This window comes from Topomyia yanbarensis, unplaced genomic scaffold, assembly GCF_030247195.1.
Source record: "Topomyia yanbarensis strain Yona2022 unplaced genomic scaffold, ASM3024719v1 HiC_scaffold_47, whole genome shotgun sequence".
Classification (NCBI taxonomy): domain Eukaryota; kingdom Metazoa; phylum Arthropoda; class Insecta; order Diptera; family Culicidae; genus Topomyia; species Topomyia yanbarensis.
The window spans coordinates 126,877-198,965 of record NW_026683680.1 but is presented as its reverse complement, the minus strand read 5'-3'; the positions used below and the strand labels follow the sequence as shown (position 1 = coordinate 198,965).

Sequence of the window (72,089 nt, the reverse complement as noted above, 5' to 3'; positions counted from 1 at the left end):
TATTAAGTCACTAACATCCATTCAAAGTCTCTTTGGCCACTTTGGCCACCATCATCGGTTCTGGAAGTCCCGGCGGAAGTATCCAAATTCAGAATAACATTCACGTCGATTTCTCGGAGATGGCTAGACTGATTCTAGCTTAGTCTTAGTCTCAAATCAAAGGTGTTGCACTCCTGTAAATGGCTATTTAATTTCATCCAGATCCGATTTCCGGTTCCGGAGTTATAGGTTGTGGCGTGCGATCACATAGCAAATTGTGATTCAAACCGATACTTCGATGAAAGCAAAAAGGTAAAAATTTCGCTAAAATGTCTCTCAAACAACTTAAATTTGCTGTTCTAGGTCACCGACGGCCAACCAAACTTTCGTTGACTACATTGACCACCATAGACGGTTCCGGAAGTGCCCGGTAAAAGCGGCCATCTTTCAAAATTAACGAACTCACATCAGTTTCCCGGAAATGGTTGAGCCGATTTTCGCAAACTTAGTCCCAAATGATAGCTATAATATCCCCACAGATGTCCATAAAATTTTGTACGGATCGCTTATATGGGTCCGGAAATATAGACTAAACCGTCCGGTCACATATGAAATTTCCATATAAGCCGGAGCTCAATTTTTTTTTTTCGAAGGGGGGACCCCATGAAATTTCAGAAATCGAATTCGTATTTTTGATGCCAAACATCTTTAAAATGCATGAAACGTCGAGATTTTATGTTATCTCGAAATTTTTTTTTTATAGAAATCGACTTTTTGGGACTTTGCTGATTTCGCACCTTTTTCAGTTCAATATTACCAACCGTTGATATTACTGTGGCTGTTTTCTTCTTTTACAAAATTTTAGAACTCGAATAATGATTTCTTTTCTTGTATATTTGTCATGTCATGTATAATAATAAAATGTAATATATGCATTTGAAAGCTTTTTATGAATATAAACAACGGAAACATTCTCGTGTTCATGATTGAGAAAGGCACAATTGCACCGCTAGGTGGATTAAAACAGGTTTTTGATATTAACAATTGCTTAGAAAAAAAATATTGGTATACATTAAGGTGGCTCAAAAATTATATCTTTCGTAAAGGTTCATAATTTTTCAAAGAAATTTTTGTTCGCTAAATTCCTTTTTTAGGTATGAGATATATTAGAAATTTACTTAACTGCTTATTAGGGTGGCTCAAAAGTAAGAATTTAGTCTTTACATATAATGATTTTTTCAATAATAATTAGGGTGAACTGAATTTATTTTCAATGTTGAAACGAATTAATTTACATCTCTTTATAGTGCTTCAGAAATGATTATTTAGTTTTTGCAAATCAAATAAGACGTGTGCGAATAATTTTGGAATATTGAATTCACTATTACTTACTTAATTAATTACTTAATATGTAAACTACAGTTTTTTTATTTTTTTGAACAAAACTTTTGAGCGTCTTAGTGGAATGTTTAATTACATTTACTAATCAACAGGATGGTTAACGACATTGAAAATGTCTTACTGCACTATCTGGGGCAGGGTGTCATTCTAAAATCTAAAAACAAACGATGTCACATTTTGCGTCACTATTTTGAACGCTAATAACTTTGTTATTTATGAACGGATTTCCGTCTGGTTATCACCAAACAATTCGGAATTAGCTGAAATTATGTTTTATTGCTATAGTGTTTTTGTATTTCAATAGCACACTATTGAAAAACAAGCAAAAATGAATGAATCTCGGATAACGTGATCACTCCCATACATCAGTCAATCTATCCCCGGCAGAGCCGTCATAGGGAGCACCTTAATGACTCAAACGAACATGAAAAGTTATAAATAAATGTGCCGCGTACCTAATTGAATCAGTTGTTGCTCTTTTACCAGACAAGTAACCTCGTGCCTATAGCGTCTCGTACGCAGGGGTGCCATTATGCCAGATTTATCTGGCACAGCCAGAGTTTTTGGCAGTTTTCAGACAAAAAGACAAACCTCTCATTCTGCCAGATTTTTATGTTTTAGAAGCTGCTACACACACATTTTGGAAATTTGGGTAATAATGTCCCTAATTTTACAAAAATTTAATGGTACAGGTTCTATGAAAATTAAAATGTATTCCAAATTGCGAGTACTTTGAGATCGCTGTGAAGCGCCAGATTTTGCCAGACATTTTTAGTTGAACTGCCTGATTTTCTTTGAAAAATAGTTGCAACCCTGCTCGTACGACAGATTTAAACACCCAGCACACTATGGTTCTATGATTAACGTCATCCTCGACTATTTAAAGAATATCATTCCTCGAGCGAGTTCATTCTCTAGTTGAACGTTGGGCCGTAAAGAACAGCAGTATCAATCAGGCATGTTGACAATGCGCTGCGATGAGTGCTGTATTTGATCACAGCTTCTGCTGGGGGTGGGGACGACGACAGGTCTAGGCATCTAGCGGCCAAGTGCTCGTGATGTCTCCTTTCCATAGCTCTGATTGGCTGTATTGACTTTGCCGATGACGTCATCCTCGGATATATAACTTTCAGCATTGCTTGGGCGAGCTCATTCTCTGGTCGAACGTCGGAGCGGATACGATAGGAGTAGTCGAGAGATATATTTAAATTATGCAGTGCGCTGTGTACTGCTTTGCACACCACAACTGGAAAGTTACGCCACTCAGTGTCAGTGCTAGTCAGCATGTCATTGCGATGAATCTAGTACCGCGTTGCTTTTTGCGACACTAGAGTATTTAAACTGACAAAAAACAAGTCGACGGTTCTCAAATTTGGAAAGCCGAATGTTCTGAGCTTCGTGGAACACCTTGAAACCTTGTATTTACACCGGTACACTCTCTTGCTCATTTCGATTTATTTAGGTACTCGTTCCGCATAAAAGATTAAAATTTGTGCGTATCGAAAATGTTGAGTCCTAGTTAGCTCGACCCATATCGTAACCCTACCCATTGGGGCCGTACACAAATGACGTAGCTTTATTTCGGCTAATTTAGACCCCTCCCTTCCCCTCGTAGCATTTTGACACAATATTTGCTACACCCCTCTACATCATTTATACATGGACCCTGGCACCGTACTGGCTGTTTTTTTTAAATTTTAATTCGTTTATTTGATACGGCTCAATGCTTTTGCTTAGAGGAGCCATGGGTCTTTTATATATTTACAGTATGTAAAAAATCTAAATCACAATACATTTTATTTTGAGCCTATAAGATCCCGTGCGCGCATCTTGCTATTGTGAGCGGAGATCTTTTTTCGCGTCGGGAAGATGTTCCTTCTCTCATCAACTTCGGGGTTATCTCTATGTCTCTCTCGTTGTTGTTTACGTCCGTATCATCATCTTGATTACTGCCATGATACACGCGATCGGATTTCTTCCTGGTTTCTTGCCCTTGCGGGTCGCGAATGTGAACACTCCATCTTTGGTGGTAGCTTCTTCGCTGGTGGTATTAGTTGTTAAGTTGGAAGCTTTTGCAGTTGTCATTATTTCCTTAACTGCAGCCACAAATTAGTTTGTCCTTGATATGTACAAAGAGTTCACTGTGTAATGGTATCACCCCCTTTTGTTTTGTACTGCAGGGTAAGGTAGGAGGGAATGGGTTGATCACCACTTGAAATACCTGGGAAGTAATTTCTCCATGAGTTCTCCGTAATAGATTCCACTGCTCCGAAATTGGAGATGAATCTTTTAATTGCCACTTTGCAAGTAAGTGGAGATAAATCATGTAATTTAACTTCAATATTTCCATTATCCATGTATATAGGGATCTTGATTTCAGCGTTGTCACAAACAAGCATGTGTTTTAAGTTATTCTGCGAACTGATTTTTTTTCGTCTGGGCGAATTTGTTGAAGGTTATCAGCACCGCATGCCTGATGTGCTCAAGCTGTATGAAGGTGACTTCCGAAAACCGAAGCTGCATTTTCACATTCAGCAGATGTTCTACATCAAGAATACTTGGTCTTATGTGAAAAGACCTGCAATCAATGGTCACTGTGTTAGGCCAGAAAAACACTTTTGCTTCATGAGACTCAGTCATCATGACAGATCATGCAAGAATAAAAATAATGGTATCCTTTGTTGTGCAGATAATGCACACAAGTAACTGTTTTTTTTCGTTCGCTTTGCACTGGCTTGGACAGAAGCAGGAGCACACTGAGTATCATGACCGATGCCTTTGATGGTTGAAAATAGACTGAGTACTGGCTGTTGTTTGAAACGGTATGCATTGATCGAAATGGTAAAGCGAAAATCGAAGCGTGACTAAAATATTCGCTAATTTTATGTCATTTAAACAAAACGAAAAAATATATTGTAATTTAACTCGAAGTTGAACCTTATTGACTCAACAAAAGTGGGTTTCAAAGCAATTGTTTAAATACGCGATAATTTTTTTTTTAATAAATGCATATTTTATGCATGGTTTCGCACTCTTTAAGTAGTTCTTTTTAGCTTTCATGTATGTGCGGAGAACTGTACATACTTTTAATATGATGACAAACGATGTAAAATGTTTGAAGTATTCGTAAAATATAAAGCTGTTTTTTTCCATTTCATATAGAGTGGAAAGTGCCTGTGCTACGGGATAACACGATTTCGATCAACTTTAATAAAACTCGTGTTAGACCCACAATTCAGGAAGTGGAACAATTAGAAAGTGAAAATGGAGCTTAATCTCGCTGAAGTTACGTACATTCAGCTACATCACGTAAAAACCGTGTTTTGATCACGTTTATTAGCTTAGCACAGGCCGAAAACTTCATTGCAAATAACAACATGCAACCCGAGGTCGAATTTATTAAACACCAGAAATAAGATCCCCGTGCATATGGAAAATGACATGGTAGACGTGCGTATCCATGATTTGGCCCCGCGCACGAAAGAAGATTTCATCAAACGAATCATGTCGCAATATGGAGAAGTAAAATCTATTACGAATGACACCTGGAGAATTTTTTTACAGGCATTCCCAACGGCATTCGTATTGTGAGGATGCGATTGACTAAACCAATACCTTCTTATATGACTCTCGATTGCAAATCACCGAGGAAAGGCGTAACCTATAAGCAAACAACGCTAATCACATATCCCGGGCATACCCCAACATGCCAATTCTGTAACCATACAGCCCACTATGGAAACCCACCGACACCTTCAGATAAACCAAAAACAACGATCCAATTAACCAATAATGCAGGTACAACGACCACGACAACCGCTTCCAAACCAACAACTAGCATCGCCAATAAAGAAGCAAATACCGATGAAGACGGATATACAACAGCGACCCGTAAGAACTAGAAACAAATAAGAACCTCTGATCGTGAACAGCAAGAAAGCAGTACCGATGATGACATGGACGGGAACGATAAAGCGAGAGAAGGCAGACTGAATGACCCCTAGCGGCTTCACCGCCAAGGAAAAAGATCTCAACACGCAGCAGCAAACTGCGTCAACACGATGTGGCAGACCGATATTCTTAGAATTTATTTATTTATTTTTTATTTTTACTTATTGTAAAAAAAAATTAAAAGACTCACGGCTTAGTTGTGCTTACGCATTGAGCCGTTTCAAATAAAACTTTAGATTAAAAAAAACCCGGTTGTCAACGACTACTGAACAAAATGAATACTTTGTTCGACCCTATCCGTGAAGAGAGTAAATGTGCTATATTTCGATTATTATATCGATTTTGTGGGCTGTTTTCGGCAAATTTAAGAGTAAGAGAAACGAAAGCAATGAAATTGAAAGATAGGTATTCTAGATCGAATCAGTTATAAACATAACACGGCAAACTAGGACTAGGCAGGCTCATATGGCCATGATCGAAAGGAACTGTGAAGAATCCATTGCCTTCTGCTGGTGGGAGTTGGGCTTTCCACCCAAGTTTACCGCATGATGGTCGTTGATAGAACATAACTCATCATCATGTTTTACCACCGACGCCGCGAATTATATTGCACACTACATTTTCAATGTTGCCGTGGTCGTGTCCTGCACACAACCCTTAAATTTTTTTTCGTTTGTTCTTTCGTATTATCATTTCCTTCTCTTGCGGCTCATTGGCAAAGTTTTGCCGAATGCAACGTCACAGTCACTGAATACGTCATTGAAAAAAATCGATTTCCCCTGTGCGTTTTGCTTACTTTTATGCTTTGCGCCGATTTATTGGAAAAAACTTGGAGGAAAAATTCTTCTTCTCTTCTATGACTACAAAACTTTATTTTTGTTGATATTATAGAACTCGTTTAACAGTTGTCAAAAATCTAAATTTTACCACAAAAGATCAGAATAGTGATAAATTATATCTCTTGAATCTCCGGGAGTAGTTGTTGGCTAGCTGAACGAGCAGCGACTTGTGTTCTTCGACGATTTTTCTTACATTCCAGAGAGGCATGCTCTCATCATGTTCACGCGACTACCGGGAGATACTTGATTCATCACATTATAACAATTACCCACTTTCTTATCTGTAATCTGAATACGATATCTTCCCGTGCATCAACTTTTACTACGACGCAAACGCTTTTTACAAAGCCCAAACTCGAACATGGTCAATCTCCATGGCCGCCTCTTCACCCCAGGTGCTGTACCAATCCGCTCGAGCATTCCAGAAACTGGTCATAGCCGTCGACTGTCCGAGGTACCAAGGTTTCGGGTGAGGATTCGATGCACCATCCGGGAAGTAGTCTCCGCCAACCGCGACATTCAGCAAAAGATGGAACTCCTTATCGAAGGGTGCCATTAGAGTACCCTCCGGCCATGGATTGAAACTGAGCCCCCCAAGGCGCCAGAATCCTTCATACGGAGTGATAGTGTGATAGACCTGGTCGTTAATCGCGAACTGAATGACATTTTCCGTCCAAATAAGCTGATAGTTGTGGAAGAAGGCGTAGAGACCGTCCCGGTGATCGGAGTTGCACAACTGGCTACGGTAATCGGGACTGTCGCCAAAATGCAAACACGACGACACTTTGTTCACTCCAATATGCTCGCCATAGTGCCACAAATCCCGATTACCGCGCGATTCCATTATGTCTATTTCGCCAGACCTGGGCCAGTATCCGTAGTAGTCATCCTTTGGCATCATCCACAGTGCTGGCCATATCCAATCTCCGACCGGGAGTCTAGCACGAATCTCCAGTCTACCGAACTTAAACCCGAATGAATTGTGCGTACGAAGACGCGCGCTTCGAATCGGGTTCAGAATGTACTCGGGACTACCCTGGCGGTAGCATCCTCGAATCTGTTCAGCCCATTCACCTTCGTCAGTACATCTGTTTAAAAAAATTAAACCAGATTAATTTTTGTGTAAAAATTTGTGAAGTGTACGCTACCTATTGAAGTCATCCGTCTCCCAAAGGTTGATCGTTCCAGTGGAAAGGAATTCTTCACCAAATTCTTCGGAGGTAAGTGTAGGTCTCAGAACAAGGTGCCCATCCTTGATATACGAGTTTCGACCACTTCCGGAGTACCATTGGAACTCGTTGTTCTGAAAATGGGCAATTCTAAACACAATTCTGACTGAAAGTCTCGTTTTTTACTTACCCCTCCACCACCGAGTGAGTTCTCATGCTCCCAAACAGATCTGTCGAGATAATCAAAGTTGTCCTCGAATATCAACTGTCCAGAGCAGTACGGCCCTGTTGACGAAATGTAATATTTCTCGATAGTAAGTCGCAATAGTTTTCACGTTTCCTTACCTTGAGGAGCCTTCCATCCCGTTGCCGTAGTTGGGGAAGGATTGCACTGTCCGAAGCAAACTGTAACTGCGTGTAACAGCAGCAGTACTATCGAGAGTGTGACTACGTAGTTAGCCATAGCCGTATTATGGTTTCAGACACTGCAGTTGCTCTTTTATATGCCGGTTATATCTTATCGTTGCTTTCGCAAGGATAATTAGAATGCGATGCTTTGGATTGGTTTGATCAGCAAGTCGTGTCGTGTTCGAATGGAGTTCCCCGCAAAGATATCCATGTGATGTTTATTGAGGATTCTGGATTTAAGTGGGAATACGATTACGCCATTCGACTCGAATATGCATTAATTAGAGATCTCTTAGCGAAAAATAAATACAACAAAAATAATTTCACTGTCTAAAAAAGTGGTATTTCGACTACGACTTATAGTCTTCAGTGCTCCTAGAAGGCTAGATACAAGCCGTAGTCGAAATACTAAAATCAGATTTTGAATGTGAAGTTATTATCATATATAGTGTTGGTTCTAAACGGGATTCTTTATCTTAAGAACGTTTAGTATGACATTTCACTAAGCGACTGTTTAATAAGTTAAAAAACGATGGGTTTACAAAAATTTAAAACGAGTTCTGGGGAGCCCCGGAGCTGACCTGTTCCTGTTGCGAAGAAGCAATATACCCTATTTACGCTTGGATTTCTACATGTTACTTAGCACTCATGTCGCAATAGAATGTATATTAGACAAGAAGTGTTTTAATCAGGAATTGCTAAGAGAGGTCGTATGTTTATGACACTTTTTGCCTGTATTTATCCATTATTCATTATCGGTAAACAATGACCACCAGTCATCCAGACTACGTTATCAACATACGAATGTTAAGTTGCAGCATGCATTCTTTGCCCACTACTGTTTTTAGTATGAAGAGTCTACTGCACGTGATGTGTAATCGAAAATAATATTAATAAGAACGAATATTTCCGAAAAAAAATTCATTTAGTTTATAAAGGTTTTAACCTTAAAGTTATTCTCCTTTTTACTCACGTTAGATAATTTCTTTTAGTAAAACCTCAAACACTATGTGCGGGGTTGGGAATCGAACCCAGGTGAGCTACGTACAAGGCAATTGATTTACCAACTACGCTATGTCCGCACTCCCCGAAAAAATTCTGCAGATATTGACGCGTTCTGAAGTGTTCGCCGAAGCTGTAAATATTGAATTATTTCACTACTTTTAATAGGTAGTTGAAAGCTGATTTTATGACTATCAATTGACAGATTACTCACCAACTCGTCTGTGGGATTTTGGTCTCTCAGAACTCAACTTTATGGGCGTGAGAATTTCGCCAAATTAAATAACTTCCCTGCCGCAGTTTTTCCAAAAATTCGGTATCGATTGAATCCCGTTTCAGTCGGGAAAACTTAGTATTGTCCGGGAAAGAAAGGCGGAGCACACCGTAATTTCTTCGTTGATGACACGAAGATTTTTCAACTAATAGTGATGGATTTGATATCGACGAAGGAAAACACTGGTCCGAGCTGACTTCCTTGTGGGATGCTATGTGTAGCAAAAATGGTGTGCATATAGACATTTAATAATGCTGTAACAAGTAACAAGTAACAAGTAACAAGTAACAAGTAACAAGTAACAAGCAACAAGATACAAGTAACAAGTAACAAGTAACAAGTAACAAGTAACAAGTAACAAGTAACAAGTAACAAGTAACAAGTAACAAGCAACAAGTAACAAGTAACAAGTAACAAGCAACAAGTAACAAGCAACAAGTAACAAGCAACAAGTAACAAGCAACAAGTAACAAGTAACAAGTAACAAGTAACAAGTAACAAGTAACAAGTAACAAGTAACAAGTAACAAGTAACAAGTAACAAGTAACAAGTAACAAGTAACAAGTAACAAGTAACAAGTAACAAGTAACAAGTAACAAGTAACAAGTAACAAGTAACAAGTAACAAGTAACAAGTAACAAGTAACAAATAACAAGTAACAAGTAACAAGTAACAAGTAACAAGTAACAAGTAACAAGTAACAAGTAACAAGTAACAAGTAACAAGTAACAAGTAACAAGTAACAAGTAACAAGTAACAAGTAACAAGTAACAAGTAACAAGTAACAAGTAACAAGTAACAAGTAACAAGTAACAAGTAACAAGTAACAAGTAACAAGTAACAAGTAACAAGTAACAAGTAACAAGTAACAAGTAACAAGTAACAAGTAACAAGTAACAAGTAACAAGTAACAAGTAACAAGTAACAAGTAACAAGTAACAAGTAACAAGTAACAAGTAACAAGTAACAAGTAACAAGTAACAAGTAACAAGTAACAAGTAACAAGTAACAAGTAACAAGTAACAAGTAACAAGTAACAAGTAACAAGTAACAAGTAACAAGTAACAAGTAACAAGTAACAAGTAACAAGTAACAAGTAACAAGTAACAAGTAACAAGTAACAAGTAACAAGTAACAAGTAACAAGTAACAAGTAACAAGTAACAAGTAACAAGTAACAAGTAACAAGTAACAAGTAACAAGTAACAAGTAACAAGTAACAAGTAACAAGTAACAAGTAACAAGTAACAAGTAACAAGTAACAAGTAACAAGTAACAAGTAACAAGTAACAAGTAACAAGTAACAAGTAACAAGTAACAAGTAACAAGTAACAAGTAACAAGTAACAAGTAACAAGTAACAAGTAACAAGTAACAAGTAACAAGTAACAAGTAACAAGTAACAAGTAACAAGTAACAAGTAACAAGTAACAAGTAACAAGTAACAAGTAACAAGTAACAAGTAACAAGTAACAAGTAACAAGTAACAAGTAACAAGTAACAAGTAACAAGTAACAAGTAACAAGTAACAAGTAACAAGTAACAAGTAACAAGTAACAAGTAACAAGTAACAAGTAACAAGTAACAAGTAACAAGTAACAAGTAACAAGTAACAAGTAACAAGTAACAAGTAACAAGTAACAAGTAACAAGTAACAAGTAACAAGTAACAAGTAACAAGTAACAAGTAACAAGTAACAAGTAACAAGTAACAAGTAACAAGTAACAAGTAACAAGTAACAAGTAACAAGTAACAAGTAACAAGTAACAAGTAACAAGTAACAAGTAACAAGTAACAAGTAACAAGTAACAAGTAACAAGTAACAAGTAACAAGTAACAAGTAACAAGTAACAAGTAACAAGTAACAAGTAACAAGTAACAAGTAACAAGTAACAAGTAACAAGTAACAAGTAACAAGTAACAAGTAACAAGTAACAAGTAACAAGTAACAAGTAACAAGTAACAAGTAACAAGTAACAAGTAACAAGTAACAAGTAACAAGTAACAAGTAACAAGTAACAAGTAACAAGTAACAAGTAACAAGTAACAAGTAACAAGTAACAAGTAACAAGTAACAAGTAACAAGTAACAAGTAACAAGTAACAAGTAACAAGTAACAAGTAACAAGTAACAAGTAACAAGTAACAAGTAACAAGTAACAAGTAACAAGTAACAAGTAACAAGTAACAAGTAACAAGTAACAAGTAACAAGTAACAAGTAACAAGTAACAAGTAACAAGTAACAAGTAACAAGTAACAAGTAACAAGTAACAAGTAACAAGTAACAAGTAACAAGTAACAAGTAACAAGTAACAAGTAACAAGTAACAAGTAACAAGTAACAAGTAACAAATGAAAGGAGTTAAAATCAAGTCTCCATGTTGAAAGTGTGAAACGAGGGAAGTAAGTGAAAATTGCGGACGGAATGAAAAGAGCGAAAAGAGCAAATGAATAGATTTAAATTAGTGGAACGAGTCGAAAGAGTTAAACAAGTGAAAACAGTCAAGAAATAAAGAATAAAAATAGTCAAAAGATGGAATAAGGAAAGAAGCAAAAAGAATAAAGAACAAAAAGAGCGAAAAGAATGCAAAGAGTGAAAAGATTTCAAAGAGTGAAAAGTAAAGTGAAAAAATGAAGAGGCGAAAGAGTCAAGAGAATCCAAAAAGCCAAACTAGTTAAAAGATTTAAAAAAAAGTTAATAGAGTGAAAATAATAAAAAAAAAAAACACAAGAAAAGAGCCAAAAGAGTTAAGTGTGTCAACACAGGGAAAAGAGAAAAAGAGTGACATGAGCGACTAGAGCGAAAAGATTCACTCTAAAAAAAAGTAAAAGGGTAAAAAAGTCAAAATGGTTAAAAGATTGAAAAGAGTATAATAGGAAAAGGAGTGAAAAGTGTAAAGAGAGTAAAAAAGTAGAAAAAGCGAAAAGAATGGAAAGAATGACAATTATAAAGAAGGAGCGATAAGAGCGGAAAAAGGAAAGGGTTCAAAGAGTGAAGAGTTTGAAAAGAAGGAAATGATCAGAGTGAAGAAAGTGAATGGAGTGAAAAGTGTGAAAAGAGTGTGAGAATTGAAAAAAGGGAAAAAATTAGTAAGAGGAGTAAAAAATAATCAAAAGAGTTAAACGAGTGAAAAAAGTTAACAAAATTATTAAAAAGATGGTAAGAGTAAAAGAGCGAAAAGTGTGAGACGAGTAAAAATACTGTAAGAAATAAAAAATGTGATAAGAGCGAAAAGAACAAAGACTTTTTTGTTCTTTTTGCTCTTGAATCTAAAGAGACAAAATTGTTAAAAGATTCAAAACAGTTGAAAGAGTGAAATTAGTCAAGAGAGTAGAAAGTGTTGAGAGTGTCAAAAGAGGGAAAAAAGTGAAAATAAAAACTAGAGTAAGAAGAGCGAAAAGATTGAAAAATGTAAAAAAGTCAAAATGGTGAATAGATTGAAAAGAGAGATAAAAATGAGAGGGTAAAAGAAGTGAAAAGTATGAGAAGAGTGAAAAATGGAAAACAGTAAAAAGATTAAAAACAGTGAAAAGAGCTGAAGCGAAAAAAAATTAAAAAATAATAGAGTGCAATGAGTGAAAAAACGGTAAGAGTGAAGAGTGAAAAAGTGAAAAGAGTGAAAGGAGTGACAGCAGTGAAAAGTGTATAAAATAGCGAGAAGAGTGAAAAGACTAAATGGGCTTGAAAAAGTGAACAGAATGAAAATAGCGAAAAGGACGAAAAGAGCGAAAATAGTAAAAAGAGTGAAAAAGTAGAGGAGTAAAAAGTGTTAAAGGATGTAAGGAGTTGAAAAATTTAAAGAGTGAATAGTTGCGTTGCGTTGCGTTGCGAAGCACGGTGCTATTCGTAGATTGCATACTAACGATTATCATGTTGCCTATAGGTAGCTCAACTCATCTTGCTTGTGAGATAAATGATCGGGAATGAACTTTATCTCTTATGAGTTCAGTAAACCAATAGCATGAGAATCGTTATTGCCGGCCACGACCATCTTCACCGATACTTAGGATAGGGTAGGAAATGTTGATGTAATACCTACTTAAGGAAGGCCCCCGACTCAGCGACGCTTCCATAGATATTACGGAGTTGGATTGAAGGACAGGTACAGGTCTAGGATTCGCCACAAGCAGGCAATGCGACCACAAAATGAAAATGTTTTATGCGGTGGGATGGTTAATCTCCGAGTACACGTATACTCAGAGCAAAAAGATATTTAGTTATGATTTTTCTTGTATTTAAACTCTGGATAGCCGGCCATCAAGAGTGATTTAGTTTTTCCCTAAACTACAGCAATTTGAACTCCAAACAGCCGGCCGTAGGAGTATTGCTAAAAGCGCGAGCTAGTCTGATATAAATATTCGTTTGAGAATTGGGTAGTAGGAACACAAGTCAAGAGTATTTTTAATGTGCACTTTCAAATAAAACCACAACTTAGTCTATCCTCATATCGAGTCATAGCCACCGCGGGCTGAACCTACCTCCAACCTCTAAGGCAAAGTTTCGTCGGACCACCGATCGCGATCTACTTTCAAATATCCAGTGTATGCACATATATACACACATGTGTGCATGCCTGTAAACATACATATGAAAAGACGCATGTATACATGCATACATACGCACTCATGCACACATTCACACACATATATCTGCACACACATATATCTGCACACACACATATTTGCACATATACATGTATACCCATACGCGTTTAACAGCGCCAGATGAGAAGCCATCGCTGCAGCGCTGTACAGAATATGGGTCCTCGATCTATGACCGATACTGAAGAGCTATAAATTAAAAACGTTAATAATAAGCATCGAAATTATGCCCATAATAATTATCTCAATCAGAACAAATTGAACTCCAGTGTATATTCCATCGAGGTTGTGCGCGTGACGGTGCCTTGACGCATTAGATTTTGTTGAAACCTGTCCTACCCGCACTGAACTAATTAAATCATATCTCGACAAACTACGTAAAAGCCATCCGCCAAAACTCCCCCCGAAGGGGAACCCCGGAGAAACCATTGCCGATCCCGTTTCCAGACAGGAGTCGCTCTAGGTCTGTTCTAATATTTACAAAATCCGTATAAAAATGACAGCTCCGAGCGAACCCAGAGCGACTCCGATCCAAAAACGAAACAAGCATATTATTGCTTGAATACAGTTCCCATCAGTTTATGAAAGAGAAAACTTTTCTCTTTTGTTTACTTTTAATATCTGCGATTAGCGAGCAGCGGCTCGTCCGGAATTCCCATTCAAAGTGAATTCCGACAGTCGGCCCGCAATCATATGTTTGTCGAGATATATTTGGCATTATATAAAAATCCTATTGGAAATTTCTCACCCGAATACATGAACGATGCCATAGCACGACACACAATGCCATTCCCATGACAACACATATGCCTTGTAGTTGTAGTGGTATTTACACCAAACAGAATTTATGGCATATTCGTTTTTGACAGTGCACTACACCGGTGTAGTCGGTGCTACACTCATTCAAACTTGGGTGTAATCAGTCTATCTCTTTCTTTGCACTACACCGGTGTAGCACCAAGAAAAAACGAAAACGCCATTAGTAGTGCACACACATTATCATGTTATTTTCTTCACTATTCTTCCACAATCAATACTTTTGCTACACATGAAGGAATTCGATTTTCAATATCGTGAAACTTTTCTAGTGGTAATTTCTCCGATCGACGATGTCACTAAACACTAGCGCAGTCTCAACGCTAATCCACCAAGGCAAAAGATTAACCTCCCATACTAGTCGTATGCAACTCAGTTCCGCCGTAATCACACACACCCAAGATAGTGTTCGATGTAGAAGTTGTAGAGAAACACATTTTAAACAAATTTGCTGAAGATATGCAAGCTCTAGCTTTTGTAATTTTCATTGCACGAGAAAACCAAATATAAGCTTCAGGGTGTTCTGTAACCTTCCGCCAGCTAACAAAGCTAGTAAAACTGTCAAAATTTAAAGAGTGAATAGTGTGACAAAAGTAAAAAGTCAAACGAGCAAAAAGAGTAAAAAGACTACATGATTGAAGATAGTCAAAAATGTCCAAAAAATCGAAATATTCTAAAGAATTTATATTGCCAAAATTTTCGAAAGAGTTTAATGAGTGAAAGGAGTAAAAAGAGTGAAATAAGTGAAAGGAATGAATTAAACGTACAGAATGAAAGGAGTGAAAAAGTGACAAAAATGTAGAGTAAAAAGAGTGAAAAAAACGAACAAAAAGAGTCAATAGAATGAAAAGAATGTGAAAAGAACCAAGAGAGAAAAAAGTAACAAAGTGCATAGCGTGAAAAAATTTAAAAGGGCAAAAAGAGAGCCAAATTCCAGTAAGTTCCAAAATCCAAATGAGTTCCAAAGTTCAAATGAGTTCCAAAATTTAAATGAGTTCCAAAATTCGAATGGGTTACAAAATTAAAATGAGCTCCAAACTTCAAATGAGTTCCAAAATTTAAATGAGTTCCCAATTCCAAATGATTTTCCAATTTCAAATGATTTCCAAAATTCAAATGAGTTACAAAATTCAAACGAGTTCCAAAATTAAAATGAGTTCCAAAAGTAACATGAGTTCCAAAATTAAAATGAGTTCCAAAATTCAAATGCGATTCAAAATTCAAATGAGTTCCAAAACTCAAATGAGTTCTAAAATTCAAATGAGTTTCAAAATTCAAATGACTTTCAAAACTCAAATGAGTTCCAAAATTCAAATGAGTACCAAAAAAAAAATGAGTTCCAAAATTGAAATGAGTTCCAAAATTCGAATGGGTTACAAAATTAAAATGAGCTCCAAACTTCAAATGAGTTCCAAAATTTAAATGAGTTCCTAATTCCAAATGATTTTCCAATTTCAAATGATTTCCAAAATTCAAATGAGTTACAAAATTCAAACGAGTTCCAAAATTAAAATGAGTTCCAAAAGTAACATGAGTTCCAAAATTAAAATGAGTTCCAAAATTCAAATGCGATTCAAAATTCAAATGAGTTCCAAAACTCAAATGAGTTCTAAAATTCAAATGAGTTTCAAAATTCAAATGACTTTCAAAACTCAAATGAGTTCCAAAATTCAAATGAGTACCAAAAAAAAAATGAGTTCCAAAATTGAAATGAGTTCCAAAATTCGAATGGGTTACAAAATTAAAATGAGCTCCAAACTTCAAATGAGTTCCAAAATTTAAATGAGTTCCTAATTCCAAATGATTTTCCAATTTCAAATGATTTCCAAAATTCAAATGAGTTACAAAATTCAAACGAGTTCCAAAATTAAAATGAGTTCCAAAAGTAACATGAGTTCCAAAAATAAAATGAGTTCCAAAATTCAAATGCGGTTCAAAATTCAAATGAGTTTCAAAATCAAATGAGTTCCAAAATTGAAATGAGTTTAAAATTTCAAATAAGTTCAAAAACTCAAATGAGTTCCAAAACTCAAATGAGTTCTAAAATTCAAATGAGTTTCAAAATTCAAATGACTTTCAAAACTCAAATGAGTTCCAAAATTCAAATGAGTTCCAAAATTTTAATGAGTTCCAAAATTCTAATGAGTTCCAAAATTCAAATGAGTTCCAAAATTCGAATTAGTTCTAAAATTCAAATGATTACCAAAATTCAAATGAGTTCCAAAATTCAAATGGGTTCCAAAATTCAAATGAGTTTCAAAATTCAAATGAGTTTCTAAATTCAAATGAGTTTCAAAATTCAAATGAGTTTCAAAATTCAAATGAGTTTCAAAATTCAAATAAGTTCCAAATTTCAAATGAGTTCCAAAATTAAAATGAGTTCCAAACTTCAAATGAGTTCCAAAATTCAAATGAGTTCCAAAATTCAAATGAGCTCCAAAATTCAAAAGAGTCAAAGAGTCAAAGAGAAAACAGAAGCCAGCAGACAGATAAGATTTTTTTGTTTGGGAGTCCCGCTCCAATGTATTCAATCAATTAATTAATAAAATAGCCAATGCAAACAAATACTACGCATTTTATTCCGAGCCGTCGATTATCTAATCATCCAAATAGTGAAAAATAAAATTAGCTACTTAGGCTGACAGTTCACGAAGCCAGCGCATGATACGTGAAATCTTCGTGGGAGAATCTCCTCAATGACTTGACCTATCACATATTCACGTATTGTTATCCGCGTCTCGAACGCGATAAGATAGCTCTTAGGTATAAAACACCGATTGCGCTAATAAATACACCAGGCGCAGTTCGAAGATGGTAAATTACGTTGCTGCAGTAGCCGCCGGGCTACTCTTGTTGAACGCTGCTACAGTCTGCTGGGGACAGTGTAATCCATCCCCAACGACGGCATCCGGGTGGAAGGCTCCCGGGGGTGAGTTAATTGTTTTCATATTGATTTCGACGATAATTGACGGTTATGTCATTCGTTTTAGGGCCTTACTGTTCAGGTCAGTTGATTTTCGAGGACAACTTTGATACGCTCGATAGATCTGTGTGGGAGCACGAAAATACCGTTGGTGGAGGAGGCGTGAGTATTAGTGTGGCTTTGAGTCAAACATGTGTTCTCATTTATTTTTAAATTCAGAACAATGAGTTCCAATGGTACTCCGGAAGCGGTCGTAACTCTTATATAAAGGACGGACATCTTGTTTTGAGGCCTACGCTTACAGCGGAAGAATTTGGAGAAGATTTTCTAACATCTGGTACGATCAATCTATGGGATACAGACGATTTCAACAGGTAATGTTGTTTGTGCACAATTCAAGTGCAAAGGTAATATTTCCATCCATTCCAGGTGCACTGACGCCCCGGACTGGGCAGAGCAAATTCAAGGATGCTACCGCCAGGGTAGTCCCGAATACATTTTAAACCCGATTCGAAGCGCGCGTCTTAGAACGCACAACTCGTTCGGATTTAAATACGGAAGGTTGGAGATTCGTGCTAAACTGCCAGCCGGTGATTGGATTTGGCCAGCATTATGGATGATGCCGAAATATGACGTCTACGGTACCTGGCCTAGATCGGGCGAAATTGACGTTATGGAAGCCCGTGGCAATCGGGAACTCTGGCTGAACGATGAACACATTGGCATACGGCAGGCTTCGGCTTGTTTGCACTTTGGACCCGCCTGGGATTATCGTCACTATTTGTGCAATTCCGACCATCGGGATGGTTTATATTCCTTCTTCTACAACTATCAGCTAATTTGGACGGAACAAGTAATTCAGTTCGCGATCAACGATCAAGTTTATCATACCATCACTCCGTATGAAGGCTTCTGGAGACTGGGAGGATTCAGTTATAATCCATGGCCGGAAGGTCAACTCATGGCACCCTTCGATCAGGAGTTCCACCTTCTAATGAACGTCGCAGTTGGCGGAAACTACTTCCCAGATGGTGCCTGGAATCCACACCCGAAACCATGGTACTACGGACAGTCTACAGCGATGACCAGTTTCTGGAATGCTCGAGGAGATTGGTATAGTACTTGGGGCGAAGAAGCGGCCATGGAGATAGATTATGTGCGTGTTTGGGCTTTGTAAATGACAGATTAAATAGAAACTACTGAAAATAAGCTGATCAAGGTTTTGATTCAATCAAAAAATTTCCATCCGTCTGCCAAAATGAACTTGGTGTTTATCCAATTGATAATCAGTTCAGCGTCGGCTCCGCTACATAGTGATCGGAAATTGACAACCCGTTTATTCCGTTTATAGTTTTAATTTAGTGGTGTAACGTTGCCTTTCTCATTTTAATATTTCCTACAAAAGTAATGTGTAGAACTCGCTTAAACTTTGAAAACTTTTTCCGAGGACCAGAAGAACGAGTCTCATATACTAATCGACTCAGCTCGACAAATTGTGACAGTGTCTGTATGTGTGTATGTTTTTAAGAGGCTGTTTCAAAACACTGGCTTGTGTTGGCACTATATGGGACTCACGACTCACGTTCATGCCTAGCCACCTAAAACACTCCTTAATCCTTTTTCGCACTTCTTCCCCACGGAACTACTTCGAGTTATTACTTCGTGAGGGGGCTTCGTTGTGTTTTCGTCGCACCTCTTCCTTCTGCTCTATCTCGGAGCCTAACTTGGTTCATGAAATGGCTCGACCTTTGAGCCCTGATTTAACTCTCGACTCCTCTCTTGCTTCTTGTCTCCATTTATTACGTTACCATTTTAGCTCTCGTCCCCGTGAGCCGTTTAGATGCTGATTTCATGAGCCATTTAGCCGACCTTATCACAATCGACTCGGATAGTCCCCGATGTTGAACTTACCCTACGATCGATAGTTCCCCGACGGAGGAATTTCTATCGACACCGATACCCGCTCCCAGTTTTATCGAGATCTACTCAGATATTATCCGGCGGTAAACTACTCCACTCCGACTGAGAGTTCCCTGGCAGCTGAATTTCTCTCGGTACCGGTGTTTGTTTCGAACCAATTAGCTATCATCTTTGTCAAGATTTAGTTGGGTAATCAACGCCGGCGAATCTACCCTACTGTGAATTCTACGGCGGTAAATTTCTCCCGATACTAATGTTCGCTTCCGCGAGTCATTTAGCTCCGCGCTTTGAGCCGATTTACTCGATCCCCGGTGGGGGATCTAGCCTACTTAACGGGCCAGCCAGTAGGTGCTGAGGTCCATCCAGCGACTTGGAGTGGAGCGTAACCTCCGGTTCACTGACGCCTCAACGACCCACTGCTAGCTGTTCGACGAAGTCTACTCGGTCTAATCCCCGGGGGTGGATCTAGCCTACATACGAGCTACTCGGTAGGGTGTCGATGTCGGTCCGGCGATTCCTGTGAAGCTTGATGTCCGGTTCACTGGTCCCCCGACTACCCGAATCTGGTGCTACGTCGCGTACTACTCGACTGGTTCCCGGCGGTGGACCTAGTCTACACCGACGGAGAGTTCACCGGCGCCGGAATTTCTCTCGAAACCCGATTTGTAGTTTCATGGCGACTTTCTAGCCGATGGCGCTACTTTGTTAGTCCCTTTGCCACTTCCTCTACACCTCGGAGAGTATACTCGTAACCACTCTGTTAACAGCGTCCCAGCTATGCTCGTCGTGCCACATTTGTTCGACGATATTGTCAACTGTCACACCAGACATACCCTTTCGAACTTCTTTGAACCTGAGACATTCGAATACCACGTGTCTCTTGTGCGTTCACACACTCCGGGCAAAGGGAAGACGAAGCATGTCCAAACCGATGCAAGTATTTCCGGAAGCATCCGTGCCCGGACAAAAACTGCGTCACACTTCCTATACACTCAAGCCGACACATTTGGGATGAGTCGGTGGGTTCACCTTCATTTCTCCGCGTTGTCCCACTCTTGCTGCCACTTAGCCAACGAGTTCGCTCGGACCAGTTTCCCTGCATTACGTGCATTTATCCGCTGGTAACATTCCATGTCCTCAGCTAGAGTGATGCAGATGGGAATCATCCCGGCGATAATGTATACTGCCGAAATGCCCTGTTCAGATTTTCGTAGTTCCGCTTGGTTTTCGGCGCCGCACCCAAGGCAAGAACCCCATATCGGAGTATCGATGACGAAATAGTAGATAGCAGACGTCTCGTTCTGCTTGTTGGACCGCCGAAATTTAACATGATTCTCGCTATTGCGTTTGTTGCTTTCGCCGACTTTTCGCAGGCATAGTCGACGTGGTTGTTGAAGCTCAACCGGTCGATTATCACTCCCAATTGCTTCAGTGCACGCTTCAATGCAATCATGTGCCCTCCGACATCGAGCTGCACCCGCTGAACTTCTCTGCAGTTTCTGACCAACAACACCTCCGTCTTGTGGTGAGCTATTTGCAGCTTGACCCCGTTCATCCAGCTCTCGATCGCTTCTATTGTCTCCGTCACCGACACCTGCACTTCTTCAAGTGTCTCACCCACCGCCGTTAGTGACACGTCGTCCGCGAAATCCACAACTTTCACCTTCCTGGACAGCCGCAGTATTAAGACCCTATTGTACGTCCAGTTCCAAAGAGCTGGACCGAGAGTGGAGCCTCTGCTCTGGAAGTAGCTCTTCAGGATCTGGCATAGATAGCCGGGAACCCTCACTCTGTACAGCGCTGCAGCGATGGCTTCCCAGCTGGCACTGTTAAATGCATTCTTCACATCTATCGCGACCACAGCGCAGTGTCGATCTCCTTTTCGCTTCTGTTTAAATGCATTCTCAGCACTCTCGAGCACGGTCTGAATTACCTGCACTGTCGATACTCATTTGCGAAATCTGAACTAGTTCTTGAACAGTCCGCGCTCGCCCTTTCTTGTATTTCGTTAGCCTGTTGAGGATGATTCATTCCAGGAGTTTTTCGAGTGTATTCAGCAGACATATGGGCCTGTACGAGGCCGTATCGCCCGGTGGCTTCCCTGGCTTTGGCAGCAGCACCTACTTCTGTACCTTCCACATTTCGGGGAAGTTGACTTCACTTAAACACTTCTGTAGCACCATCCTGAACAAGTTCGGATATGCCGGGATCGCAGCTTTTAGCACCACGTTTGGTATTGCATCCGGATCGGGGACTTTTTTTGATTTCAGGCGCTTCGATGCTTCTGCGAGTTCATCGTTAGTCACTTGTCGATTGTCCGTACCAGATAGTTGAATCGTGCTTCGGTAAAAAACCCTCGACGATTATCTTCAGCTTACCCGAGCACATTAGGGCTGGCGTCGTCGAGCACTTTATTGTCGCCATCACGACTCGGTACGCGTTGCCTCAGGGATTGGCGTCTACTTTTCGGCACAGCTCTTTGTGACAATCTGACTCTCCCGCTTTAGAGCGGCCCTAGCTTCCCAAAACACTGCCTTGCGTCTTTCTCTATCTGGCTCCGATATTGCTCTATGAGCCCGCCTTCTTGTTCTGAGAGAAGAAGCGCGTAGCGTACAAAGCGGCTCGATCCACCAGTAAGATGGTTGTCGTCTATTGCGTGGTTCCAGTTTTCGCGTCACAAGCCGCCACAATCCTTCTTGTTAGGTCAACCGCATCCACGTTCTCGGTCCCGCCGCCAAAGTGCCTCATCGAAGATGTTTTTATTGAAGGCTTTCGTCTTCCACTTTCGCTCGTCGGAAATCCTTTTCTGTGCTGCAGCAGGGTTCCATTAACCGATACGGTAGCGAATCGCCTCGTGGTCGCTACCCAAGTAGCAAATCGCAACTAGTTTTAATCGTCTAAGTCCGAACTACGTTACAACGAGGGAACAATAAAGTTATTTTTGTTGCCCTGGTTGAACATAGATAACATCACGGTTATTTCATAACATCTTTTGTCACCAAATGGTCATTTATGTTGCTAGCTAGAATATGTTCATTAATATTCCGAAGTGGTTGGTGATGCTGCAGAGTTTGTTGAAATGTAGTTGCTATTTTGATTTTGTGACATATATTTTGACAATTGCACAGTTGTCAAACACAAAAATTCTGACTGAAAACGTTTCCGTTTACAAAGTTGTAATCATGTTATACGTATGTTTCCGTCACATATCATCATTACGCCTTTCAGCACAAACTCACACGTATTAATAAAATGCTTCCGCAACACGGAATCAACAAGTTCACAACTAATGCTAAGCAAAACGAAAAATAAGTTATATTTTTGTAGGCATTACGTTGCGAAAATTCACCGATAACACTTCATGCGCTCCACTTGATATTATAGAGGCATTGAACTGTACGGTGGCGCCAACTATAATATTTTCGGTGTATTGGAAAGATGTAAAAAAATGGCATGTATGTTATTGCTGATTTGAAATGAAATAATTGAATGCCTCCCGCACAGATTATATTATTGATATATTATTGATTTATATAATAATAATTTTGGTACTAAGAACAGTAGGTAGATCGGAACAAGTATTATCAATTTAAGACAAAACGTATACTTAGTGTACCTCCCAAAAACAATAGAAAAGTTAACGTAATCTTAGGAGTACTCCTATTTAGCAAATTCCTTGTATAAATTGTGAAGTGTCTTTAAATACTAATCCAGAATATGTTAATTTTCGAAAAAGTTTTTGTCATTTTTTGCTGAATGAATGTTTTTCTCAAAAAATGATATTGCTTGCTTGTTGACGCAAAAGGTTTGGAACACCTTTAGTTTCAACAAGCTGGAGTAATAAGTCATTCGGCCGTTGCAACTATCGATTTATGTAAACCATATTGAAAAAGGATAATGTCGATTGACCAGCTGCTCTTGCGCTTCGATGCCATTCGAATTTATGAGGTTATGTAAGTTAAAATTATGGTTAGTTATGGTTTAAAATAATTCCAATTTTAGTGGAAATTGTTCATTTTTATAGTGCCTTGTAATAATATTACCGTGTGCTTCTCATAGGAGTATGACCCAATAGCTCAACTACTGATATTAATGCTACTACTGCGGCAACAAAAAGATTTCGTTGAAATCATTCATGTCAGATGTTTACATTTTTCCGATAAACCGAACATGTTAGTTGGCGCCACCGTACAGTTCGATGCCTGTATAATATGAAGTGTACCGTATGAAGTATGATCGGTAAATTTTCGCAACGTAATGGGAACAAAATTACAACTTAATTATTATTTTGGTGAACTTTAGTTATGAATTGGTCAATTCCGTGTTGCGAATGCCTTTCATCAGTACGTGTGAGTTTGTGATTCAAGGTAGAATGATGATATGTGCCTGATACGTACGTATGACAAGAATACGACTTTGTAACTAGAACGATTTCAGCATGAATAGTATAGTACAGGGTCATATTAAGGAAAGGAATATTTTGGTGTGAACTGAAAATTTCTCAATGGAGACAAACCGTATGCTAGAGAATAGTGGTTCACAAATAAAAATCTTTGCTCATTGATATAAATTTGTTTGAAAAGCGAGCGTCGTTGTATTCACCAAAATCACATCCTTAATTCGGCCCTGAATGGCTTGAAATCCATGTTGTTTATATGCATCATTTCTAATGTATTGGAAATAAAATCTCAACCGACTCGAAAAACTGTATAAAAGTCTACCATTAAGACGATTTATGTCACTAATTTATGATTAATGTGTGTTTACCTTGATTAATATTCTATTTCTAATATGTTTTGTGTTTCTTCATAAAAAAATGTTTTTAAATATTATTGCGAATTTGGTTTCACCAAGAGCGCGTGAAATAATAAGAAGTAGGTTAAAATACCACTCGATAGGCTCTGATCCGCAGTAAAATTTGATACCTCATTGAAAATTTTTGATATGAAGAATGACACTACTGTTCATATTTAAATTATCAACGTACATTTGGACTTGCTTGACATTTTCATTTCCACTGGTAACATAATCTTAACATATTTGTATGAAAATATATTACTTTGCGGTTGCGATTGATAGTTCAGGTGAACGGCAAAAAGGTATGATTAAGAAATCTTGTCGCGACCTACATTCAACATGTTGACAACAATATGATTTCATTTAGCTATATTCGTATCGTTATTGCAACGAAAAGGAAACAAGTTTTTACTGTTTTACTCAATCATAATTATGTTGAAAATCGACCTAAAACTGCGCTTTTTGGGTCGCGCAGGAAGTTAGATGCCAGTCACAACAGCGCTTATTTTTTGTTACCAACTGGTTATGAAATAGTCGATGAAACAAAAATTGCTACTTGGGTATGCGTATACGTTTCTCATATTCTCCAACCAATGTTCGCCGACAATGAAGGACTACAGAATGTGATGTCGATGATATACTCCCTCCCGTCTCTCCGAAATTTATTAACAGAACCTTCATTGAGAGAAGAGTGTACAGTAACATTCCAGGCGGCTAGGGCCGCTTTTCAACGCGAGATGGTGCTTAGTAAGTCCACCTGCTACAAGGAGTTGGGCAGAGAAGTAGACGCTAATCCCTGGGGCAACACTTACCGTGTCGTGATGGCGAAGATCAAGGGCCCAACAACGTCACCTGAAATGTGCGCTGACAAATTGAAAATTATCGCCTACACCTTGCGTTGATGCAGACGGTAGGAATACTGGTGACAATCGAGTCTCCAACGACGAGCTCCTTATAGTGGCGAAAGGGCTGAATGCGAAGAAAGCCCCCGGTCCGGACGATATCTCCAACGCTGCACTTGCAGACCGTGATCCTGGCGTTTCCGGACATGTTCCGGGCTGATCTACAAAAAGGCCTGGACAAAGGCTACTTGCCGGATAGATGGATGATCCAGAAGATAATGTTGCTGCCACAATTTCCCTTGTTGAAGATCCAGCATCGTATCGGCCTGTATACCTGCTGGATACTCTTGGTAAGCTCCTAGAAAGACTCATCCTCATCAGGCTGATTACCTACGCTGAAAGTGAGAACGGACTATCGCAGAGGCAGTTCGGTGGCCGAAAAGGGATATCGACGGTAGGAGTGATCTTCTGAAAAGTTACTTTCACGAACATGGGGCAAAGGTCGATTAGGGTCACGGCGGGGTTCCATACTTGGCTCAACGCTCTGGAATATAATGTAAAACGGAGTATTGATACTGCAACTGCCTAGGGGAGTTGGGATCGTCGGCTTTGAGCAATTTCATGTTTCAAGTTCCGAGATAGATACAGAAAACTAGTGAGCAAAAGATATAGGTGTGACGAAAGCACGACGAGCCCCCTTTGAAGTAATACAATGATGTAGATCCGTGGGGAAGAAGGGCAAAATAAAGTAAGAAGTGTTTCTAGTGGTTAGGCTCGAAAGTGAGTCGTGACTTCCACACAGTTCCAATATACTACAGGCCAGACTTTTGCAGTTTTTTAAACCTTACCTACTATAAAAAAGCAGTATGGCTCCAATGCTAGCAGAACGAGTAAGTTCCAACTTAAGAGAAGAGAGGACAACAGGCTCCTTGCTCTTCTTAATTTTCTCTACTAGTTCCTTCCGAAAATCTAAAAACAATAAGCGGCCATTGTTGCGAGATTCCTTTTACATGCTTTTCACTATCGCTAAAAATAATTTTACCTCAAAGATCGCACCTAAACCAAGAATTCACGTAGCTATACAGTTATTCAATAATATTATCACAGAGAGCAGACCTCCATAATCGAACTAAAATATTTTAAAAGCATGTGTAAACATTTAAATTAATATACAATGAACACTAGCGCCGCCAAACTAATTTATCCCAACTATCCCTCGAATCCATTCCGGAACCGGTTCGAAATCCTGAATGGATTCAGTGTGGAATCTTGCTCAAAGAAAACAACCGATTCCGACTCTATCGGTCGATGCATTTGAGCTAGAATTCATACTGGAAGTCCGAACCGGTTCCGGACTAGTTTGACTGGGTAGAGAAATAACCGCTGTCAATTCAGTCGAACTCAGCAACAAAAAAAAACATGACGACAGTAGCGCACCTGGTTTGGATATCCCAACTACCTTCGAATCCGTTAGAGATTTTTACACAAGTTGAATGCTGAAGATGGATGTCTGTTCTCTGTGATATTATTCAATTTGCAAGAAATATTGATGCCAATGAAAAGTTTACATAATAGATCCAGCAGCACTGTTTTAACCCCTTTGTATTTATTTTGAACGTTCTTGATTGATAAAACGACCGGTTGATAAATGAAGTTCATTTTTGACAATTCTAGACCTTTTATTCAAAACGACATATCTACAATGAGTGGCTCTCTTTGTTTACTTTCTCTTCTGTTAATAATTCGGTCGGTTTAATATTCATCCCTCAACTCTTTGCATAATATGCTAGTCAAAACCACCGTCTTTCGATCTGTACTGTAAAATAAGTGAAAAGTGGTATCCCTAATAAAATATATTATACAAGAACTTTAACTCATATAGTCCAACGATTCCACATATTGTTTGGATGATACCCTGAACAGGTCGTTAGGCTCTTGAATGATAAGATATTTATTAGGGAAGTGACGCCGTAAAAATCGAAAGAGAAAGTCAACAAAGAAAGTCACTCATTGTAGATGTCTTTTTGAAAAAGTGCTCAAGAATTCTCGGTGTTTTTTTACTTTGTCAGTTGCATGAATGCGAGTGCTACGGGTGCTCATCTGTGTCACTCAAACTCACGCAACTTCTATTAAAAAAACACCAAGAATTGTCAAAAGAAGTTCATCCGTCTTATTTTGTGGCGTTATGTCGGTTGGTGTAAAACCTAATTGAGGTTAGGACTGGAACAAATTGGTCCGCGATTGTCTTCTTTTCTCTTAGGTTCTAACATGCGGACACTTAGCTTCATGAGTATTCAATACCTGGGTCCGCTCGAGGTGACGGTTGGTCAACGGAAGAAAAAACGACAACGGCTTAACAGCCAACTGTCAAAATTCTCTTAGAAAGGAAATTCCGGACAAACCGTTACTGGCTAAACACAGTTCATAGCAGTTAATGAAAGAGAATACTTTTCTCTTTTGTTTACTATCAACATCTGTGATTGGCGAGTAACGGTTTGTCCGAAATTTCCTTTCAAAGAGAATTTTGACACTTGGCTTTTAAGCCGTAATCATATGTTTGTCGAGATGTGATCCGTGTGGTGTACAAGGGAAGGGTTGAAGCGGAATAAAAAGGAATAGAAACAAGAAATAGAAACAAAGATAGAGGTTTCATTATTATAACAAATTTGGCCTCCCTGATGATTCGCGATCGGCATAAAGTGGTCTATGTTAGAAAAACTCTAGTAAGAGAACTGCGGAGAGAAAAACAGCATTTTTGGCAACGTATGCCCAGGCATTGTATGGCAACACGTCCAATGTTATAAGGATAGGCAATGTTCGATTGGATTCGTTTTTTGACAGCTAAACGCGAATCCAATCGATCCAAAATGGAGTCTCCGCAGTTCTCTTTCTAGTTTTTCTAGTCTATGTGAACCAGTGTCAGAACATATCAATATTAATTCGTCAAAAGGACGAAAGTGTTTTTTGTAAAAAAAACTTGTTTCGCTCATTAGTCTGCTGCAGATTGGAATTTCATGAAAAATATGCGTTAATGTAAATTGTTACCCTTCGTAGAAGTAATTTCAATGGTTTTCTGCTTTAAAATTACAGTAAATTAAGAGAAACCATCAAAATAAAAGCTTGTTTACAAATGTTATTCGCCCTTTTGCAAATTTAATATGGATATGTTCGCTGTCGTATCAGAATGCATGCATGTAGCTGGCATGACTAGAAGAAATCAAACGAGACACGAAAGACAGTAGATAACAGAAATGCCTGAGTGAGGGGTGTGTATGTGGCGGCATATTATGTATTGGTCGATAAAGAGCTGATAGCTGATCAAAAACTTTGGTGGATTTGAGTTGCAAGAGCAAGATAGAATAGTGAAATGAAAGGGTCCACTTCTTCAATTGATGTTTGTGTGTGTGTGTTTTCGGGCAGAATAGAGGGCCGTGAGCAGGGACGCCATTTGGCCAGATTTATCTGGCACAGCCAGATTTTTTGCAGCTTTCAGACAAAAAGATAAACCTCTCATTCTGACAGATTTTTAAACTATAGAAGTGCTTGCATACACGTTTTGGAAATTTGCGGCATATTTTCCCAAATTTAGTAAACATCGATTGATATGTTTCGATGACTTTGAGGTGGCTGTTAAATGACAGATTTGCGACATTTGTAGTTGATCTGCCAGATATTCTTTGAAAAATAGTGGCAACCCTGACCGTGAGAAGCGCGTTCGTGTTTCAGTTATTCGAGGACCGTTGATGGAAGAACACACTATTGGAGGGCGATTTTTTGTCTGTTTCTTTGGTCACGGATACGACAATCCGGACCCCATGACCCTCCCACCGGATCAGCCCCTGTTGTACGATGCTTAACATGTGTGCTAACTTCGCGCGTGAGTTCGATCAGACTTGGTTACAGTAATCATAGCTATCAGTATTGAAAGATGTAATATTAGTGATGATCGCTTCCTATGGCAATGTAAATTCTGCCTCCGGGTTTAGGTTGTCGATTTTCAGTAATGTTGGGTAATGTTTCTGTTTTAAAACGGCCAAAATATGCAGAATGGGCTCCGTCCCAAAAAGTAGGGTGACCATACGTCCTGGTTTCCCAGGACATCTCCTGGTTTTTCACTTACTGTTCTAGTGTCCTGGGAAGTCGAGGAAAACGCTTGATTTGTCCTGGTTTTTGTCTTGTAAGCCTAAATCAGTTTTCTTCATTGGGTCTTCGCTTTATTTCCTCTGGTTCAGATCGCCGTTACGACCGATCGCAACCATAACTAGAACGAATACGACAAACAAAGTTTTATACATTCAAATCACTCAATTGTACCATCCGATGTCTTTTTAATCTCACAATTTTCTTCTCTAACGTAGAAAAGAATCGAGGCGTTCTTGTGTGCATAGCACATGATTGACTTGTAGTCCATTTGCAAGGAAATTCGGCAGCCGTACAAATCGAAATTATTCCATTTGTGGTCCAAACTCTGGCCGCTATCAATGGCGTTGAAACAATGATTACCAGAGCTTCTTCTCGGCTTAAATCGTCTTTCAATCCGGGACTCGACGAATTGTTTTGGGTTCCCTAGAGAAGACAAATCGAAGTTTTGGTAACTTTGCATCTGCTTTATGTTTTCTTTCCAGGGGCATTTTTTCGTCTTATTGGAAATCCGCTAACATTTTCCCTATCCATTAAAAATGGAAATGACGAAACATCAATAACTATCCTGGTATAAATTCATTGGGTGTTCTCTCTAGCCGGTAATTATGAAACCACTTCAGGGTTATTGCAAACAGTGCCTAATCCACGTTCGCGCTCAATCGAATATTATTTACACCAACCTCTCCGCTGTTTTTCATTTAAAAATCAATGAAATGGAGAAATTTGTAATTAACGGTTGTTTTTGCAACTGTTTCGATTCTAGCTCTCAGATCGAGATATAATGATTGATATTGGAGATTGCCAGCAACTTTTTTTTAAGTCAGGAATAGCGTAGGGAAGCTACTTGCGACCGTTTATGTTTCTGCTTTACTTCAATGACATGTGTTTAGTGCTGATAACTCCCCGCCGGTCCTGCACAGATGATTTCAAAATATTACGTTTCATCTGCTGAATTCTTCATGGTTGGCAATTTTCTCAACATCATATAGCCTTCGCTGATGGCTATCGCTTGAGCTTGAGCTTATGCGACCACCCCTGGCTGCTACTCCGTTATCGATCTGGACTAGCTGAAGTTGCACAGGGAATCAGTAGATAATTCTGCTTGGAAGTAGCGAAAAATCTTTCAATGTGCAACTCCTGGTAATACTAAAGTGTTTATTGATCAATACCGGCACCGGCAAGGCCCAAACGTAGATCGCGGAAGGAAAGGGAAGGAATTGTTAGTCCGATACTTGCTTTTGCTAGAGGCCGTATATACTACTGCGCACTCCACAAGTATCACGGGAGGAGGATATTTGTTAGTAAGTATAGAAAGTTGGATTCTACTTCTTCTTTACCGATGCCAGAGAGGTGACTCCACTATCTGGACGAGATATTGATCCATCAACTCATGGACCGGGGACCAACGGGCTTAACTTCCCTTCCGAAGGAAGACGTGACCACAGATTTTTTCACCTCAGAAAAATCTCGACGACCTCGGCTGGAATTGAACCCAGGCAAACTGGAATGAGTGGGGGTCACATTTACCACTCAACCACCGGCGCCGTCATGTAGCCTTCGCCGATGGCTATCAAGCAAGAACTGCGTGTGTGTAAATCCGAAAAAAGAGTTTGGTGATTCTCATGAGAGACTTTGTTGAGTTCAACCATGGTGGGCAAACCCACTGGGTCTGGCGGAATGCACAATTCTGTCATCGCACTAGAGGCAGCTCAGTGACGGTCTACCTAATGTGTCATTTTATATAGGAAGAGGCAAAAGTGCAAATCACGTTCTTTCGAGCTCAGTCAATGTGCGGTAAAATATTATTCTAAATTAAAACTTATATACTAAAATATCACAGAAGTAAATCACAGATATAGGAAAATTATCACAGTTCGATTAGTTTATCACAGAAATATATTAATTTGCTTTTCATGTGAGTATACAGATTAAATTCTACAATATGTTACAAGTTAACCTAAAATAAAATGAAATTATAGGAACAGTAAGTGGAATCGGTACTAAAAGCAGCCGATTCAAATACCTGAACTTGTTACATTATCAAGGTAAAATATGAATTATTAAGACTAAATCTAAACATATATTGATGCCATAAACATATATTGATCTGTGCAGATTAGCCACCATTCACACTGCTGCGATTTATGTTGCTAGGGCTAGCACGAGGTGATTAAAGAAAAACCAAACAATGTAATACAAGAATTATATTATATTTATAAACACACACTAATAAATTAAACATTTACAGTTTCAAGCTGCTACAATCAAAAGCTGCTGTGAGAAAGGTTTTGTCTGGAAATCCGAACAAACTTGAAAATTGTTTGATCGCGGATCTAACCTCAAAATGGCCGAAAGCACAGCTCCAGCGGAAGGAAACAACCAGAACTGTTCGTTCTGCGAGGATGTTGACGGGGTGGACGACATGGTCCAATGCGACGTTTGTGACCTGTGGGCTCATTACCGGTGTGCCGGTGTGACGGAAGCGGTCAAAAATGAAAGCTGGAGTTGCTCGAAGTGTAGCATTCAACTACAGGTACCAAAACCTGGTAGGAAGGCACCCGTGAAGAAGGGGCCGCCTAGAAAAACAGGTACAAAGAGCGACGCCGGGTCCGATATCAGCAAAGGAAGCGCACAAGGGTCTAATGTTGAATCTTCGCTCCAACAATTGTATCTAGAGCAGGAAGCTAAAGAGAAGGAATTGGAGGAGCAAAAATTATTTTATGAGAGGCGCTTAGAGATAGAGCGTTCCTTTCTGCAGCGAAAGCGGGCGCAACAACAAGATATGTTGCTTAAGGAGAGGCAACTATTGGAGAAACGTCTGTCCGACGAACGGGAATTTTTAGAACGGCAGCAGGCACTCCGGACCCAATTCCGGCACATGAAACTAGAGCTATCCCGTCAATTCGAGGGTACGGATGATGAAGTAGACGAGGAAAGTCCGGAAGGTGCGGCTGATAAAGTCCAGCAGTGGATGAAATCCAACCGGCAGGATCCTCGAGGTGCGTATCCGAAGCAGCAAGAGAGAGTTACTACATCTTCATCGGGCGACAGAGAGGCCATCGAAGATGAGGATAAGGCGGAAAAGCTAAAGCGAGACAGTCTAGTCGGAAATGTCATCGGTGCACGTTCGGTTGCCACAAAAGGCAACACAATACAAAGCAAAACAGGATCGAGCAGCGCAAACAATCGATTATTAGAACAGGTTATTCTCCAACGCCCATTGAAAGGATCTGTATCTTTTGCACATGAGCAGAATCCTCACGTGGAGACGGATTTCGAGGGAGAGGAAATAGATCCGTTGTACGATGCAGACTGGACGGAGGAGGAAGAAGCAACCATTCGTAATATATTAAACCGTCGAAGGCAAAACAGGTCGGGGTTGTTACAGAGTAATCCGTCACCAACCCGTGGTCCAACTCAAGCGCAGTTAGCTGCACGACAAGCTGCTTCGAGGCATTTGCCAATCTTCAAAGGTGAGCCAGAGGTGTGGCCGCTTTTTATAAGCTGCTTTGAATACACGACAGCAGCTTGCGGTTACACAAATACTGATAACCTGAAGAGACTTCAGGATAGTCTACAGGGTTTTGCGAAAGAAGCCGTCCAAAGCCGCCTTTTATTACCCGAGTCCGTGCCAGAGGTCGTAGAGGACCTGCGCAAATTATTCGGAAATCCCGAAAAGCTACTCAAAACTCTGGTAGCGAAAGTTCGGAACGCTCAAGCCCCTAGACTGGACAAGTTAGAGACATTTCTTTATTTCGGGATCACCGTCAAGCAATTATGCGACCACCTCGAAGCAGCCGGATTGCGAGATCACTTGAGTAACCCTATGCTTGTACAGGAGTTGGTTAGCAAGTTGCCTCCTTCGTACAAACTTGACTGGGTACGATTCAAGCGAGGCAGGTGTGGAACTCCGCTCAGAATATTCACGGACTTTACAAACGAAATCGTTTCCGAAGTTTCGGAAGTAACTGAGTTTACCGGAACTGAACAACATACGTTAAGAGAGCCAATGAGAAGCAGTAAACCAAAAAGAAATGAATATCTGCACGCTCATACAACGCATGGCGGACAGTCTGGAGGGATGCTGCACCCGGCACAGCAAAAAAGCAAGAAGTCGTGTGTCGTATGCAAAAGAACCGACCACAAGTTGCGATTTTGTGACGACTTCGTTAAGTTGGGCCTGCGAGATCGGGCTAAGGTTGTGGAGAAACACAAACTCTGTCCAGTTTGTCTTAACGACCATGGCAACGCACGGTGCACGTTCAACGTCAAATGTAATGTAAACAACTGTAGAGGTGGTCATCACCCGCTACTTCATCGTGCCGAAGAAGTCATTCAGGTCGCACGCGTTGAATTGAATACTCACGAATGTCAAGCTTCCATTCTATTCCGGATGATTCCGATAACCCTTTATTACGGGGAAAACTCGGTTGATTCCATCGCCTTTCTAGACGAAGGCGCATCCACAACGTTGGTAGAAAGCACTATAACTGATAGACTCAACGCAGAAGGAATACCGGAACCACTAGTCGTCGTGTGGACGGCCAACATGAAACGTCATGAAGATCAGTCCAGGAGAGTAAATCTATCGATCTCGTCAAGGGGAAGCGACATTAGGCATCAGCTAGCAGAGGCGCGTACCGTTACAGATCTGGTATTACCGCAGCAAAGTATCAACTTTAAGGAAATGGCGAAACGTTTCAAGCATTTGCGCGGTTTGCCAGTGATCGACTACAATAAAGATACGCCGAGGGTGCTAATCGGATTGGACAATCTGCATTTGTTTGCGCCGTTAGAATCTAGAGTTGGAGGCCCTGGTGAACCGATCGCAGTGCGCTCAACCCTTGGATGGACAGTGTATGGAGTAACCCGACAAAAAATATCGCCCCGCGTTTTCGTCAGCCACCATTCAATCCAACCTGTGAGTAACGAGGAACTACACGAGATGCTAGGTACACAATACCGCTTGGAGGAGTCCTGTACGCCTGTTGTTCCCCTACTGGAATCTAACGAGGATCAGCGAGCACGAGAGGTTTTGGAGAAAACGACAATCAGAATAGGGGATCGCTTCGAAACCGGTCTGATCTGGAAAGAGGATTATACAACATTTCCCGATAGCTACCCGATGGCAATGAAACGATTGAAGGCGCTAGAACGTCGACTTGCCAAAAATCCGGAGCTACAACGGAATGTGTTCCAGCAGATCGTGGAGTATCAGCAGAAGGGGTACTGCCATAAAGCATCGAAAATAGAGCTTGGTAATGCAGATGCGAATAGGGTATGGTATTTACCATTAAATGTAGTTCTTAATCCCAAGAAACCGGGCAAAATCCGCCTAGTTTGGGACGCAGCGGCGACTGTCGACGGAGTATCTTTGAACTCCCGCTTGCTTAAAGGCCCCGATCTATTAACCTCACTCCCTTCTGTAATTTGCAAATTCCGGGAAAGGGCCATCGCATTTGGTGGTGACGTACGCGAAATGTACCACCAACTGCGTATACGTGAAGCAGACAAATCGGCACAAAGATTCCTCTTCCGATTCGACCCCGAGAAGTCCCCCGATGTGTACGTGATGGACGTAGCTACCTTCGGGTCCACTAGCTCTCCATGCTCGGCACAATTCATTAAAAATCGCAATGCCGAGGAATATGCAATACAGTTTCCGGATGCGGCAAGAGCGATTATTGATCGACATTATGTCGACGACTATTACGATAGTCTCGACACCGAAGATGAAGCGGTGCGACGAGCTAAGGAAGTCCGTTACATTCACTCGAAAGCCGGCTTTGAAATCCGGAATTGGGCATCGAATTCAACAGATGTTCTGAGCAAGCTCGGAGAATCCAATGTCGATAAGCTGGTACATTTTAGTCAAGATAAAACCACCGATCAAGAACGAGTTTTGGGTTTAATCTGGGATACAGTCCAGGATGTTTTGTCCTTTTCGGTCCCGTTTCAGACGGATATGATGCACCAGGAAGAGCGACCAACTAAAAGGCAGGTTCTCAGTGCGGTCATGTCGCTGTTTGACCCTTTGGGCCTCTTAGCACCCTTTACAGTTTTGGGCAAGATGTTAATTCAAGACCTTTGGAGGACCGGATGCGAGTGGGACGAGCTAATCGACGATGAGTCATATACTAAATGGCGACAGTGGACGGAAATGCTACCTGAAATAGAACGAGTACGAGTTCCCAGGTCTTATTTTGGGAATGTTCACTCAGACGACTACGGGCAAATTCAATTACACGTATTTTGCGACGCTGGGGAGAATGCTTACGGTTGCGCTGGTTATCTACGGATCGTCGTCAACGAAGAAGTAAAATGCTCCTTAGTTATGGCCCGATCCAAAATTGCTCCGCTAAAACAGTTAACGATTCCGCGACTGGAACTGCAGGCCGCAGTGCTAGCAGCACGGATGGTGAAGACACTCCAGTTAAACCATTCACTCGAGATTAATCGAGTATTCATTTGGAGCGACTCGCAAACTGTGTTGTCGTGGATTCGATCCGACCAACGTAAATATAAACAGTTCGTCGGTTTTAGGATTGGGGAGATTCTGAGCTTGTCGTGTCTTGCGGACTGGAGATGGTTACCGTCGAAATTAAACACCGCTGATTGTTTAACGAAATGGGGGCGCAAACCCTCGCTGGAATCAGGAAGTCCATGGTTCAATGGACACGATTTCATTCATAAATCGCCAGATTCATGGCCACAACAAGTTCTACCGCCAGCAAATACGTTAACGGAGATGAGAGCCACGTTTTTGTTTCATCACATAGTATTGACCGAGCAGTTCATGGATGTCAGCAGAGTCTCTAAATGGAACATACTTGTGCGAACAGTGACCTGTCTGTTTAGATTCGTTTCTAATTGTAGACGTAAAGGCCGTGGACAGCCCATCGAGAGCCTAAAGCCGACAGAAGTTCAGGCAAAACGAATTGTGACGAACTTGTCTGCAGTGAGAGTTCCAATACGCCAAGCAGAATTCAAAAAAGCCGAAGAGGTGCTGTTCAAAATGGCACAGAGCGAGGCGTTCGGAGACGAAATAAAAACAATTCGCAGAAATCAGGAATCAGATCGTAGTCAATGGATTACTCTGGAGAACTCGAGTGTACTACGCGGAATGACGCTTCTTCTTGATGATTCCGGAGTCCTACGGTTGGAAGGCCGTAGTGCAAATGCGGAGTTTCTACCATTTGACCTGCGTTTCCCGATTATACTGCCGAAGGCCAACGGAGTTACAGAAAAGTTAGTCCAGTATTTTCATGAAAGGTTCGGTCATGCTTTCAGAGAGACGGTGAAGAACGAACTCAAGCAAAGATTCTTGATACCAAAGATAAGTTCCTTGATCGCTAAGGTTGAAAAGCAATGTGTTTGGTGTAAAATTCATAAGAACCGTCCACACACGCCAAGAATGGCGGCACTTCCAGTACAACGATTAACTCCATTTCAACGGCCTTTCACCTATGTAGGCGTTGATTATCTGGGCCCGGTGGATGTAACCGTAGGACGACGCACAGAAAAACGGTGGGTCGTGGTCTTCACATGCCTTGTAGTGCGAGCCATTCATCTCGAGGTAGCTCACAACCTTACTGGTCAGTCTTGTGTCATGGCCATCCGACGCTTTATATGTCGCCGAGGACCAGCAGCGGAGTATTTCTCAGATAATGGAACGAATCTACGATCGGCTAGTAAAGAGATGCTACAACAGTTTCAGGAAATCAAGGACGAGTGCGCAGAAGAGTTCACAAATGCCAGAACTAAGTGGCACTTCAATCCGCCCGCCACGCCACACATGGGAGGCGTGTGGGAGCGTATGGTACGAACGGTTAAAGAGGTGATGAGTGTATTGAACGACGGCCGCAGACTCAACGACGAAATTTTATTGACTTCACTTTCCGAGGCAGAAGATATGATAAACAGCCGTCCTCTTACGTTCGCCCCACAGGAATCGTCTGTAGCAGCTCTATCCCCAAATATGTTTCTACGAGGAGTAGCACCTAACGAACCACAGGATGTTATAACGCCGACGAATGTGGGTCAGGCACTTCGGGACTCCTACAAACGTTCTCAACAACTGGCAGATAACATGTGGCGGCGCTGGATAAAGGAGTATATTCCGAGTATCAACCAAAGAAACAAATGGTTTGGAGAATCCAAGGCTTTGCAAAAGGGAGATCTAGTCTACGTTGTGGAAGGTGAACGTCGCAAGGTATGGATACGCGGGATCGTCGAAGAATTAATCGTGTCTAGCGATGGAAGAGTACGGCAGGCCATGGTAAGGACCAACGGCGGGCTATTTAGACGTGCAACCGCCAACCTAGCGGTATTGGAGATAAATGAGGGTAACACTGATCCGGTGGCTGGTTCCGAACCAGGATTACAGGTCGGGGAATTGTTGAGTTCAACCATGGTGGGCAAACCCACTGGGTCTGGCGGAATGCACAATTCTGTCATCGCACTAGAGGCAGCTCAGTGACGGTCTACCTAATGTGTCATTTTATATAGGAAGAGGCAAAAGTGCAAATCACGTTCTTTCGAGCTCAGTCAATGTGCGGTAAAATATTATTCTAAATTAAAACTTATATACTAAAATATCACAGAAGTAAATCACAGATATAGGAAAATTATCACAGTTCGATTAGTTTATCACAGAAATATATTAATTTGCTTTTCATGTGAGTATACAGATTAAATTCTACAATATGTTACAAGTTAACCTAAAATAAAATGAAATTATAGGAACAGTAAGTGGAATCGGTACTAAAAGCAGCCGATTCAAATACCTGAACTTGTTACATTATCAAGGTAAAATATGAATTATTAAGACTAAATCTAAACATATATTGATGCCATAAACATATATTGATCTGTGCAGATTAGCTACCATTCACACTGCTGCGATTTATGTTGCTAGGGCTAGCACGAGGTGATTAAAGAAAAACCAAACAATGTAATACAAGAATTATATTATATTTATAAACACACACTAATAAATTAAACATTTACAGTTTCAAGCTGCTACAATCAAAAGCTGCTGTGAGAAAGGTTTTGTCTGGAAATCCGAACAGACTTTTTGGCTGAGCTATGCCTGCCAGACCCTAGAGCTTATTAGCTGCCGAAAATCGGGGGAGAAGGCACTATCGATTAAAAGGTGATGGAGGGAGGTAGTCCGCTTTGAACTGTTTTGGTTTTTACTCGCTTGATATGGTCACTCTACCAAAAAAAATTTTCGGAGTCACATAAAATCTCGACGACGCATTGTAAAAACATGGCATATATGGCACCCCTATCCCATTTCCATTGAACTGGCATAAGTCAACATCTCAGCGGGCACATACATTATGGGCCCCACTGACAGTTCAAATAGTTCTGCTCGTTTTGCTTGAAGCTCGGTCTTCACTATTCAGACACGGTACGGCATGCCTTTATCTTTAGATGTTTCTTAAAAAGATAAAACATTGCACTGCTAATCGAGTATTAAAAAGTGGTATTGAATGGAATCGATTCTGTACATTGTGGATCGACGTTAACGCGATGACCTTTAGATCTTGGAATTGAAATCATGGCGCATTTTCGGTATCAAAGTTACAAATTCGACTACATCGTAAATCGAGGATACAGTCAGAAAATTTTAGCCGAACACTTCAAAGCACAGATCTATGCACAGGATGTGATCGCAGCAAGCATCTATTATCATATTTTTGCATCCAAATCCTTCTTATGTTTTTCAATTCGCGTTCCTGCCAATTTTGTACAATCAATAGCTCAAATTAGAAAGCATAAAATGAGCGATATCAATTCGAAGCTTTCCAGGGGTACGTATCATTAAGGCGTTGTCCAATCACGTCAAACTGTACTGAAAAATTTGATCTTTGACAGCGTTCAAAACGACGAAAGAAATAACCTCCAAAATCAACTCGGGTTTGCCGAGAAGGGCCGCTACGCCAACAACTAGCGTATCGCGGCAAATATCGCGTACAACCAGCAGGCAAAGCACCATGGACATCACCGAGAGTAGACCGACCAGCTGGTCACGTCCGGTTATCAAAAAATCTTCCTCTTTATTATCCAGTACATCCAAGATAGGCATTCCGGATGACAAAATCCAACAGGGTTTGCATAAGCCGGGTACACTCCCTAAATATCTGCGTTCTAAGCGGCCAGCAACGGTGCACAGCAGCTTCAAACCGACGGATGTAACCAAGAGGAAAAACGACGAAAGCCACGATAGTTCTCAGAAGCAAATCGCACAGGACAAAAAACGATTCGATAAATTTAAAGCTGATATAGGAGAAAAGATTCAGAAGTATTCGAACTCCAAGGAAGCACTTACAAAGGATTCCCGAATCCAAAGCGACCAATCGGTGATCCCAGCGGCTGAAGGAGCCCTGGAACAGGCAATTGCTCATTTTTGTGCTGAACCTGATCAAATTGTGACCACCGAGGGTCCCCCATGCGGGGGCGCTGGCGATGTTAACCAGGTGCAGACACTACTTCTTACCCGAGAAGCAGAGCTCACGGAGTTGAATGGGAAAATGAGGCAGTTGGAAGAAAAATGTAATTGCCTTGAGGAGGACTGTAGAACTCAAATCGAGCGGGCACTAGACTTAGACTGTCAGCTGAGGGCGAAGACAGCACTGGTGCAAGAACGGGAAGCGGAGATTGATAAGGTGATGGAATGTTATTTTTAAAAGTGATTTCCGTTTAAAGTACCGGGTTCATAATAATTTTTCGACTTCGACTACTTATCGGATTTTATTATCAGAATTTAAATGAGTTTTCGAACATTTTAGTAATTTTATAGAATTGTCTGCGTCGAGCATGATCAGGCTCAAGCCGTCGTCGTTAGTAATATAATCGGGCTAAATTTTCTAATAACTGGTCGAAATACCTATCCCTTTCCAGTTGGATCATTTGATTCCCAGACGATACCTTTCTCGTCGTTGTACTGGATACAGCAGATCGTTTGCCATTCGATTGACGCGTAGTGGTTTAGGATGTTATAGTTGAAGATTTACTCATAATCCTCAACACGCAGATCTGGTCATTTTCCGGATTTGATTTTATAACCCTACGCTGTTGCATGCTAAATACTACGAATATCATTTATTTCTTCGCTATTTTACCACAATGTAATGATATTTTAATAATTTGATTTATTTTTTTTTATTATTTTTTTAAAATCATTTTTTATTTGTTTTTTTTTTATTTATTTAATTGTTTGTTTATCTATCTATTTATTTATTTATTCATTTATTTATTTATTTATTTACTTATTTATTTATTTATTGATTGATTTATTTATTTTTGCCTTTCTTATAGAAAGAAAGGCTATGCAATCACTCCAAAAACCGATTTCTCGGCTGAGGTTCATATACCATTTGATTCTGCTCGTCGAGATCGGAAAGTATCTGTATGTGTTGTGTAAAATTACGCAAGGTTTTCAGAGCCATCTCTAAACCGATTTTCACAAACTTATTTTGAAGTTGACGGTACAATGCTCCAATAAACTGCAATTGAATTTTAGTGGATTGAACTTCCGATTCCGGAGTTACCATGATGCCCAAATGATGCATAATGGAAACAAAATTATTTGGATTAGCGGGTCTAGAATACTAATAACCAATCAAAGTAACTTTGACCCTATTGGCCCCTTATGATGGTTCTTGGTGCCCCCGGGGTATTTTATTGTTAGGGGAAACTGCCACTGCGACCACTTTCAGGTTATCTTTTGTGGCTGACCCTGTTTGCTCTACATGTTACAAATTGCCCATATCCAATTTAGTTGGAAGCGAGTTGAATCCAATGTAGCTGAGGATCCGTTTAGGACACCCTAGTAGCAATTGAGGTTTTATGATAGTTTTATAGCCAGTCTTACACTTCTAGCATGCTATAAAACTTCAATTATTACTTGGGCAGGTATGCTATACCTGTCCTAAACGGACACGATAAGATGGCTTCTGGAGTGTCGTTTTCTTTGCAGAAATAATTCGGCACAATGGCAGAGAATATGTTCCGAGCTTTCGAGCTCGTTGTTACAGAATCGACAAATGTCATCTTGACTTTTACCATTTTTTCAGGTGATACATAACAGGACAATCCCCTATAAATAAACCTGTGATTATACGCAGGTCTTTTCGTTTAAGATCCATTAGTTTTTTGGCAGCTTGTTGTATCTGGATGTACGATTTGCTTAGCTTTTCGAGCACCTGGTACGTTACACCAGTCATTTAATAGTTGGTCTCTTGCCCAAGCTGAAAGTTCTAGTTTGCTGGCACGGGTAGGGTTCTGGTAATAATGTCCGGAAGAGGTGTTGTGTCATTATGTCCGGGATCTTATGATGAAAGCTGGTATTGCGATATTATGGAGCAGAGGTATTGCTCCATAATGTCCGGGATTATATGATGTACTCATAGTTACGGATATTTTAAGGTTCCAGGTCATATGAAATAACGGGTGCGTCACAGAATCCAGAAATGAGATGCGTCATAATGTGCCAGGTTGTACGACGCACGTCGTTTTCGGATTTTACGACGCAATGGATATCATGGACACTGGGACGCACTCATAGCGTCGGATGTTATGACGGAAAGGTACTGCGTCATAACGTTTCAGGTCATAACGTCCCAAAATATGGAGCGTCATGACGTCCGGGACAATATGACGCACAAGAGTGTGCATCATAAGATCTGCAAGCAAGAATGCGTTATAACATCCCAAGCCATTCTTGTGTCGCAACGTTCGAAAGTAGTCCTACGTTATAATGTCCGGGATCCTATAATGCACACTGATATTGAGATAATATGACATAGAGGTAATGCGTGATAAAATTCGGGATAATATGACACACTCATTGTTTTGGATGTTATGACGCATAGGTATTGCGTCATAACATCACAGGTTATACAACATTGGGACATTACGACGCAGTTCTTATGCGTCATAATATCCGAAACAATCAGTGCGTCACAGTGTCCACGAAATCGATTGCGTAGGGAGGGGGTCTCAGCCGAGGGTCTGTCTCAAAGGGAAGAAGAGCGTATCCGCATAAGAATAAGAAGAGTCGCAGATTTGACAGACGCAAAACATTCAAGATAATCTGCATAAGGTGTATGCATTAGAGTGGCTCGAATATGACATTTTTCAGTACAGCACTTTTTGAGGTCCTTTTGTGGTCCCAAATGCCTGTGCAAAGTTTGGGAGCGGTCGGTTGCTTCCCGGGTTTGCGCATTGCGTTCAAAGTTTGTATGGGATTTTATATGGAGAAATCAATTATTTTGCATTTACATAATAAAGATCGCTATTTCACTAAATATGAAAAACCAGCTGTATAAAACTATAGTACAAACCTTGGTTAACAACTTTGTCAAAGACGGTAACTAGCTACGAGTTTTCAAAAAATAGTTATAACGATTTTAAAACTTATGGTAATCCAAATGCGTAAATTCATTATTTCTTCCAACACTGTCAGTACACCACGACACCGATACTTTAAATTGCAGAGATTTGGTACCTTTGAATAAAATGTTCAGAATGAATTGCTGAAAAACATAGACGTAGTTAGAAAAGTCAAAGGAGAGGGGGTGTGGCTTGTGTACTTCCCAGTTTCCTTTTTAGATAGTTTAGTATAACATAAGGAGCACATCTTCAACGCAGGTTTATACCGCCAAATTAAAAATTATTCTTACGTGTTTGAGTGCTACTATTTAAGGGCTTTACTGTTATCTCATTTAAAATGGTACAACGGTTTATAAGCTTTACATATTTTAAAACCATATTTCTTAGCCGTTCAGTCAGAATTTAAAAAAAATGCATATACTTAGATTCTTTGAAGCCTCGGAATTGTTTCTATTGAAGTTTTCGTTTGAGAATCTAGGAACGAAACCAGGATAGTTACTTCAAACAAGCGTTTTTTTTTATGAAATTGAGTTTGGTTCATGCAAAATATTACGAAAGTTCAGTCGTTGACATTTACAAGGACGTAATGATTCTTTGTCTTACACGAAGCAATCAAAAAAGGGACTGGGGAGTACACAACCCCCCCCCCCCCCCTCTCCTTTTCATTTTCTGACTACATCTATGTTATTTAGCAATTCATTCTGAATATTTCATTCAAAGGTACCAAGTTTCTGCAATGAATACATTCTCATTTATTTAAGTTTTTAATGTCGATGTCGGTGGTGCACCGGCAGTGTTAGAAAAAGTAATCAATTTCTGCATTTGGATTTTACCATAAGTTTTAAAATCGTTTTACCATAAGTTTTGAAAACTCGTAGCTAGTTATGGTTTTCGGCAAAGTTGTTAACCAAGGTTTGAACTATAGTTTTATAAAGCCGATTTTTCATATTGAGTGAAATAGCGATCTTTATTAACACAAATGCAAAATAATTGATTTCCCCATATAAAATCCCATACAAATTTTGAACGCAATGCGCAAACCCGGGAAGCAACCAACCGCTACCAAATTTTGCACAGGAATTTGGGACCACAAAAGCAACTCAAAAAGTGCTGTGCCCGCTAGTTTAAATCATTTTGAAGTTTTCCCATACAACCGCGAGCCAATCTAGTATGCATGTGTGTACAATAATATTATTGGTGGCAAACACCTTGAGTACCTCAAAAGGACTGATAGCACTAGTTTCTATATTCAAAACTTTATGTTTGAATTAAATTTATTTTTAATAATAGCTTTTTTTGGGAAATGAAGTAGTATTTACGCAATGTCGATCTTGCCAATCGTAAAACCAAAACTCTCGCTTTACGAGTGCCTATACCTTTTCTGGCATCATCTTGGGTTTTCAAGTCATTTGCAGTTTGACAAGACCAAAATTGACAAGACCATAATTTGATGTTGGAACGGTCTAACCCTAAGAATGATTATAGGAAGGGCAATCCCTCGGTCTCAACACGTCGAACCTCAGCCCTACGTAAAACTATGACTGGAAATCAAAGTGATGACAAATAGCAAGCGGAACCGGTGGGTACCGGAGCACACTCCACAATATTTTTGCTCTTACCTTGTCAAGTGGCGCTCTGACAGGGTTGACCTTCTTTCCCAAGCTATTCGTGAGAACACAAACGGAGCATTTAGTTTTGTGGAGACTGTAGTGATGGAGGTGGAAGAGGAGAAGAATTGCGCAGAAAGCAAACTAGGGAAGCTGCTGAATAGTGGCTCGCTGGAGGATGAAGTGTCCTGAACTTCGTTGATTCTCAACTCTCCAGCTAGAGACGACGATCGGACAGTGACCAAGAAGAACATAGATCAGTCCAGTGGAGCAATCGATGGGTCGGAGGACTCCGAGAATAACACAAGAGGAGAATGGGTAACCTGTTACCTAAGTGGCAGGCGGAACTCTATAGTTGGCATAGGTGTTATTCAGACACCAGCCAATCGACAGCGTTCTACGGACACCGAGTTGTCGAATAATAGTGAGTGCTGGAAGGAACCCCACCGAAAAAGATCAACAGGCGGAATCCTAGATTAAAAATTTAGCAGCGCCCAACCTCAACCCCCTCGAATATCCTCAGCCATAAATAGCTAAATACTTCCCGATGCGCGCTGATCGATAGCGTCATGGAGTAGATGTATACGAGACCCATGTTTTGGAAGTGGAAGTTTCTCGAAATCGTCTGTGCATACAAAGGTACAGCTAAGTGACTGAAAGATGCCACAACTGCGATCAAGCCCTCCGAAAGCGGTTCATTGAAAGCAGTTGAAGCGCCGCAGATTCCTCAACAGGCGCTTTACATCGGTTATTTTCTCGATAGTATCAACATGTCGGATGGAAACATTTTTCGCCTGGTGCAGAATCCGAACGATAATTTTTGCACGGAACGCTGGACGGTCGTGATAAGAAGCCTCAAAACGGTAGAGCTTTTGTTGATGGTAGACAAGGCTTCAGCGAAACTGTTAACCTCCTGACACAACCAGCTGAACTACGTATTCAATAAGGCTAGAATGCGCCAGTTGAAGGGTGCCGCGGTCTTCGCCGAACTTCAAAGTTCTAGACAATCATGGACAGAAAAAGTTCCTATGGGTTGCTCGACACCGAACGCTTCATGACGGACTTCTGCTCATAGTAAGCCTACAGAAATGGTAGCGAGTGAATCGGTGGCTGTTTTAAGTATTGGGAAGAGCTTCAGAAAGTACGTTTATTCAGCGTGGTAGTACAGAGTGAACTAACTATGTGATGATGGAGTGACGCGGTCCTATGCTAGCTCATAATATGTATTTGTTAGCACACACTACGACAGTGCATATTTGTGTTAGTTAGGCAAAGGTACATCACAGATATGAAGACAGATGAATATTATTACAGTGGCAGCCTATCTTGCGAGCACCCTGCCATATGCGGCTAACGAACTGACTCTCAAGGAGAAGGGGATCGAAGCCTGTAGGCGAGGGTGCGCGAACAGCAACAGCTGAAGCACATATTAGACTGAAGAAGGCCTCTGCAATGTCGAGCAAAACACAACCTACCACTAGCCGTTGGCAAAATAAAGGACAGGAGGTATTGGTCCCAAAAATCGACCGCCGAAAAACACCAGAACTATAAGCAGCATTCACAGCATCCAACTTTCATCACTTAAAAGGTGCAACAAGCGTCCTTGCCCGGAGGTTAACCAGAGAGCGCCTAGGTATCACTCTTATACAGGAGCCGTGGGGAAAAAGCACAAAAACTTTGGTTTAAATTCATCACAAGTTAGTATACTGTAAAGACCAGTCAACTCCAAGAGCTGCAGTTTTGGTAGACGAAGCGATAAAATTTTCTCCAATTACAGAATTCATTCAACGAGACGTCGTTGCAATAACACCGATATGGCTAGGGGCAAGCAAGTTATTGTGATCGCATCTGCTTACCTCCCTGGCGATACGGATTCTGTACCACGTTCTGAAATCGATGCTCTGATAAAGTACTGCAGAAGCATTAACAACTCGCGCAAAAGTTGCCAAAACTGTGTTCACTAATTAACCATGAATAACGCTCCAAGCTAAAAGACTAAAAAAGCTTCACAGTAGGTTACTGGATAAGCAAACTGCGAACGAACGATGAGGCTTCAAATTTTAAGGGCAGCGTCAAATCTTCACTCGTGAGTGTTTGTCGCCTAGCCTCGTGAAGCTTACAAGGGCCGGTGACAAGCTGAAGCGGAAAGCGAATATCAGTATCAGAGCGGTATCAGAGCTGTGACACCACCTGGGAACCTGATTTATAGTGCTGGGTAGGATGCGTCAACGCTTGATTGGATGGACTCCGATCAACGCAAGGATGTGTAAGTTGAGGATCAAGGGCCGTTTCTTCAACTACAGCATCATTAACGTACACTGCCTACACGATGAGAGATCCGACGACGAGTAGGAAGTGTTCTATGCGAAGCTGGAGGAGGTGTACGACGGCTGTTCGCAACAGGACGTGAAAATCGTCATCGGTTATATGAACGCTCAGGTAGGACGGGAGGTAATGTTTAGACCGGTAATCGGGCCAAACACACCGTATCGAATGACATCGGCCAACGGTGCGTGAACTTCGCAGCCTGCCGTGGCATGGTAGTCCTATGTATCTTCTTCCCTTGCAAAGATATCCACAAAGTCACCTGGAGATCACCTGTCCAACGCACCGAAAACCAAATCGGTCACGTTCTAATTGATGGGCGATTCTTCTCTGGTATCACCAACGTTCGTACCTACCGCAGTGCGAATATAGATTCGGACCATTACCTAGTTGCAGTATGCATGCGCTCAAAACTCTCGACTTGCCCAAGACTACGCACAGCGGCTGGAAGCAGCACTACCCACGGAAGAACAGCTGGGCGCAGCTACTCTTGAAGATGGCTGGAGGGAGATCCGTCCCGCCATAGGAAGTACTGCTATAGCGGCACTAGGTACAGCGACTCCGAATCGAGGAAACGAATGGTTCGATGACGAATGTAAGCAGTTAATAGAGGAGAAGAATGCAGCACGGGCGAGAATGCTGCAGCAAGGAACGAAACAGAATGTGGAGCGATACAATCAAGCACGGAACAGGCAAACCTCGGTCCTCCGGAGAAAGAAGCGCCAACAGGAGGAACGAGTTTGCGAAGCGATGGAACAACTGTACCGCGTAAACGACACACGGAAGTTCTACGAGAAGCTGAACAGTTCGCTCAAAGGCTACGTGCAGGGACTTAGACCTTCTTACGAACGAGTGTGAGGTGATTGAAAGGTGGAAGCAGTACTATGACGAGCACCTCAACGGTGAAGTAGCAGAGGACGAAGGCGGTATGGCAACGGATCTTGAAGCACGCGCAGAAGACGATAGGCTGCCCGCCCCTGATTTACAAGAAGTCAAGGAGGAGATCGGTCGGCTGAAAAACTACAAAGCTGCCGGCGTAGATCAACTACGCAGCGAGCTATTCAAATACGGTGGTGAAACACTGGCTAGAGCGCTGCACTGGGTAATCGCCAAAATTTGGGAGGAGGAGATTCTTCCGGAGGAGTGGATGGAGGTTGTCGTTTACCCAATCTACAAAAAGGGTGACAAATTGGATTGCTGCAACTACCGCGCGATCACACTACTTAGTGCCGCCTTTTCAGGATAAGCTAACACGATTAGTCAAAAGTGACGATGGATCGGGTGATGTGCGCTATACAAGTATCAGGGACCCTCTCGAGTCCCTTTGAATCTCGAAGAGGGTTACATCAAGGTGATGGTCTATAGTGCCTGCTGTTCAACGTTGCGTTAGAAGGTGTAATAAGGAGAACGGGGATAGACACGAGTGGCACGATCTTCAGGAAGTCCGTCCAGCTTCTTGGCTTCGCCGACGACATTGACATAATGGCACGGAACTTTGAGGCGATGTCGGAAACGTACATCAGACTGAAAGCTGAAGCCAGCAGGATTGGACTTGCCATAAACGTTTCGAAGACAAAATACATGAGAAGAAAAGGTTCTAGAGACGCCTATGTGAACCTCTCATCCCGAGTTCGGATTGACGGTGACGAAATCGAGATGGACGACGAATTCGTGTATTTGGGCTCACTGGTAACCGCCGACAATGATACCCGCAGAGAAATTCAGAGACGGATCTTTGCGGGAAATCGTATCTACTCTACTGGAATCCGGAGGATGCTCCGGTCGAACAAAATTCTCCACCGCACGAAGTTGATTATCTACAAGACGCTGATTAGACCGGTGGTCCTCTACGGTCACGAGACCTGGACTATGCTCGTGGAGGACCAGCGCGCCCTTGGAGTATTCGAACGAAAGGTGTTGCGTACCATCTATGGTGGCGTGCAGATGTAAGACGGAACGTGGCGCAGCGAATGAACCATGAGTTGCATCAGCTGCTGGAAGAACCATCCATCGCGTATACCGCAAAAATAGGAAGTTTGCGGTGGACTGGATACGTCGTAAGAATGTCGGACGACGACCCGGTGAAGATTGAGGACGACCCTACAGGAACAAGAAGACCAGATAGACAAGATAGAGGAGGACTTGCGGACCCTTCGAAGACAGAGCGGTTGGCGACAAGCAGCAATAGACCGAGTGGAGTGGAGACTGCTTCTGCATACAGCAAGAAACAACAAGGCTCTAGCCTGAACGGTAAGGTAAGTAATGTGAAAGAGATTCGGATTTTTTACATACGTGCGCAACATTTATTTGCGTCTCTGATGTTCTTACGACTCAATTTTTTCAATGGTTGCACAATTACTAGCGAAACTTACGCAATGTAAACAATACCTATTGAACTAATTACACCCAAAGTTTTATTTTAAAACACCCAATTGAAAAAAAGTTACAGGGATTTGAAAGTGATGCAATTTGATTCTGCACACCCTTTACCTACTTGCGTCAACCCAACGTTACTAATACTACGTACCAACCATTACCTACCTCAGCTCAAGGCTTACGTGGATAATCTGCGTGCGATTTCTACCTCTCGGGAGACCGTTTCGCACGAAAGCATACGGGAGCAGGACAAACTGATAGCCGAGTTACGAGCTGAGCTAGCTCAAAAATATACCGAACTGAACAACAGCAATAAATTGGTCACTTCTCAAAGCACGCGGCTCGAGAAGCTGAAAACGCAACTGATCGAAGTTAGCAATGCTCGCGAGAAAGAGGAAACGGACAGTTTCGAGATAGCCCAGAAGTTAGCCGAGAAAGGTAAATATGGGAAGATTTCACTTTAAGTCAGTTTACGTACCTATCTGCCACGAGTTATCCTTTTTTTTTACAGAAACGGCTCTAGACGCAGCGTTGGACGAAAATAAGCGGCTAACCCGATGTAATCAGGAAAGGAAATCAACAATTGTACTAAACACGACTAAAAACTTCAGTAATTAGCTCATATATCAATTTTACTTTGTTTCGTCGATAGGAAAAACTGCAACAACAAATTTCAACAATGAGTAGTGAAATCGCCGCTAAGGATACACAAATCGCCAGCCTCAAAGCATCCGGTGCAGTCGAGTTGCCCACAGATTCACAGAAAGATTCTCCGGAAGCGCAGCGTATCAAACTGGTGGAAACTCTACAGCTAGAACTGGAAACATTGCGTAACGATTACAACATTCTACAGAAAATGAAACAACAGGACGATGTACTGTTGCAGATTCGTTCAAAGCTGCTGGATAATTTGGGATCTATTAAGGAATCGTTCAAGGCACGTTGTGAAGCCCTGACGAGGGATGAGGGGGGTGAAGATGAGGTAGGCAATTTAAAACATTCTTTTCTTTTGGTGTAAATGGTCTACAGTAATTCAATACAGACCTTGTTCTGACGTGTAGGATGACGGCAGGCCTCAGCGGACGATTGAAGGATTCGAGATGCTGTGCGACACTGTTGCTGAGAAACAACGGCAATGTTGCGAGGAGGAAAAAATTATTAGTGAAATTGAGCAGAATAACCGCAAGTGTAAAGCGGTTCGATGGAAAATGTTGGAAAAGCTGAAGGAACTAACGAAGGAAAACCGAACGATGAAGGAGATCATGTAGGTATTTAAGCTGGTTAATTGGATTTTTTAACGGTTGACATTGTGTTAAGTAGGAGCAACGGTGATTCTGACCTGTCGATGGTGGATGATCGCAAAGCAGCGACAGCGAATCAGAGTCAACTCAAGGAACAAATACTGGGACAGATTTGTCAGTTGTTTCCAGATGAAGTACCAGTGTCGAAACATCGACCGGAAGACGATGCCAGTGAAGAAAAAATTACCAGCCGAATAATTTACGAAGAACAAATTGATAGTGAACCAGAACCATCGGATATGGAATTGCTTTTATAGGGTATTTGTTGTAAAATTTGATCACCTAGTCTTGGTAATTTATTTTTATACTAATTTATTTAATACATTGTATTGAAGCGAGGATTGGGTGGATATCATTAAATGCAAGTCTTTGAAATGTTCCTATTCCTCGTGATTAACTTAACCCTTTCATGCCCAACTTTTTTCTAGTGCATATAGGGTTTCAAAACTATTTTTTCTTGATAACGGTGAGATCAAGAAACACGAAAAGCCTTTTTTCATAAAGATAGGTGCTACACTTGCAGTGCTAGAAGTTGCTCAATTTTTACCTTTCAATGCTCAACACAATGCTCCTAGAATATTTGCAACAGTTCATTTGCATGGAAAACATAGTCACAGACAGTCTAAATTGACAAGTTTTATCAGTTTTCAAAAATATTGCACCATAACGAAGATATATGAAAAATTAATTTTCCGACGTCAAGGTAAACTGTCCCTGGCAGCACTGCACCATCGGAATCCAATCATGCTAATTGCAATAACTTCAGTTCTATAGCTGATCCTTGTAATTGTTAATGCGCAAATAAAAGGCAATATTCACATTTATTAGCCCTACTTGTTTTTGTGAGCAAATCTTGCATCAATCAAAAGAAATATCTGCTTGAAAACGTTGTTGTCCACAAACAACATGGGCATGAATGGGTTAATGACCTTCAGCAACGGCATCGAATCAATTTGTAATTTTCGATTATGTTGATCCTTACACCTTAAAAGATTTACACGACATGTATTACATTCGTACAGTGACTCTCAGTGCGTCCGAACGTTTTTTCAGTCCGAGCAGAGTAGCGCAGTAAAATAAATGTACCCAATCCGTTTTCAAGGTTATCTTGAGCATTCTTTATCTCTTCGAGGTTTTGGAATTTTCTTCTTTCTTTGTGTGTGCGTGTTGACCGTTATTTGAGCAGCACAGCAGTGGCAGTGTGTCTTATCTTTCGATCTGCTTGAACATCGTTATAAAGAAAAGATCAGTAGGGGTCAAGTAGGTATGGGGATACAATAGGTATAGAGCATTATCTTTGCTGTGTTATTACATCTTGTGTGAATTAGATTCATGGTAGAGAGCATCGTTGACAACTGTCATTTCGGCTGTTACTGTGGATATGTTGTACACGCAGAAAAAATTAGCATATTTAAACCAAAAATATGTGTTATTGAATCCAATCATTTATTGTTTATCACTTTAACAAACAAACTTATTGGGTTGATATTATTTTTTTTTAGAACAACAACAAATTGCTTTCAATAAATACATATTTAGTATCAATAATTTTCTTTTAATTTCAATAAAATAATTATTGAAAAACGGAACGATAATTTTGTTTTATTGAAACAATAAATAAATTTTATTGAATTCAATAAATAATCTTATTGTCTCCCGACCAATAATTTAATTTATTGAATTTAATGCATAATTTTATTGAACCTACAAATCTTTTTTCTGCGTGTATTAGTTACGGCTGCGCTAATATTTTCGCGTGGTGTTCTGCGAAAACGCATTGTCTTTCGTCCTCAGTATAGTTCATTTAAACAATGCAAAAACATGTCAAGTGGGTTTTTTCTTACGTAAAAATTAATGCTAAACACGTGATCGTGTTGGTTTTTTGATATTTTTGTTTTTGAAAAAAAAAAAAAAAATACGGACATCAACACAAAACATACGCTTGGGGGTACAACAGGCCAGCCGTTTGGGGGCTCTATTGGTTACTACTGATCCTACATCTAAGCAACCACGTGAGCCGGAATGAACAACTTCAGTTCCCTACTCTGGCGACGAGGAGGACACCGAAGAAGTCAGGCGCAAGTACAAAGCCTGGCGCAGTTGTCGAAACAACATGTTTTTTCAACTTTTCCTTTCGCGGTTTCGTGATTTTTCACATCATTTGCCACTTCTCATTTTCATGCCTGAATGATTTTTAATTGATTTAATATTTAGATATTCTGCAGTAATAATACTTTTCAAATAGAAGTTGAACCGGTGATTTTCTGAGCTTGAACATTGTTTAATTTAACCCCGAATATAGTGACCTATCGTACCCCCATATTTTAAAGACACCGATAAAAAGTGCCTTCGCCTTATTGGATTTAGCTTGAAAAATATTTAGCCACGCATAAAACCATTATCGCCAAAACCATGCCAGTTGTATAACCTTTCCAACGAGTGCTTGTTTGCCAAAATCAATGCAAAAATACCATTGCACGAGTTCGTTAAAGATAACTGACCTACTTGACCCCACCCTACTCTACCGCTGTTATATCACGGTCGCCTTTCTTGGTTCCACTACTAACGTGTACAGTTGATCAGTAGATTTCATACGCATCAGACACAAAAGCTTCTCTGCTGGTTTAAATCTGAAAAATCAGTGCGCAGACAATAGTTATTGTTCTGCTCACTTTAAACAATAAACGGAACCCTCAATAGTTTTCTGAGCGGAATAAAAAAAATGGAGACATCTAAGAAGAACACGTTGGTTTTCGAATTCCCGATTGACGCTCCAGGACCATCTTTAACCGACATGAGTCGCTTTGTGAAAAATATAAACGCCGATCCGGCGACAATGGACACATGCTACCGGAACGCTGATGATAGATGCATCTTCATTCGCTTCAAATCAGCTGAAGCATTCAACGAAGCGAGACTACGAAATCCGGATAACCTCACTTTCCGGTATGGTGATGGGAAAACGACCAAAGTTAAGATGTCCGTCGCGGGAGGAATCTACAAATATATTCGTATTTTTAATCTGCCTCCAGAGGTAGATGACGACGACATCGGCCGAGTATTATCACGTTATGGTAAGGTACAGAAACACGTGCGAGAAAAGTTTCCGCCGGAATGTGAGCTTGATCTGTACTCAGGAATTCGCGGGGTTTATATGGACATTCAAAGAGAGGTTCCGGCTTCGCTCTTCTTCCGTAATTCCAAAGCACGGATTTATTATGAAGGATTTAAGAATCGCTGCTTCTTCTGCAGAGCCGATGATCAACTGAAGGCCAATTGTCCAAGATTGGCTGAATCAAGCGGAAAAAACAGCAGCAATGAATTTGAAATAGCGAACACAAAGACATATGCGCAGGTTATAATAGAAGGTCAGGGGACATCTGCTAAACCCACAGCCGGGTCCAGCCGGACCGCTGAGCAGCCATCAGTTGAATTGTCCAAGGAACATGGCGGTGTTCAAAATGGCGTCACAAATAGTGAGGAACTCGTGGAGGTTTCAGAAACCGATATAAGCAATGAAGAAATGGACGTAGACAATGCGGGATTGAGGCTGAAGCGAGCATTGACCGACAGCACAACTTCCCACTCGGAGGCAGGATCGAATGAGTCACAGGACGAAGCAGAGACAACAAAAATATCGAAGAGCACATCCAAGAGGCAGAAAAGTAAAGATGAAACAACAGGACAAGCTGCGGAGCCTAGTCCTCTGGAATCTATCCAAAACATTCCCAAGGACATAGACGGAGATGTTGAAACCGCTACGCAGTACGAGAAAAGCCAAGCTAGACCGAAGCGAACAACTGGACGCAGTACGAAACGATGAAAGGTGAGGTAAACTTATAATCATAGCTCAAACATCATGAATTTGATTCGAAAAATTGGATCAATCAACATCAATGCTATAGAAATTGCGGCTAAAAAACATCTGTTTAAAGACTTTGTGCTTAATTCGGACTTGGGTGTAGTTTTCATCCAAGAGGTTCATTTCGAAAACTTTTCATTTTTGCCACAATATACGGCTTACGTAAATATTAGTAAACAAAATAAAGGAACCGCCGTATTAGTTCGAAAATCGATACCAGTCAAAAACCCTTTGCTGGACCCTTCAGGACGAATAGTTTCTTTAGAAATCAATGATATTAACTTCATAAATATTTATGGACACTCGGGAAGCCAGTATCGATCTGAGCGAGACGATATGTTTAAAAATGAACTAGCGATACATCTAAACAGACCTAGTGCAAAACATCATGTCATTGGAGGGGATTTCAATTGTGTAGTCGATCAAAGCGATACAAAGAACCATGCTTATAACATCAGCACAGGACTGAAATCCTTAATTTCACTTCTGCGCTTGAAAGATTTAGACAGGGAAGTCAACAAAACTGTTCCTATGAAATTCACTTTTATTAGAGGTAACTCTGCATCTAGATTGGATCGTTTCTATGCCACATCAGATTTTGTTAAAAGGGTGAAGAACTTTGAAACGATTCCAGTAATGTTTTCCGATCAGCATGCGGTTAGATTTCAATATACGATTGATTGTAGCGATAAAACAACTCCCGTCGGCCGCGGCTATTGGAAGGTGAACAGTAGCTTTTTGAAGGACGAGGAGAACAGAAGTGAGTTTTCTAGTCAATATAATGAAATAAAGTTAAGGGAAAAATACACGAAAAAATTTTCAGAATGGTGGTCTATAGATCTAAAGGCAAAGATTCGACAATTCTATCAAAAAAAATCAAAGACGCTCAATAGAAAAGTTTTTTTTTTCATAAAACGTTTATTTGACACGGCATTTGCAAAAGCTTTTTTACGCCGGGGTTTTTTTTACATAACATGTTACAAAGGTTCTTAAGACTATCACGTTATAAAAAAAATCACTTTCTAATGCTAACACTGAGGATAATCATCATTTTGAATGTTTTTAATTATAATCTATTTTCTTGAATTTCATTGTAAACCTATTGATTGTTTTTCTGTAATCTTTGTTTTTTTTTCTTTATTTATATCGTTTTATCTAACTTAACTAACTGCGAAGAAATCTAAATTGTTTGTGGGTAGCAAGGGAAAAAACTAGAAACATTGTGGGGATAATTATATTTGAATATTTATTGATTTCAGGAAATGATAAATATGGCTCATGTATGTAAGATCTCGTAAAGCGAGGATATCACGAACAGGTACATAGGGTGGTTTTCTTCTGGCTCGTAAGGAGTCTATTAATTGGGATCTGGCTTCACGATATTCAATGCAAGACCAAACAACATGTTCAATGTCTTCGTAACCCTCTCCGCAAGCACATTGATTATCTTCTGCGATCCCAATACGGCGGAGATGCGCATTCAACGTATAATGGTTGGACATGAGTCTAGACATCACCCGAATGAAGTTTCGACTTACATCCAACCCTTTGAACCATGCCTTCGTTGATACTTTAGGGATAATTGAGTGCAACCACCGTCCCAGATCTCCATTGTCCCATGATGTTTGCCAACTAGTAAGCGTCCTCTGACGAGAAGCGCTATAAAATTCATTGAAGGCAATAGGTCTTTCATAGATGTCACCGTCCAGCGCCCCTATTTTGGCTAAATTATCCGCTCTCTCATTACCCGGTATGGAGCAATGAGCGGGAATCCACACTAAGGTAATTTGATAAGATTTATTTGTTAATTTGGTTAAATATTCTCGTATCTTCTTCAAAAAGAACGGAGCGTGATTATCAAGCTTTAATGAGTGTAGTGCCTTAATTGTGCTGAGGCTATCTGTGAGGATGAAATAATGGCTCGGAAGTAAAGTATCAATGATTTCCAGACTATGGTGAACTGCTGCTAGTTCGGCTGTGTAAACAGAGGCAGGTTCTGCAAGCTTGAAAGAGATCGCGGTGTTATGGTTGAAAATACCGAAGCCAGTGCCCTCATTGATTCGTGACCCATCAGTGTAGAACATTTTATGGCAGTCAATGTGTTGGTATTTACTTATGAATATTTTAGGGATCTCCAGAGAGCGCTGGTGATCCGGGATTCCACGAATTTCCTCTTGCATGGACGTGTCGAAAAATAAAGTGGAATCGGGAGTATCTAATATATTAACACATGTCAGAACATAACTAGAAGGCGTTATTTCTTGTGACATGTGATTGAAGTACACTGTCATGAATCTGGTTTGGGATTGAAGCTCGACAAGTCTTTCGAAATTTTCAATTACAAGTGGATTCATAACCTCACATCGTATAAGTAAACGAGAGGAGAGATCCCAGAATCGATCTTTTAAGGGAAGAACTCCCGCTAGAACTTCAAGACTCATCGTATGTGTCGATTGCATGGAACCTAAGGCGATTCGTAAACAACGATACTGTATTCGTTCCAATTTAATAATGTGAGTGTTTGCAGCTGAACGGAAACAGAAGCACCCATATTCCATTACTGAAAGTATCGTTGTTTGATACAATCTTATCACGTCACTTGGATGAGCACCCCACCAAGATCCGGTTATTGTTCGGAGAAAATTTATCCTTTGTTGGCACTTCTTTATCAGATACCTAATGTGGCCTCCCCATGTACCTTTAGAATCGAACCAAATTCCGAGATATTTAAAGGTCATGACTTGGGCTATCATTCTACCAACCAACTGAAGCTGAAGCTGAGCTGGATCACGCTTCCTTGAAAAAACAACCAACTCTGTTTTCTCCGTAGAGAAATCGATGCCTAACTTCAAAGCCCAACTTGATAAATTATCCAAACTATCTTGCAGTGGTTGTTGTAAATTTATGGCTTTTGGTCCTGTGACAGAAACCACGCCATCATCTGCAAGTTGCCTTAGAGTGCATGGGCTGCAGGCCCGTAGCCAGGATTTTGTTTCGGGAGGGGCTTAAAAATTATTGCGTAAATGTATTAATTCTGATGACTTGAAACAATCACTGGAAACTGAACGTAATTATGAAAAGTTCTTAGTGAAAACAATTCCAAAAATAAGACAATAGACACTAAAAACTCTAATAATATGTTGCCTGTTACAAGAAAGGCTATAGTGCATCGACGAATTAATTTGATTATTTTTGATTTACAAGTTAGAAATTTCTCTAGTTACAAAAATGAATAGTCAAGAGCTCAAAGTATTAAGGGCTGCTTGAAAATGCTACGCTGCATGCTACGCTGCTTGAAAATGCTACACATTCGATACACCTTTACAATTTGTAGAAGACGCTAAATTGGAATGAGTAGAAACATATCCAAAAACCCGTCTCATGAAACTTTACACGCATTTGCTAATCAGAAGAACGAAACCAACGTCAAGGTTGTCCCCATGAATAGGAATATATCAGTGTGAAATCAAAGTTTACCGTTGCAAAGAATGTCCGAACAAAGTGAATGTCGAAATTTGCTTCAAATCTTCTGATAAGGCAGGCGATTTGTAGATGCAGAAAATAGGTTCAACTCCTATTTTCATGATCAGGTTTCTTTTTACTATTACTAGCTCTTTGACTTCATCCGAAGTTTGCGTTAACTCGACTTTATGAAATTTTCAATTTAAATGATACTGATCATGTCGTAATCAAAACAATCCTGAAAAAACGCTTTTAATCCACCTAACAGTGTGATGAGACATTTCTTATAACTCTTATCACTCTCTTCGGATATTATATCGTTTGAGAAAATTTAGAACTTGATGCTTCGCGATGTTTTTGATAACACATACTACATGGGATAGTGGCAGGACTCAGAGAATCGCTCAAATCAGCATAGGACAACATCAGTGCTAGAAATCTCAAACCAAATCAATATGAAAGCGAAAAAATGACCCATTATATAGACATACAAACGAATTATTGCTAATGCTCTGTTAATAAAACATCTAAATTCCTCAATCAATGCATTATGGTGGGAAAACTGAATTTTCCTAAAGGGGTTATGTATATTGTACTGAGTCAAAAAAAAACATTTAGCCTATACATATAATTGGTCATACAACAAAAATAAAATTCTCATCAAAATCGATCAGGACCTGCTAGAGTCGAATGTAAATCGTCATTTTTCATAAATTTCTCTCTACATTCGGAAAGTGTTATCCTCGTTATTAATCATATTACGTTTTCGTCTCAACTTGACGCATTTCCAAAATAAAAACCCGTTTTAATCCACCTAATGGTGCAATTGTGCTTTTCTCATTTGTCCAGACTACGATTCCATGGCTGGTTATGTTCAATACAATGGTGGAAATGAATATTACATGTTCAGTACAATTTTCACATACGAACAATGGATCGACAGCCACGATCTTGAGATACTATGTGATACTGAAACATCGCTTGAAACCAGCGGCGGATCATTTAGAAAGATCCGGGTCCTGCATAAAACTTTCAACTTGTTAAGAAATTTTAAACTAGTTTTAATTTTAAAGTAGCAACCCCTCACTGCATACTCGCTCCGGGCCGGTATGTTCACATTTTTTCCACATACACACACACATACATACACACACAGACATTTTCCGAACTCGACGAACTGAGTCGATTGGCATATGACACTCGGCCCTCCCGGTCGCGATTAGATTGACGAATTTTAGAGTGAATGAGAAAGGCAAAAACATTTTTAGCAAATTTTGAAAGTTATGCATTTTTTTTGGTGAGCAGTTCTATGTTTCATAGACATTAAATCAATTTCAACTTCACTTCCTATTAAATAAAGACCCTTATTACAGTACATCTCTACAAAAGCGAGCTCAATTTGAAAAGAAATCTGAGGATTATTATTGATTACAGAACTCTGGAATGTTTTCAGGCAGGAATTTGATATTGATGCTATTAGACAACTGTGAAATCAAGACCAATAGATCAGTTACATATCACGACCCCATTCCGAAAATTTATCAAAAGTCCTCATGATGATTACAACAACAGGTTATCAATCTACGGATCAGATAATTGTTATTGTAATATTGAATTAAATCAGTCTGCATCAATAAATTTTCAACTTCAATCCAATTTATTTTTTTGGTTTGGTGGGGGGGGGGGGGGTGTTGTATGGTGTTAAACCCCAAAACCTTCTCTTGGCTACGCCGTTGCTTGGAGTTATTTATTTCGCTTTCCATTTTCCGATATGTTTCAGATCGATCCGATGGTTATAAGTTAGAAAAATTGCAGTCAGAAGGTTCGCACAAATGAACATTTTTGCACTGATAAGTTATCAAGTTCCTTCCAGATAACTTGGAAGTGTTTGGTGATTATTTCTAGCGGTTGTAGATAGTAAAATGAAATACAAAATTCGTTTTATCGAAATAATGTTTGGCTTATTTCAATGGATTATTACTATATTGAACAATAAATAGGCGAGAAAGAGTAATCAACAAACAACAAGCCATAACTTTTAAAGTATTCAAAATAGATATTTAAAGTCTTTAGTAAAGTTATTCGCAAAAGTAAGAGCTACAAATTTGCTGAAGACATCATTTCGATATAATCACTTCCAAGAAAATTTGTGAAAATATCTCACTCATAGGGAGATTAATCAGCAAAAGCATAATACCAAAAGAAAGGGCATATTGCCTCCATTAAATTCTCCGAAGATACTATTGACCTAAAATAAGCCGTTTTGGCGTTAATAATAGATTACATGTTTTTGGTCATATTTCTGGCAATGGGAAATGATAAAAATCTTTCGTCCGCCTTTAACGTTAAATATCTCTTTTGATAATAGTCCGATTTCAACAATCTATAGCTTGTTCGAAAGGTATTTGTTAAAGTTGTTTAAAAACATATAAATTGTTAATCTATAATGTCAATTTCAGCAGATAATTTAAAAAAACTGTAAAAAACGCCATTTTTACGCATTCAAACATTCATATCTTGGAAACTAAACATCAGAATCAAAAACAAATTAATAGCGTTCATACTGTTTTTTAGTTCTTTCATTTAAAATTGGTTTGGATAAGATCGGTTCAGCCATTGCTGAGAAACACGAATGAGAATTTGTCCGTTACATACACACACACACACACAGACACACACACACACAGACATTGTCCCAAATCGTCGAGCTGAGTCGATTGGTATATAAGACTCGGCCCTCCGGGCCTCGGAAAAAATCTTGAAAGTTTGAGCGAATTCTATACATTTCTTTTATAAGAAATGTAAAAACACATGTTTTTTTCATTTGACTCTCATAGGTAATGGGTTAAAGACTATCTTCGACAACATTATCAGGCAACTCAGAATAACTATCTTTTTATCTATTTAAGTTGATTCTTTTTAGGTACTTTTTATATCATTGTACTTATGAATTAAAAATATCGTAGACTGATTTTCCTAGATCCCTAAAACTATAGTAAAAGTCAAAATGTAAAGTGAGTGCAAAAACTACTGATTTCACTACAAAGCAAGAATGCCTTAGCTCTATTGACTTTTGACAATCTTGCAAAACCGTTGTAACTTGAGAAGATTACCTAGATTAAGTAAATATTATATTTGAACATTTTGGTTTTATTTATTTATTTGAAGGTTTTATTTCGGAATTCGTGGGGTTTTGGACAATGTCAAATATATATTTCAATGATTTAATCTACTAATGGAAACTACCCAGAATTTAATCTACTGAGCGAAACTGCTCAGAATCTATTCACAAATCGAAAGAAAATTACTTAGCACTGATTACTCAATGCTTCTAATTTACATAAAATTTGGTAAATATAACATTGATGACACCACCAAAATAACTAGAGACTATAAACATAGATAATAATTTCAGCATCACTTGCTTCCGACACATGGAAGAGAACACATCGCACTTGCACCTAATTTGCCGAGGCTTTCTTTTAGAGTTGTCTGTTTTAAATTACAGCAAATTATCCGTTTCCTGTAAAACTTTTGCAAAACTTTTTGCCAATTCATTAAACAAATATGAACACTAATCTGTTTAGTAATAGGTTTGTTTGTGAATAAAAATAATTAGCTCTTGATTTTTTTCAATCATCATCAAGATTGGAAGAGATGTATGATTTCTTGAAGAAAGTTGTAATGTTTGTCTGATTACATGTTTGTTTTATCACTATTTGGGAAAAAGTTTCAATTAAAGTTGTTGCACCTAACGCAACGAAGACGAAATGAGAAGATCAGAGCGCAATTCGGAAAGAACTCGTGTTGAGTGTATAGTAAAGATAGAAGAGTGATCTTGAGTCGATTTAGATTGGTTGATTTTTTCCTCTCTTTGCTCTCTTATTTAAGATTTTATTCCATGACGAGCAAAAACGGAACGAAAGACTGTCACATACTTAAGACATGAAATCGAAACTGTTATCCCAACTTATTGACTTATAGATTCAATCAGTCCCAACATTTTAGTCCCTCTTCGTGATTGCCTATTATTTTACCACTTTTTGCCCGGTCCACTTTTAAAAGAATTTTTTTGCACGTTTGTCGAAGATATCACGGATTTACGGATTAACAGTGTATTAGTACGGAACGAATTACTCGTAACAATGAAATGAAGCGTTAATAAAAATGGTATTGCGTTAAAATGACGCGAAATGAAAATTCTATTCTCGGCTCAATCGTTCTCAGATAAATTGAAATACTTTTTGTGTAGCGCAGAGTAGTGTACAGAGAACAGAATGTACAGTGTGCACTGACCTAATACAGAAATTCAAAATTGTGTGCAATTCAAAAACTTATCATTTAAAAATAACAAACTGGGTCGTGGGTCTTTTATATATTTCCTTATGTAAACAATAAAAATAATATAACGAGTTTATGTGGTTGTCCTACAGATCTCGCGCAAGCGCTTAGCCATTGCACGTGGAAACCTGTTTACGAGGCGAGGAAATAATTTTTCCTCACCAACTATGTCTTGGGGGGGAGTAGTTCATTTCTATCTCGCTATTGTACATTTCCGTGTCATCATCGTAGTTGCTGCCTTTATGTTCGCGAATATCTTCCTTGCTTTTCGCCCTCAATAATTGCCCTTCCAAATAGATTCCATTTCTCCCAAATGTGACATTAATCTGCGAGTAAGCGGTATCCGATCTTGTAGCGGAACATTCATTTTCTCATAGTCCATATACAGAAGGATCTTAATTATAGCATTGTCACACACAACCTTGTGCTTTAAGTTGTGCGAAATGAATGGTTTCGTCTGCACTAATTTGTTGAGCGCTAAATGCCTGCCATGGTAGAACTGGATAGAGCCGGTTTCCGAAAGTCTAATCTCTATTTACACCTTCAGGATGCGAATGATCAATAATTTTATAATCACCGCATTTGGCTGGAGCACCAATTCTTGCTTCTGCTAATCACTAATCTCGACAGATTATTACAGCTACAATTAAAGTAACAGTCTCTTGTATTCTTCAGACAAGGCACACAATATAAAAGTTACTTTTTTGTTGTTCGCTTCGCACTGGCTCGAGCAAAACCATAAAGCACACTGAATTTCGTGACCATTGCCTTCGGTGGTTAGAAATAGCCTTCTTTAACTTTTTCTCAATAATTTGTTCAAACCAAATAAGCAACAAGTTTTGTTAAAAGTCACCGGTTTTTTAAATTTATTTTTGAAAAATTTCGGGGGGGGCTTTAGCCCCCTAGCCCCCCCTCTGGCTACGTGCCTGATGGGCTGACAATACAATTATCAATGTCATTCACGTAAAAATTGTAGAGAAGGGGGCTTAAACAAGAACCTTGTGGGAGACCCATGTAACTTATTCTGAATGTTGCCAAATCGCCATATGCAAAATGCATGTGCTTTTCTGACAATAAGTTGTATAAATAATTATTTAATATTGGTGAAAGACCACATTGATGTAGTTTCTCTGAGAGAACATCAATGGAAACAGAGTCGAATGCTCCTTTTATGTCTAAGAACACAGACGCCATTTGTTCTTTCTTTGCGTAAGCGAGTTGGATTTCTGACGAAAGTAGCGCCAGACAATCATTCGTTCCCTTTCCCCTCCGAAAACCAAACTGGGTATCTGATAGCAAGCCGTTCGCCTCAACCCAATTGTCGAGACGTCGTAGGATAATTTTTTCCAACAATTTCCTGATGCAGGATAGCATTGCAATCGGTCGATACGAGTTATGGTCGGAGGCTGGTTTTCCCGGTTTTGGAATGGCGATAACTCTCACTTGTCTCCAGTCGTGCGGGACTATGTTCTGCTCAAGAAGCTTATTGAATAAATTCAACAAGCGTCTTTTTGCTAGGTCAGGCAGATTTTTCACCAAGTTGAATTTAATTCTGTCTGGACCCGGAGCATTATTGTTGCATGAGAGGAGTGCAATTGAAAATTCCATCATTGTCAAAGGCGAATCTATGGAATCGTTACTTGTGGGAGCATCGCGAATGATTTTCTGCGCAGGAGCAGAATCTGGACAAACTTTCTTGGCAAAATTAAATATCCAGCGATTCGAAAAATCTTCGCTTTCATTAGTTACGTTTCGATTCCTCATTCTTCTGGCTGTGTTCCAAAGAGTACTCATTGATGTTTCTCTTGACAAGCCATCAACGAAACGTCTCCAATAACTAGACTTTTTGGCACGACGGAGACTGTCAAATTTGTTTTGTAAAATCGAATAATTTTCAAAGTTTGCACGTGTACACCCTTTCCGTTTCATAATTTCTTTGTAAGCAACTTGTTTAGCTTCATATGCATCCGAGCACTCTTTGTCCCACCAGGGATTAGGAGGCCGGCTGTTCATTATCATGCCAGGATTGCATTTCGTTTGGGTTTGTTCTGCTGCTTCAATAATCAAACCCGCTAGAAATTCATATTCTTCGGTAGGTGGTAGCTCTTCCGTCGAAACAAGAGAAGTGGAAATTAATGTTTCGTATGTTTTCCAATCAATATTTCGTGTTAAGTCATAAGGAACATTGATTGAATTCGTGAGGCCTAATTCACTGCTAATTGAAATAACGACTGGCAAATGATCGCTACCGTGAGGATCAGGTACAACCTTCCACGTGCAATCTAACCGAAGTGATGTCGAGCATAGAGATAGATCTAATGCACTTGGTCGTGCGGGTGGTCTGGGAATGCGTGTTGCTTCGCCTGTATTTAAAACTGTCATATTGAGCTCGTCACAAACATTGTATATCAAAGAGGATCGATTATCATTGAAGAGGGAACCCCACAATACTCCGTGCGAGTTGAAGTCTCCCAGTATCAGCCGCGGAGCAGCCATGGATTCCACTACCTCAAAAATCTGACGTTGTCCAATTTGAGCTTTGGGAGGTATATATATAGAAGCGATAGACATGTCTTTGCCTTTAATATTCGTTTGGACAGCTACAGCCTCAATGCCCGCAAACAAGGGGATGTTAGTTCTATAGAAAGGATAGCACTTTTTAATTCCTAGAAGCACTCCTCCATATGGGGTGTCTCGGTCTAGGCGAATAATGTTGAAATCATTCAAGTTGAAATTAATGTTTGAGGTAAGCCATGTTTCACATAAACCAAAAGCATCGCATTTCAAATTATGCAGCAAAATTTTTAAGGAGTCAATTTTAGGTATGATACTTCTGCAATTCCACTGTAAAACAGTGATGGAATCTTTCATTGGAGGAGGTGAATTACCCATTGAGAGATACAATCGCTGCAAGGATGGGCCATTGAGCAATCAGCTGCTCTAAAAATGTTCTAATTGTTGGGAGGAACGCTGAAAGTATACTTTTTAGTGGTTCAGAAATATTGAATGCTTTGAAAATCCAATCAACAATTTCAGAAAATTTCAATAAATCTATCCCCGGTTGAGGCTCGGAGGAAGTTGAAGTTTTATTATTTCCAGTAATGGTGTTCTGTTTGGATTGTACATTACCAAAACCGGGAGGGACTGGCTTCGGTATTGCATCGGAATTCTTTAGCTTTGGCCGCAATTTATTTGTTGGAGGAGAAATTTTAAGGCCCTTGCTTGGCAGTTTGGGAAAAGAAGATTGTTTTCTTTTCCTGGATCCTCTAGGTAAAACAAATGATGTACCTTCGGACGCTTCGTCAGAGTCAGACTCTTTCGGCAATAGAATAGCGTATCTGTTTTCTGGGACCGTGGGTTCAGGAGTAGCATTTTTCAGTATTTCTGCATAAGAGCGCTTAGATCTCTCCTTCAAGGATCGTTTAATTTTCTCCTCCCGCATTTTATATATGGGACATGCAAGGAGCTCGTGTGAAGTTTCTCCGCAATGTAAACATTTTTCTAAGTTTTTATTACATGTATCCTCTTGATGAGGCCCCCCACATTTGCCACACCGTACCTTATTGGAACAGTAAGTGGCTGTGTGGCCAAGCTGTTTACAATTGAGGCAATTCATCACACGAGGGATGAAAAGGCGAACGGGGAGACGAATTTTATTAATGAGAACATGGCTAGGCAAAGCAGACCCAGCGAAAGTTACACGAAATGAATAGGATGGTCGGTAAACTTTTTTCTCTTCTTCAATTGATACTGAGTACAATTGCTTAACATCGAGTATTTTTACTTTATTAAGCAGGGTGTTCTTGAAACAACCAACACCATGCTTAAGTATATCCTCGGCAGTGAGGCTGGGTTCGGAGATGACTCCATCGCATTCTATATCGCGCGAAAGTATATAAACTTTATATTCACGCGTGAAGAGTTCGCATGCTACTATCTCGTTAGCTTGTCTAATGTTATCAATGCTAACTCGAAGTTTATCTTTATTTACTTTCACGATCTCTGTTACAGCAGAAAATCGTGAAGTCAGATCCCGTGCAATTTGCACAAGGTTTAATGGCTTTCCTTTCCGCCTGAAGAAAACCTGCCAAGGTCCAGAAGACCCTTGGGGGTATAATTTTATTCTAAGGGGAGTTGAGGGAGGGGGATCAGAAGAGTTTTGCTCTTGTGAAATGGAGGATTCCATCTCACTATCCTCCATCTCGCCTACCATACACAGTAAGTAAATTAAATACTAACACTAGCAAAATTATATTAAAATCTACCTGTCCTTCGAAGAGTTGCAGATTCTCGCTGTCTCCCTCTGTCACGCTCGGGTTGAACACAGCGCAACCACCACTACCAAGATGGAGCCGCTGTTTACCTGTGGGTCCAGGGGTATTTCCTTACTATGCAGCGTGGCTAGGTACACAAATACACAAAAGCCCGTTTCTGCACTAGCACAGATGAATAAGTGATGATGAAACGAGACGCTTCACCAACAAGAAGCTCTGTCTCACTTAGCGCCGACTGTATGCAGCGTAACCACTACCACCACCAAGGTGGGGCCGCCGCTTACCTGTGGGTCCAGAGGTATTCCCCTACTACGCAGCGTGGCTAGGTACACAAATACTCAAAATCCCGTATCTGCACTAATACGGATGAATGAATGATGATGAAGCGAGCCGCTTCACCAACCAGATGCAGCTCTGTCTCACTCCGTCGCAAGCGCCGGTTGTATGCAGCGCAACCACTACTACCACCAAGGTGGGGCGCCGATTACCTGAGACTTCGTTGCCTTCGCACCAACACTCGCTTATCGCGTGGTACCACCACCAAACGACCGCTCTCGCAACAAACAATCCTGCCTGTCTCCGCACCAACACGGCATCAAATACTGACACGGCACACAAACTTCTAGCCTATTCACGGCTTGCACAGCCTTGGTTGCTACAACCAATCAGCAAACACAACCTTTCAAGGCGAAGGCTAAAACTGTTATGATCAATAGAAAAGTATCGAATATGAAAGAATCTTTGTATATAGAATTAGGAAAATGCATAGATAAGCAAGCTATAGGTGAAGATGTCTCATTGGAGTTAGGAGAAATCAAATCAAAAATGGTAGAAATAGAGCATAATCGTCTGTCATATTTGGAACAACATATTAATCAGGCATCCTTACTGGCTGAAGAGAAAATGAGTATGTATCAAATTTCATCACAGATCAAAAAAAAACTCGACCCTTAAATTGAAAAATTCCGACGAGGACAACAGATGTAATAGTGCAAAAGCCTACGAACACTACAAAACAAAATTTACAAAGATAGAAGACGACAAAAATTTTGACAACTTTGCAGCTTTAAGATATATTACAAAGCAACTAAGTACAGAGCACCAAGCATATTTACAAAACCCCTTTAGTGAGCTAGAGCTGAAAAACGTTATTACAAATGCAACAAAAAAGAAAGCACCTGGGCCTGACGGAATTAGCTACGAATTTTATGCTTGTCACTTTGATTTACTGAAAAATGACCTACTTAAACTTTGCAATGGAATTTTAAACGGAACAATTAAACCTGCAGATAATTTCTCCTCGGGCATAATAACGCTTATTCACAAAAAAGGGAACAATGCAGAGCTAGAAAACTTCAGACCAATTAGTTTATTGAATACAGACAACAAAATATTAATGAAACTGATAGCGGGTCGTTTCACGAAAGTAATGGAAAATTTACTAGAGGAAGGACAAACAGTGGGAAAAGAAAACAGGTCATGTCTAGATAATCTAGATGCAATACGAAATCTAATAGTCAAAGCTCAACAATCGAAAAAGTATAAACTTATATTATTAACTATTGATTTAGAGAAAGCTTTTGATTCGGTGAGTCACGAGTGCTTATGGAGGATATTGGAAAAATTCCAAATACCAAATCAATTGATTATGTGCTTAAAAGCTATATACAAAAATGCTACTTCTAGGGTTTTAGTAAATGGGTTTTTGACCCACTCGTTTAAGATTGGTAGATCAGTTAGACAAGGATGCCCAATGTCGATGATTATGTTCTCCTTATACATAGAACCCTTAATAAGATCTTTGTATTCAAGTTTGAATGGACTACTACTCACAAATAAGTTTCTTAAAGTATTCGGATATGCAGATGATTTGACAATTGTAATTAGGAATGAAAATGAATTCAACTTAGTTATGAAATTAATAGACGAGTTTTCTATGTTTGCTCACATCACCATGAATCTCAAAAAATCAGCTTTTCTCAGAATAAATGAATGTAAGATGGGTCCAGTTCAAATAAAAGAAAAAGAAAATGTTAAAATATTAGGAATGATAGTAGATAAAAACTACAAAAAATGATCGAAAAAAATTGCGAGGATTTGATACAGAAAATACAGGCGTCTCTCTCCATTCACAGCTCAAGAAATCTAAATTTAATCCAGAGAGTATGGTTTCTGAATACATATGTTTTAGCCAAATTATGGTATATTGCACAGATCTTACCAATGGAAAACAAATATTTAGCAAGAATAAAAATTATAACAGGTAGGTTTTTCTGGCAAAACAATCCAATCTATAAAGTATCAAGAGATCAGTTATACTTGTGTTCGGAAAAAGGAGGTATTGGCCTAATAGACGTAGAAAACAAAACGAAAGCACTTTTTATAAACTTTCTGATATCTAAAAGCAGAAGTTGCATTCACAAACACTATTTGCTGGTAACGGTTGGATTGAAAAATATTCCACGAGCAACAACGGAGTTGATAACAATGTCCCAAATTATAATACGTGATGCGAATTTGGATTCCTGTATGAAAATTTACAACCATCTTAGAGCAGAAAAAATTGTACCCGTTAAAATACAAGAAAAGTTTCCTCAAGTTGACTGGGATAAAATTTGGGAAAATATGAGTAAAAATTTTATAACTTCCTCAGCAAAGTCAACTATGTTTGAGATTTTCAATGACATTGTGCCAAACCAAGTTAAACTGTCCAACCACAATATCAATCACACAAGCAATTTTGTGTGTGAAACATGCAGAGATGTAGACAACAATGTACACAGAATCAAGAAATGTAAAGGCTCAAAACTGGTTTGGGATTGGATTACAAATGTAGTTAAACACAGATATAAAGTCAATTATACAACACCAGAACTAGTATTCACAGACGTTTTTAGCGTTAAAAATTATAAAAAGAAGGCAGCTTTATTTTTAGTTTCGGAGGCAATTAACTATAATATGAAAAATTACAACAAAGGCAGCCTTTTCGATTTTCAAAGGAAATTAAGAAACATAAGATGGAATAACAGATATGCTTTTAGAAAGCATTTTGGTTCAGCTCTAAACACATTTTAAAATAAATGTTTGAATGGAGAGAGAATCAGAAAAGATTTTTAGGAATACTTACAACCAATGTATAAATTAGTTTGTAAGTAGTTGTAAGCCTGTTTTATATGTGATTTCTTTTAAGAATGTAATAAAATTTAAAAAAAGCATTGATTGCTTCCGACGGAAAAAAACGTGTAGTGAGCAGTAGACTCGTGCAAAAATGACTTCCACACTTCAAGTCGAAATAAAATCAACTCCCCTGCTTAAAACATATCTATGCTCGTCCGCCGGACGTTAGGTGATCTTTTTCCTGGCCAAAGACAAAAAGTGTTTTTTTTATTTTTCTTATTTCAATTATAGATGTTTTAACCTTAAGGTCATTCGCCTCTTCGGGTTAGAAAAATCTCTTTTGAAAAATTTCTAACCCGGGGCGGGAGTCGAACCTAGGTGCGCTGCGTACAAGGCAATCGATTTACAAACTACGCTACACCCACCCCCCGAAAAAAAAAAGTTTGAATTTATTGCAGATTTCTCGAGTTCTGACGGAACGATATTCGACCGTTACAGAAATATCGAAAATTCGCTCTGATAAACTTTGGATGGTGGCAAATAGTGTGAAGTAGGCAAATGCCATTTCTGGCTACGGGCCCATTAGTCCAGAGTATATGTACCTGCAAATCTGGTTGAGATCTGCGGGGTCGTCTCCGATTCGAGTTTGTATTACGGGGATCTACTGGAACACAGGGTTGGCTGTTTTAAAGACCTCATGCTTTGTAGCCGTCATGGCATATTCAGAATTTTTTCCCAAATTTAGTAGATTTAGTCTGATTAGTTTGCGCCTATCGTGGATCGACTCATGTGCAACGCCCTAGCAAATACTCCTCTTCACGAGTAGAACAAAATAAAATTACTTGATGAGATTCTGCTGAAGAAGAAAATCATGAAAAACAACGAGTTCAGAGTAGGAGTTCCCACCATTTCCTGGATTATGAACACCCCCAAACGAAGTCCCTAGATCCCAACCAGAGAAAGAAACCAGCGTTGTCTTAATATTTTTTTACTGCTTTAAATATGTCTTGTCCTCCTAAAAGCATTTTGATAAGCTTTCTGCTCGCAACAAACATTCTTTATGCAGTTGAAATTAATCAAATTAAATTACCCCTGCTTCAGTGATTGTATCCTTCGATGACGGATTCATCGAACGAAGTCACGCATTTGATCACAGTATTACAGTGGAATTGCAGAAGCATTATCCCGTAAATCGATTCCTTCAACACTCTCACAAATAACTTGAAATGCGATGCATTTGCATTATGCGAAACATGCTTACTTCAGACCTTAACCACAGAGAACAGACATATAAGCTAGAACAAATTTTCCCAAAAAACCTGTGTAAACATTTAATTAAAAATGCGTTGAAAATCACCATCGCATACAGGTGCGCATGCATGAGTCACCATTTTATCCAAGTTTGCACACAAGTCCCGTATAGCGATTGCTGGCCGATCGAAGCGCCTTCCGGTGGTAAATTGCTACTTGCTGTTGTCATTTCAAAGCGACAGTTTTATTTCTTACACAAGTTAAAAACTTTACTTGTATGTCAGTTTGATGATTTTAATATTATGGACTTCGATCGAGAAGATTCTTACGATGGAGCACTTTTAGGGATCAAAAAGCACTACTCCTTCAATCGAATCGACCTCCCTTCAACACCAAGCATTGAAGTTGTCGCTTGCCAAACTCGAATTATAGGTATGTACCTTTGCGTTGGCTTCACCTATATCTCCCCTAGAGCCTGAGTTGGCCAACGACGGCTTGGCGATATTGCGGAACTCCTCCCCGCACTGATGCTACTTTTAGGTGACTTCAGCTCCCACGGTACGGCATGGGGTTGCCTTCATGATGGTAATCGATCCACCTCACTCCATGAGCTTTGCGACAACTTCAATATGACCATTTTGAACACGGGTGAAATGACACGGATTCCGGCACCTTCAGCGCGTCCGAGCGCCTTAGACCAGTCCCTCTGCTCGACATCGCTGCGGCTAGATTGCACGTGGAAGGTAGTCTCTGATCCCCACGGCTGCGACCATCAGCCAATTGTAATTAATATTGCTAACGGTTCAGGGCCACCGAATACAATCAATGTTTCGTATGACCTCACACGAAATATTGATTGGAAGAGCTACGCGTCCGCGATATCCAACAAAATCGAGTCCCCTCAAGCGCTTCCTCCGGAGGAAGAGTACGGGTTCCTGGCTGGCTTGATTCTCGATACCGTGATTCAAGTTTGGACTAAAGGTGGTGGGACAGTATGCTCAGACGTGTATGCGGAGAAGGCCGGAACGACGTGTTACTCGCTAGCTATCGACAGTATGCGACGTTAGAAATGCGAATGAGAAACCGTAACAGTACTAACGAGAGCATGGAATATAGTAAACTAGTTCCTGTACGACATGTAGTCAGTGTATATTTTTCCCTCAGCAGCCCAATACCGCCTTTAGGCAGACAAAGTATTTTGCCAATGAAGTTAAGCTTCCAATTTATTCTAGAAAACCAATTCACATCTGCAGTGAAATACTACTAACAGTTTTCTCTATCAGGAATCAGAATATATTGGCTCAAATGGCACGTTCCCCGTACATAGTCGGGGATTTGTATCAAACTATTGATTTCTTGCCATGAACAAGTGCGCATGAATTTTTTTTTTAATTTTGTATTTGTATATTCAACGATCTTTTACAGTCTAATTGAAAATTTAACCCTTAAATGCGCAATGTTGTTTTAAAACAACATCCGGAAAATCGTCTTCAAATTATCGCATTAACGTGATATGAATTTGAGACAATTTTCACAAAATTCTTAAAAAATTGATTTGCGCATTAAAGGGTTAAAACTAATGTGTAGCACTCTAAATCAACAAGAAACATAATTACAACAATTACAACAAGAAATTCATATCCAATACACAACTAGTAACATTTTTAAACAGTGTAATAATTTCGACAACATTAAATTGAAATCGGTTG

The 72,089-nt window shown here is 39.9% G+C and overlaps 4 protein-coding genes across 6 annotated transcripts; 3 read left to right on the top strand and 1 right to left on the bottom strand.

Moving 5' to 3' along the window:
* Positions 1-6,183: 6,183 nt before the first annotated feature.
* Positions 6,184-7,813, bottom strand: LOC131695603 (beta-1,3-glucan-binding protein-like). The gene is made up of 4 exons (XM_058984134.1): positions 7,685-7,813; positions 7,530-7,624; positions 7,319-7,473; positions 6,184-7,258 (listed from the first exon to the last, which is right to left on the bottom strand). The coding sequence occupies exons 1-4, from the start codon at positions 7,800-7,802 to the stop codon at positions 6,511-6,513; spliced, it is 1,116 nt and encodes a 371-aa protein (XP_058840117.1). The 5' UTR covers positions 7,803-7,813; the 3' UTR covers positions 6,184-6,510.
* A 9,419-nt stretch (positions 7,814-17,232) lies between these two features.
* On the top strand, positions 17,233-18,570 carry LOC131695606 (beta-1,3-glucan-binding protein-like). Its single transcript, XM_058984136.1, has 4 exons — positions 17,233-17,367; positions 17,429-17,523; positions 17,581-17,735; positions 17,791-18,570. Exons 1-4 carry the CDS (start codon positions 17,250-17,252, stop codon positions 18,536-18,538), a joined length of 1,116 nt encoding a protein of 371 aa, XP_058840119.1. The 5' UTR covers positions 17,233-17,249; the 3' UTR covers positions 18,539-18,570.
* A 12,629-nt stretch (positions 18,571-31,199) lies between these two features.
* Positions 31,200-37,542, top strand: LOC131695595 (uncharacterized). Its single transcript, XM_058984123.1, has 2 exons — positions 31,200-31,253; positions 31,312-37,542. Exon 2 carries the CDS (start codon positions 31,408-31,410, stop codon positions 37,540-37,542), a length of 6,135 nt encoding a protein of 2,044 aa, XP_058840106.1. The 5' UTR covers positions 31,200-31,253; positions 31,312-31,407.
* Positions 37,543-38,778: 1,236 nt separating this feature from the next.
* LOC131695599 (ankyrin repeat domain-containing protein 24-like) lies at positions 38,779-50,407 on the top strand. 3 transcript variants are annotated; one of them, XM_058984129.1, is made up of 7 exons: positions 38,779-38,881; positions 38,946-39,736; positions 48,943-49,210; positions 49,284-49,357; positions 49,425-49,754; positions 49,834-50,036; positions 50,093-50,407. In XM_058984129.1, exons 1-7 carry the CDS (start codon positions 38,851-38,853, stop codon positions 50,328-50,330), a joined length of 1,935 nt encoding a protein of 644 aa, XP_058840112.1. In that variant the 5' UTR covers positions 38,779-38,850; the 3' UTR covers positions 50,331-50,407. The 3 variants fall into 3 exon arrangements, with proteins under 3 accessions (XP_058840112.1, XP_058840111.1, XP_058840113.1); XM_058984128.1 differs by having other exon boundaries at positions 50,090-50,407; XM_058984130.1 differs by having other exon boundaries at positions 49,834-50,040; positions 50,093-50,181.
* Positions 50,408-72,089: the final 21,682 nt, after the last annotated feature.

Bases quoted from the DNA above. Each gene is read 5' to 3' on its own strand.
- LOC131695603 (XM_058984134.1), bottom strand. From the start codon at position 7,802: ATGGCTAACTACGTAGTCACACTCTCGATAGTACTGCTGCTGTTACAC. The intron at 7,625-7,684 runs GTAAGGAAACGT...TTTCGTCAACAG, and splicing joins GGGATGGAAGGCTCCTCAAG to GGCCGTACTGCTCTGGACAG. The intron at 7,474-7,529 runs GTAAGTAAAAAA...GCCCATTTTCAG, and splicing joins ACTCACTCGGTGGTGGAGGG to AACAACGAGTTCCAATGGTA.
- LOC131695606 (XM_058984136.1), top strand. From the start codon at position 17,250: ATGGTAAATTACGTTGCTGCAGTAGCCGCCGGGCTACTCTTGTTGAAC. The intron at 17,524-17,580 runs GTGAGTATTAGT...TTTTAAATTCAG, and splicing joins ATACCGTTGGTGGAGGAGGC to AACAATGAGTTCCAATGGTA. The intron at 17,736-17,790 runs GTAATGTTGTTT...CATCCATTCCAG, and splicing joins GATACAGACGATTTCAACAG to GTGCACTGACGCCCCGGACT.
- LOC131695595 (XM_058984123.1), top strand. From the start codon at position 31,408: ATGGCCGAAAGCACAGCTCCAGCGGAAGGAAACAACCAGAACTGTTCG.
- LOC131695599 (XM_058984128.1), top strand. From the start codon at position 38,851: ATGAGCGATATCAATTCGAAGCTTTCCAGGG. The intron at 49,211-49,283 runs GTAAATATGGGA...TTTTTTTTACAG, and splicing joins CCAGAAGTTAGCCGAGAAAG to AAACGGCTCTAGACGCAGCG. The intron at 49,358-49,424 runs GTACTAAACACG...TTTCGTCGATAG, and splicing joins AGGAAAGGAAATCAACAATT to GAAAAACTGCAACAACAAAT.